The sequence below is a fragment of the Tursiops truncatus genome, chromosome 13 (assembly GCF_011762595.2).
Source record: "Tursiops truncatus isolate mTurTru1 chromosome 13, mTurTru1.mat.Y, whole genome shotgun sequence".
Lineage (NCBI taxonomy): Eukaryota > Metazoa > Chordata > Mammalia > Artiodactyla > Delphinidae > Tursiops > Tursiops truncatus.
Genome location: NC_047046.1, coordinates 20853889 through 20924440, shown reverse-complemented (window position 1 = coordinate 20924440; position 70552 = coordinate 20853889). Strand labels below are relative to the sequence as shown.

The window sequence follows — 70552 nt, the reverse complement described above, 5'->3', positions numbered from 1 at the left end:
AGGCTGCAGCAGCTCCCTAGGCAGATGGGTCCTTCATCCTCATGGACCATCTGGGAAGCACGTGAATATGATGCGTACCCTGAGGAAGCACTAAGCTGTGTGATATTGGGCCTTCAACTAGGAGGTGGCATCCAGGTGAGCTGGGACGGGTGAGGGAGAGGCATCAGCTGGGGAAGAGGAATGGCAGGAGAATTCCAGGCAGAGGGGACAGCATTGCAATGACCTGTAAGCTGGAGAGAGCTTTCTGTCACCCAAACTCACCCCCTTTTATAAAGAGGGAGAGACCGAAGCTCTGAGAAGGGAAGGGACTGGTCCAAAGCTTATCATGGGTAAAGTTTAAATTATGGCCTGTGTCCACACCAGCTACTGATCGTAGTTTGAGTGAGAGGATCCTGGCCAGTTTTAAGAGAATGAGAGGGGCCTCCATGTGTTGTCCCCTGGGTCCTCCTGGTGAGCGTGTGTGTGTGTGTGCGCACACGTGCGTGTGCATGCACCTGTGTGTGTGAAGTGCTTGGTGCACACACTTCCTCTGCAGGCATGTTCCCTGGCCCTTGCTCCTACAAATGACCTCCTATCAAACCTATCACATCCCCCCACCACTCTCAGCTCCTGCTGGACCCCAGCTGATACAGGCACAGAGTAATCTCTCAGTACATAAACGTGGAGAATCTTCTCACATGCTTGCGAAGCACAGAGCCCTGATTCGATGAGAAAAGTCAGAAGCAAGGGCCAGACTGGGCACAGGGTCTCAAGTCCTGGTTTGACTTTGCGCTGAAAAGATCAGTCAGTGGTAACGTACCCAACGAAGAGTGGGGAGTTGATGGCATCTTTTAATCGGAACGTCCTCTTTTCCAGAGTCGTAACCATGACAGGGCGGACACTGCTGAGGTCCAGACAGAGCAGCGTTCGGGGTCTGCCGCACCTCACCCCTGAGTACTAGCTCCCTGCTCTACAAAGGGAACCAAAGAGCAGTTCTGAGAATTCAAGTAAAATAAAAGAGCTGCTGCCCCTCGCTTGGTGTCAAGTTCTTTAAATATGTGATCTTCCTGGATCCTCATGATAGTGTGTGAAAGTAAGGGAAACAGGCACAGAGACAGTAAGTAAATTTTTAAGAAATAGTAAAATTCACATATAAAATTCACCATTTAAACTGTTTTAAAGTGAATGATTCAGTGGCGTGTAGCACATTCACAATGGTGTACAAACACCACCTCTATTTATTTCCAAAATGTCTTCATCACCCCAAAAGGGAACCCCGTACCCATGAGCAATCCCTCCCTATCCCCCTCTCCTCCTAGCACGAGCCCATCATTAATCTGTTTTCTGTTTCTATGGATTTGCCTGTTCCGAACATTTCATATGGATGGAATCATATAATTTGTGACATTTTGTGTCTGGCTTTTTCACTTAGCATTATGTTTTCAAAGTTCATCTATATTGTAGCTTGTATCAGTATTTCATTCTTTTTTATTGCTGGATAATATTCCATTATATGAATGGACCACATTTTGCTTATCCATTCTTCTATTGATGGGCATTACATTGTTTCTACCTTTTGGCTATTATGAATAATGCTGCTGTGAACATTCATGTCCAAGTTTTGTTGAAACACTTGTTTTCAATTCTCTTGGGTGTCTACCTAAGAGTGGAATTGCTGGGTCATAAGGTGATTCTAAGTTTAACTATAGAGGAACTGAATTCACTTTTAATTTGCCCCCAGTCACACAGCTTGTGAAAATCTAGGTAGAGCTGGTGTTTCTGATCCAGGTCCAAGTACTTCACCCAAGTGCTCTCCCGATGCCGAGGGGTATGGAAACGTCTGCAAGCTTTACCTACCACACAGCCCTGAAGAACTGTCGCTGTCATTTATTAAAAACTCAAGGGTAGGCATGGTCTGGAACCAGTGGAGTTGCTTCAGAGGAGGTGAGACCAGTTGGCAGGAGAGGCTTGAGGGAGGTACTCCTGTGTGAACTTGAAGGAATAAGGTGCGTATGGGGTCAAGTGGCCATCATCTGTCCTCCTGGGTGACCAGTGAGACAAAGCTCAGAGGTGGGGATGTACTTTACGTCTGTGACCATCAACAGCATGAAGAAAGAACATGGGAAGCAGTTTAGAAGATCCAACAGACCCAGTTCAAGCCTGGCTCTGTCACTTGGGCCAAGACTTCCCTAAACCTCAGTTTTCCCATCCACAGAATGGTAGCATAAGTCTAAATCTGAAGATTGGAAGTAACTGAGGAACTTCTGAGGATTGGAAGTAACAAGCATGGGCGGGCTGGCACCTGTCCAGGGCTCTGTAAATCACAACTGGCTTTGTTGTTATGATGGCTCTTAGGATTATTTCGCCACTGAGATTTCCCAGCCCAGGTCCAAGGGCCAAGTCTGCCCTGAGCTAATCTTGTTCCTGATAAGAAAGCACAGGGCAGATTCCATTTAAACAATCACCCCCAAATTTGAAACATGTTCCTTAAACAATTTCTGAACCAGCTTGCAGTGTGAGCTCCCCAGCACTGCTAATATCTTTAGGGATTTAAAAAATATATATTTGCAACAAAGAGACCTTTGTCTGCTGGGCTGGACAGGCTGGCGGGGATATTACTCGAAACCTGATCGGCAGATGCTGGCCACAAACCTGCTGCATTGTGCCCCAGCTGACACAGCAGTGATGGCGGCTGGATTAAATTGGGCCTTTTGTCGGGGTAAGAAGGGCAACCAGCCACGTGACACGGCAGGGCCTTAAACTTGCCAGGCTTGACAACCCCCTTCCCTGGCGTGTCCCGGCCTTGGTGATCCATCAGTAGCCTGGGAAAGGAGCACTAGCTTCATCCCTGCTTTCTAGATGAGGAGCTGGCGAAGGACTTGGCCAAGGTCACCCAACATGTGAATGGCACAGCTGGAATTTGTGTTTGGTTCTGAACACAAAGCTCTGAGCGCCTCTGTGGGACCAGGCATTGGGTTTCAGATCCAATCATTTAGCAATTGTATGTTGAGTACCTACTACACATAGCCCGGGTTCCAGGCACTGGCGATCCAGTAACGAACAAGACAAAGACATTGGTTCATCCATCCATCCATTCATTCACTCATTCATTCAACTAATATTTATTGAGCTCCTACTTTGTGCCAGGAGCTGGAGAACCAAAAGAGGAACTGCCCAGCAGGTAATCCACTTTATAATTCACACACTTCATCCCGTGCTGTGTTGCAAAGAGCTCAAGGGAGCAGATGTGTTTCCAGCTTATTCCCTGTTGCTTTTCCAGAGCCCAGTACCATGCCTGGCACGTAGTAGATTGCTTCAAAAAGCAGCAACTTTACGTACATTTGTGTTCATAGCAGCACCCTTCACAATAACCAAAAGGCAGAAATAATCCAAGTGTCCATCAGTGGAGGAATGGCTATACAAAAGTGGTCTATCTGTGCAATGGACTACTATTCAGCCACGAAAAGGAAAGAAGTACTGACCCAGGCTACAACATGGATGACCCTCAAAAACATTATACGAAGGGAAAGAAGCCTGGCACAAAGGTCATATATTGAATGATTCCATTTACAAGAAACGCCCAGAATAGGCAAATTCAGAGAGATAGAATGAAGACTAGTGGTTGCCAGAGGCTGGGGAAGGGTGGGGGGAGAAGGAATGAGGAGTAATATGGATACAGGATTTCCTTTTGAGGTGATAGAAACATTTGGAACTTGATAGAGGTGGTGGCTGCACAACATTGTGAATGTACTAATTGCTACTGAATTGTTTTCTTTAAAATGGTTAATTTCATGTTATGGGAATTTCACCCCCATTTTTAAAAATGTGACTCTCACAGTGACTCTGGAAGGATAGGATTTCTGCAGCTCCATTTTACAGGTGAGAAAGTAGAGGTCCTGGGAGGATTCCAGGCTTGCTGGATGTACAGGGGCTGGCCTGTGGTTTTCTGGCAGTCCTGGCCTGTCTTCCACATGCCCCCTACAGTGGCCTTGGAAAGGGGTTTGCATTGTGTCCCCTCCCCACCCCCCGGGCTTGTGTCAAGCCCTCTACATGGTTCCCCCGATGGTGCAAGGTCAGGGTGAGCGTGGGGTCCTGTCAGGAACCTGTCTTAACAACGAGGACCCCAGAGAGGTCTGGAGGGAGCCCATCAAACCAAGGTGAAGGGTCTGCTGTTACTGAAATATATGTCCATGGGGCAAGGTGAACCATACTCATCAGCTGCCTTCACTATGCCTCAGGCCGCCAGGAGATACCCAAACGTCTGTGCCTGGGGAATTCATGTTTCTCCAGATGTCCAGGGTGCAGTGGAGACACGTCTGCAGTGAGATGTGCAAGAGAGAGCAGCCCCTTCTGACTCTTCCAACCCTGGCTTCTCCACGTGTGTGCAGAACTAATCCCCGAGCTCTGGTCACCTCCAGGTCAAAATTAGATTCTGCAGGACTTCAAGTACTTCTTGGGCGGTTGTCTTTGGTTGGAGGAGGTGTGTTGACATTTCTCCTTCTGGGGGTTGCAGGAAGGGGGTTCTGATTTTCTGGGTCTAAAGAATTTCACAATCAGGGGTCAAGAGATCTGGTTCTTGCCCAGGTGGGGAGTGGTTTCTGAGTTGCTGGTGATCCCTGGAAGTCCTGCATCTTTCTCACTGTGCCATGTCTTGGCCCAAGCATGAGAAGGATCCAGAAAGGTGAGTGGGTCTCAGCCAGCTCTTTTAGCCCATGCCACGTGCTATAGAAATATTATTGTCACCACTCAGACCCAGCCCTCATCCTCTCCAGGTCAAAGTATTGCACACAGATGTTTTTTTAAGTTTTAATATTTGTCTCGTTTTCTGTGACTGTAAAGCTCTAAGAGTTACAGTACTTTTTTCTGTCTTGAGTTATCATTGTAGTTATTTTAGTAATTATTAGCATACAATTGATCAAAATAACAAATGGATTATACATATTATAGTAAATATTATAAAACATTTCCTATAATACTATAAGATTATAAGTATAAAACAACTACTTATGAAATAGTTTGTAACTATATATTTTGCGAACTGTATCCCATAACGAGGTGAATCACGATCAGACTTTTCCTCTGCCTTGAGTGAATGATAATGTGTAGGCTGCTCAAAAGTAACCAGTCTGCAGTTAGATTTTTTAAAAAAAAATTTGTTAATTGGGGGTGAAACCTATTAAATGTTGTATGAGGTGAAATGCAGATCGACTGTGACTGAAATGAAATGCTTTGTGATGCTACTCGACAAAAGATATTTTAACACCTAATTGAATAACACATGCTGAATCTGGACACAATTGCATGAAATTTTTATCCGTGAGTTTTTTCCAGTGTGTATCAGAAAAGAAGCTGGTGTCGCTGGAAAACGTTCTAGTTGATTTAAAAGAACCAGAGTGTCCTGATTTGAATAGTGTACCCCCCAAATTCATGTCCACCCAGAGCCTGTGAATGTGACCTTATTTGGAAACAGGGTCTTTGCAGATGTCATCAAGTTAAAATGTAGTCATACTAGAATAGGCTGGGCCCTGCAGCCAATATGAGTGACGTCCTTATAAGGAGAGGGAAATTTGAATACAGAGACACGCAAGGAGAATGCCACATGAAGATAGAGGCAGAGACTGAAGTGCTGTGTCTACAAGTCCAGGAATGTCAAGGGTTTCTGGGAGCCACCAGAAGCTGGACAAGGGAGGGAAGGGGCCTCCCCTAGAACATTCGGAGAGAGCATGGCCCTGCCAACACCTTGATTTTGGACTGCTTTCCTCTAGAACTGTGAGAGAATAACTTTCTGCTGTTTGAAGCCACTTGGTTTGTGGTACTCTGTTATAGCAGGTCTAGGACACTAACACATGGGGTAACCACCCATCTTGTTCAGCTGCTTAAAGATGATTTTTCTCCAGCTGGTGATATGACATAAGAACATTGAGATTGGTGGGAAAGGATGGCTTAAGTTAAGAAAAAGGAAGGAAGGAAGGAGGGAAGGAAGGAAGGAAGGAAGGTAGGGAGGGAGGAAGGAGGGAGAGAAAAGCAAGGAAGGGAAGGAAGGAGGGAAAGAAAGGCTTATGTGATATCACAGATCTGGTCTCCAGCGGGTCAGCTCTGTGAGTGTTGGGTCCTCGTCAATTTTATTCAGCATTGTATCTCCAGAGCCTAGAACTGAGCTGAGCAAAGAGGGGTCCACAGTAGATGCTGAATGCATATTGATTTGTTGAATGAATGAATGAATAAATGAATAGGTATCACTGCCCCTTAATCTTCAAAGGCTGCCTTTGGTCAACGAGTCCTGCAGGCCTGGACCCTGTCATCGTCTCTGGCCCCTCTGATCATTTCTTGAACTTTGCATGCTGCTTCCTGCCTCAGGACCTTTGCGTATGCCATTTTCTCTGCCAGGAGCACTGTTTCCCTTTCTCTTTCTGTCTCTGTCTCTCTCTAACCTAGTTAACTCTTATTTGTTCACCCTGTGCCCCAGGTTTAGTCAGTGTCTTTTGCTGTGGGCTCTTATTGTCCAGTTTCCCTCCAGAGCCTTCAGGGCTCTGACCTCTCTGTAATGCTCTGTTGTTCTTCTCATTGTCACATTAATACCTGTTTCCCTCTGGACCGTGGGCCCCTTGAAGGCTGGAACCATGCCTGTTTGAATTCATCATATTCCTTGTGCCCGGCACATAGTAGGTATTCAATTAAAGTCCGTTGAAGTGAACTGCCTCTTGTAGGAGTCCTAACCTTGTCTCTCAAGGGAAAGAAGCCGTGGCTATGGAAGGGATCTCTCCTGCTCTTTCATTCAGCCAGGGGGTGTCTTGAATGAAGATTCTGGGTTCCCTGGGGCCAGGCAGGGCTGGTGCCTTCCTGCCTCCCCTCCAGCTGAGTTCCCTCCACTCCTCCACTCTGCCGCCATCCTTCCCCTTACCTCTTCTCTGCTTCTTCCTGCCTCCCCACCAGCCAGTGCATCCAGGACACACACACACACACACATATACACACTCACACATACACACACACACACACACAAACTAGAGCGAGGACCAGCTTTGCCATCCAGCCCTCCAAGCAGGAAACAGGGAGCTATCTGGGGCTCCTCCCAGTTGGCTCGCTGTTCCACTGCCTGGAATGCCCTTCCTGCTTCTACAGCACTCTGCTTGGGTGTCACCTCCTCCAGGGGGCCTGCCCTGACCCCCTTTCCCCTCCAGGGTCTCCTCCGTGCTCCTGCAGGCCCAGAGCTTCCCCCATAAAGGCATCAGTGATCGTTCATGTGTTTATCTCCCCAGCCAGTGCAGGGCTGGTCTGACACACAGTAGGGCTCATGAAGCCTTTGTGGGATGAGGAAGAAATTGATTCTTCTCTAGTCCTGGGGCTGTGACCACATGACCCTCGTAGGGAGATGGAGGCAGCAAAGAGGCCGGGCTCAGAGTCAGACAAAAATTCCTGGCCTCAGTTTTCTTGTCTGTATAATGGGTGCTGGGAGGATTGCTAAGATAAAGTTCCATAAAGATAAAGATCCAAGACCTGCTTGTCTTGCTCACCTTTTAATCTCCAGGGCTGCCTGTAGTAGGTGCTTGAGCATCTGTTGAATGAATGAGTCAATGTTTATAAAACACTTAGCCTTGCATATAGTAAGTGCTCAATAAAATATAGTAGGTAATACTATTATTATTAATGGGAAATGGAGGCCCAGAGAGGTGAAGTGACTCGTCTGAGCTCACACAGCATATCAGTGGCAGAGCTGGGACTTGGCATCACAGTGAATCCGAAGCTGGGACTGCTGTACTCACCTACACCCTGATCATTTCTAAAAAATGCTGAGTACCTACTATGTGCCAGGCACTGAACTTGGTATCTCGAGGGCACAGAGAGGAATAAGACATAGTCCTTGCCCCTGATGAGCTTGTGGTCCAGTTCTTGTGACCAACAGATAAACGTGAGATTAGACCACAAGGGGAAGCTTGCCGAGTGCTGAGAGCCAGCACAAAGGGGACTAGGAACAGAGGGGGCAGAACGTCACTCTGCCCGAGGTCAGGGCAGGCTTCTGAGGATCCGTGACCCCTGAGTGCAATGTTTTTCAAAATTATTTGACCTTGACCCTACGTTGGAAATATATTTTACACAAACACACACATGAAACAAAAGTTTCACCAGATAATTCTTACTTGTGTACTTACTTGGCTAGCTTAATGGTTTTTTCTTTTATTGTGGTAAAATATATATAACATAAAATTTACTACTTTAACCATTTTCAAGCGTGCAGTTCAGTGGCATTAAGCACATTCACAATGTTGTACAGCCATCACCACTGTCCATTTCTAGAAATTTTTCATTATTCCAAACAGAAACTCTGTCCCCATTAAACAATAACTCTCCATTGCCCCCTTCCTCCAGCCCCTGGTAATCTCTGTTCTGCTTTCTGTCTACAAGTTTGCTGATTCTAATTACCTCATGTAAGCAGAATCACACAATATTTGTCCTTTTGTGTCTGGCTTATTTCACTTAGCATAATGTTTTCAAGGTATTTCCATGTTGTAGCATGTACCAGAATTTCACTTCTATTTTTTTTTTTTTTTTTTTTTTTTTTTTTTGCGGTACGCGGGCCTCTCACCGCTGTGGCCTCTCCCATTGCGGAGCACAGGCTCCGGTTGCGCAGGCTCAGCGGCCATGGCTCACGGGCCCAGCCGCTCCGCCGCATGTGGGATCTTCCCGAACCGGGGCACGAACCCGTGTCCCCTGCATCAGCAGGCGGACTCTCAACCACTGCGCCACCAGGGAAGCCCCCAGAATTTCACTTCTTTCTATGGTTAATATTCCATTATATGTATATACCACACTCCCTAAATGATTTTTAATCTACGGACTGTTCACAACCTGCAGCTTGACAAGCACGGAGTGGACCCTTGCAGGGTGAATAGGAGTTTATTGGGCCTGGAAGGGAAAGTAACAGTGAGACCAGAGAAAAAGGCCACAGAGGGGATGGGGCTGAACAGGGAAAACTGGAATGTAAGGGCCCTTCTTGGCCGGCAAATCTGTTGGGTTTGACCTAATAAGTCTTAGATATGCTGCTCTGGACCTAACCTTGTCACTTTCTCTGTCTGGCCCAGAGAAAGTGTCTCATTTCATTCATTCATTCATTCAGCAAATGCCTCTGGAGTACCTATATGGTACCAGCAAACAGCAGGGACCCAGAAACAGGCAGAGTCCCTGCCCACCGGGCGCCGGCTACTGAGTGGGGTGGACAGAGATTCATTAAAGGATCCCAAGCGGTAATGCTACTTACTGGATGTCACACTCCCTGCTCCTCAGGTTGGGAGAGCATCCCAAAGTCGGCTGATTGGCAGAAGTGGCTGGGAAGATTTCCCGAAGGATGTGGCAGCTAAGCAGAGGGATGGCTGTGCCTTCTTACCTGGGCAAAGGGGGTGTGGGCGGGAAGGAGCTCTCCAGCCTTGGGCACAGCACCTGCAAAGTCCTGTGAAGGGGGAAAGAAAGAAGGACAGAGTAAGGGCCAGTGTGACTCCACTGGGGAGACTGGGGTGGGCACAGTGAGGTCTCCAGGGCTGGGCAGACTGTGGCAAGGAATTTGATCTTTATTCCCAAATGATGGGACCCATTGGCTGTTTTAACGATGTAGGTGGAGCCGGAGGAGGGACAGGTGTGACTGGATTTGATCAGATTTAGATCCTGGCTCTTGTCCAGGTGGGGAGGGATAGGATTAGTGTGCCCATGCACGTGCATGTGTGTGTGTGTTTGTGTGTGTATGTGCAGGTCCACACACCCCCGGTGAGTGTCCACGTTGGACAAGCACCTCCAGGCCCTCGTCCCTCCACCTGAGACTCCTCCGAAGGAGGGGCGGCCGTGACCAATGGTGGGAGGAGGTCTGGTGCCCGGTAACAGTCTCTCCCTCACGGACCCACATTTGGAGAATCACTGCTCCTCCTGCCCCTGTACTCTCCCGGCTCCCTGTGATTTAAGAGGCATTTTCCTTTGGGGTGATATAGATTCCATAATGCCGCATTCATCTCCCGGGCCTGGTGAAGCCAGCCTGTCTGAGTTATAGCAGATTGCTTTCTGCGTGTTCGAGGCGGGTGGAGGGCAGAGTTTTGCTCTTTTGCTCCCTGGGCCTGGAACATTTGAGCAAACATTCCTGGCTGCTTTGGAAGTTACCAAACCCAGATGAGCTCATCCGAGCCAGAGATCGGGGTGGGGGGGCAGCTGGCGCCTGGAACCCACCCGGAGCTTACCAGGTGGCCCGGTGGCAAATGTCAGAGGCTGCTGGGCCTCAGCTGGAGAGGCGGCAGCCAGGGGAGGGTGGGCCTCGCACAGCTGCAGCCTAGTCTGGAGAACCCAGGGTGGAGTCACCGGAGCGCCGTCCCTCCTCGGAGCTGGCAGCGTGTTGGCATTGCGAGGCCTCTGGATGCAAGCTGGGAGCCTTGGGACCGCACAGCCAGGGTCTGAGAGGGAGCAAAAGTGTGACACCGGCACCTCATCAATCCATCTCAGGGCCGCCCTGTGGGAGCCGGCCCGCCCGGCAGGGGCCTCGCTCCGTGCAGTAGCACTGCTGTTTATTGAGTGTTAACTGTGTGCTAAGTGCTCTCTCTGCTGGATCCCCTCTCCCTGACAACCCTAGGAGCTATCGTTCTCCCCATTGGACAAATGGGGAAACTGAGGCTCTGAGAGGGAAAGCCACTATAAGCCACTATAAGCGGCCGAGCTTGAGGTTGACCCCATTCACTCCTAGGCAGTACTGTCCTCCTGGTTACACGCAAAACAACGTTCAGAAGAAGATCTGTTCGTACTGTCACGGACCAAACAGTGAGAATTTGTGAACTTTTCCAAGGATCTGACTCAAATAAGCACATTACTTACTCTCTCTGGACTCTATTTCCTCGTCAGAGTGGGAAGGGCATTCAAAGCCCGCTGGTCCCGGGTCCACTTCACAGCCTCAGTGCCAGGGTTGGGGGTTGGGTGGGGGGGAGTCTGAGGCTTCCCTGGGGAGTTCTGTTTGATTCCTGCTGGGGCCCTTTGGGTGCCAGGTGTGGGCTTTGTTTTCGGAGGAACTCTCCCCACGCTCCTTCCCAAAGCGGTGTGCATTCCACTACATTCCCTTCTGCAAAATGGGCACACACAAAGGACCCTGTTGTAAGGTTGCTGTGGGAATTAGAAATAACCTTATGGCGAGGACTCCGCATGGAACTCAGCACAGCGTCAAGACTGGAGACCACTTCCCTCTTACTGTGAGTCATTGGAGGAGGGGGTGCATTTCCTACACGGGGGTTCACACTTCCAGGAAGCCCTATAGAGGACACCTCCGTGTCCTTATAACCCCTCCACTTACCTCCTAGGGGAAATGCGAGACTGTGACACTTAATCTATCCTCACAAGTGCCCTTTGACAACTGCTTTTCCAGATGAGGAAACTGAGGCACAGGGAAGGGAATGACCTGTTTCAGGTCACAGATCTCAGATCTGTGTGATGCTGTGAGCCACACCAGCCTGCCCCTCGGTGACGGAAAGCAAAGAAGGATGGGACAATGCTGAGCAAATAGGGACCTACCTGGCCACCCTGGCAGCTGCGGCTGCTGCTGCTGCTGATACACAGAGCGGGTCCCTTCTGGGAGACAAGTCCTTGGCCCTGGGCACTGCGGGACCAAGTCTGGGTGACCTTCCCCTTGCCTTGGGGGTGATTCTCCCAGCCCCCGTCCCAGCCCCATGAAGATACCGCGTGCAGCAGCCTTCCCCAGCAGAGGAGGGGTGGGGATGGGGGAGCAACAGAGACATGACTTGAAAAGCTTTGGCTGATGACTGGCTGGTCCAAAGTTTTCCCATCATGTATGCTTGTTTGGTTCCGTTTATGAAGCTGGTTTGCCAGCTAGATTCTCGGTGGTAATGAGCCCACATTGCTGATTGCTGCAGGGAGAGAAAACGTAGGGGTGGGGGGGATCAAGCTAAATAGGTTTGTTGAATAATCACGAACCCTCCCGAACTTCCCATTTTCTGACTAATTGTGTGGTGCGTGATGCTTTATGTATGATGCCTGTTTGTTTTGTTTTTTTTTTTTGCTGAATGGGAACTTTTTCAGGGGGAGGCTGGACTGGGCTCTGGAGTCGCCAGGGGCCTCAGTTCCAGCTCGTGGGGCTGGTTTGAGTTATTTTGGGACCAGGGCCTGGGTTCAGTGCACTCCGCTTAGGGAATGGAAAATAGAAGCTCATAGCTGGATGCCATCTGGGGAAGAGAAATCCTCATAGATGGGGAGGTCCGCTGAATCGCCTCAGGATCCTATGGGCCGGGCTTGAGACCGGGCCCTGCCATGGACAAGCCTCGTGGCCTCCAGAAAGTTCCCAAGGATAACGGAGATTCTCTCCTCCTGGAAATGCTTTCAAGATTAAATGAGGTCTGGGAGAGCTTCTGTGCTCAGATAAGGGGCAGCTCTTATCAAGGTTGCTATTCATACTTCCAGGCAGTGGCCCTGTTTCTGATCCTCCAGGTCACAGCTAGGCATGTTGCCCTGCAGTTTGGATGTCCATGCTGGCTCTGAGCTAGATCCTGGAAAGGGAGTGTGTCTGAGGGAAGGCTAGGTTGTCAGGGAGGGTTTGATGCTGGAAGCAGGCCCCTGTGTGTCTGGTTCCCTGGGAAGTCGAAATGCCTTATGGTGGCCAGAGCTCTCGTCCTGTGCAGGTGGCCCTACTCGGCCAGGCGAGCTGGGAAACAGCCACTTCTCGTCCAGCTATTGTTCAAGGGGACGGTCAGTGGCTCCCTTGTATTGAAACTCTGTGTCAGGCCCCGGGGGCCTCTGGGAAGCAGGGAGGTACAGGAAGAAGCAGAGGAGGGGTATCCCTCCCCAGGCTGGGCACTCCTGGGGCAGAGGAGGGGGCGTTTCTTAGGCCCTTCCCATGCCCCTCCCTAGCCCCAAACTCTGGGACTCAGACCTGGGCCCAAGTTGTTTAGACTGTGGACTGGTTTGCAGGCTGATGGTGGGGTCACACTGGGGCTGGTGTGAGTCCCACTCTGCCTTTCACTTGCTGGATGACCTGGGCCAAATCCCTTCACCTCTCTGTGCTTCAGCTTCCTCCTTTGTAAAATGGGAAAACTAACAAACCCCACCTCACAGGGTAGCTATATAATATAATAATAGAATATATAATATACTGTGAGAATATCTATTGTATATGGTACATGTTATAGAGTGTAGGCTGGGTGCTTTCCCGCACTTTTAGCCTTCCGGACACCCTGGGACACAGGTATTACTATAGATCCAGAAAATGGAGCTCCAGTCCAGGGCTTGCCCAGGGTCATGTGGTCAGAACTGTGTGTGTGGCGGAACTGGGCTTTGAACCTAGAATGTCTCTCTTGGAAATGCCCCTTGGCCTCCCCCAGCTGAGGGTGGGAAGTCCTACTCAGCAGGAAGCAGCATCTGTCATCCCTGAGGCAGGAGGGGACCCTTGTCTGTGCAAGCAGCCCTGGGGTGGGAGAGCCAGCAGGTATTGCCTTGATCTGTGCTGGCTGCTTGGGGACAAACTTGGGATTTTCCCTCTCCCAGGCCTTGTTTTCTGGGAAACCAGTGAAGATGGCTTCTGGGGTTACCTTGAAGGCAAAGAAAAGGGAGATCCTGAGGTCCTTTTGAAACTCGCCTCTGATTATGTCACTTGGCTTTGCTTAAAACCCTTTCATGGCTGGCTCCCCAGAACCATGTCCAAAATGTCCCATCTGCCTTTGTGGTCCTCCTGATCTTGGTTCCTGTTGACCTCTTGGGCTTCAGACCCTGCCCCTCCCTTGTCCTACTCTAAACGAAGTGCTGCCTAAAACTTCCCACACTCCTTCTAATCTGATTCCCCTGCTTGGGAAGTCTTTTGACCCTGGTTGGGTTGTTAAACTCCTATTCTACCTTCAAAACCCACCTCTGGGAACACTTCTCAATTATCCATCTCTCCTAAGACAGTTATTTTATCCCTTATAGTGTGTAATGTAGTCTCTTTTGCATAGAATACGAGGTTTCCTTTGATCTGGCTGGGACTGGATCTTCTACTTTTTCCCCAAGTTCCTAGGCTGAACCCTGACATTCAGTAGGCATTCAATATGTATTTATTCAATGGAGAAGAGACCCCAAAAGATATCAGGCATCATGCATAGAGAGAGGGAGGGGATACTGTTGCCTAGCAACTGGCAGCCTGTGGCTACATGAAGGTCTCATGCCTTCTAACCTCTAGCCAGCTACCATATCCTCTATCCTGGCCATAGCTGGACCTTCCCCAAAGGCTTCAGCCCTGGCTGCTCCCTGAACAGATGCTGAGCCTGCACCCGCTTACGCCAGCACAGTCGGGGGTGAGAGAGTTTGAGGTGACCACCTAAGAGAGTCATTCTTTCTCTCAAAGACTGGCTGGTGAGGCAAGGCTGATTTGTTAAATAAACCCAGTTTCTCTGGCATCCTTGTTCTGCTTTTCACCTCCCTGGATCCAAACACAGAAGAAATAATAATGATACTAATGGTAATAAGAGGCTACCATCTAATGAATGCCCGCCATCTGCCATGCTCTGTGCCCCTTTTAAAACCTTGTCTCCTTATGAGCCAATCCTTATGCTCCATATGAACTGGCTATGAGTCCCCTTCCCAGCAGGGGAAACTGAGGCTCAGAAGAGGAAAGTATTTTGTCCAAGGTCACACAGATGAGAAGTGGTGAAGCCAAGATCTGAATCTGGGTGTGCAATGCCAAAGCTCACATGCTTTCCACCGCTGACTCAGGAGAGAGAGGTGTCAGTGGAAGCAGGTTCCCCTCCAGGCCTCCTGGGGACTTTGCCTGCAAGAGAGACTAGGTCTGCTGTGATTCCTGTGAGCTTCCAAGCTCTAAAGGGGATGGGGGTTAGTGGGGAGCGGGCTGAGAACAAAAGTGTGTGTGTGTGTGCGTGCGTGCGCTTGCACACACGTGCACGTGCACTAATTTCTCACACTGGTGTGGTAGAGAGACACCCAGAGAATAGTGCTAATCATCATCACAATAATATTAATGATGATCATAATGGCAGTAGTGATAAAAGTAGCCAACATTTCTTGGCACTTACCACGTTCCCCGTACTGTGCTAATCGCTTTGCCTGAACTAGTACATTCAGGTAGAACAGGTGGTGGTTAAGAGCCAGGGGTCAGGGTCTGGCAGATTGGTTTGGAATCCCAGCTCTGCCACTCTTTGACTTTGGGAAAGCCATTTGCCCAGTCTGAGGTTCTATGTCCTCATCTGTAAAACAGGTTCAGAGTCCCAACCTTGAAGGGTTGCTACAAGGATGAAATGTAATGAAATGTAATGTAATGGGACCCTGGATGTAAAGCAGGGAGGAAATGAAATGTAATGAAATGAAATGAAATGAAATGTAATGGGACCCTGGATGTAAAGCAGGGAGGCTTCAATAGCCAGCAGCCAGTGTGCTGATCTGTCCACTATGGAGGTATGCGTGAGTGTGTCTGTGAGTGCGTGTGCCTGCATTGGTTTTGGGGGCCTGATGGGCAAGGGTGAAGGCTGTGTGCCTACTGAGGAAAGGGTGTTGAGTGTGGGTTGTTTTGTGCTTTTTTGTGGAGTGGGGGGCTCACTAGTTGCAGTCCCCTTTGGGACTGGGGCTCCTGGGGCCATTCGGGGCAGCTCCCCACTTGTCACCAGCTGGGAGCATCCCTCTTCAGCTCTGGGGCCCCAGTCCAGCTGTGTCTCCTCCTTTCCTTGCCCGGGAGACCCCTTCTGACTGGTGCCAGCACACTCAGCGCCCCTCGAGGGAAAGGCCGAAGGAAGGGGAAGAGGAGGGAAAGGCCCCGGGGTTGGAACCCCTGCTGCTCCTGTTGCTCCAGGCTCTGCACCAGCGGGTGGGAACTTTGAATGTGTCTGAGCACTAGGGGGCAATGTGTCTGTTTCAAAGAAGCTGCGGGCCGGTGCAGGCAGAATGCACACACAGGCACACGCAGGGGCGCCCACACCGTGGAGGCGCACACGCCAGCACGTCCACCGGCACAGATGGGCACAGGCAGGGGCACGGCCTCTCACACTCGCAGAGAAAACAGACACACGTGAGCAGAGATGCAGGCACGCAAGGTGTGAGGCAGCCACACACACAGAGGTACAAACACAGAGGCATCCACAGAGAGGAGCATGGGTCTGGGGGGCAGACAGGGACGCTCACGGAGACACCCAGAGACACAGGAACGTGGGCACACACAGGCATGGACACAAACATGCGCAGGTGCCCTGCACCGGCACACACGGGCCAAGACACAAATGCAGGCACAAGCCACACACCCGCACAACATTCTTTAGTGTTAAGGAAAGGTGACCCAGACACACATTCTGAACAGAAACACAGCCGGGCCCAAACACACTCTGCTTTCAGACACTCACACACCTTGTAGACTTAACTCTTGGAAACAGTCCCAGAAAAATACTCCCACACCACCCCTCCCTGGAACGCACAGAATTATTCCACAGGAAACCTGCCCAGGTGTTCAGGGGACCCTCTCCCAGCCCCGTGTGAAGTCATGCCTCAGCCAACAGCACACCCCAACCGGGGTCTCCCCAGACCTGCAGGTCTGCGGGTCATTTTTCCCACCGCCCTGGCCCACCCAGGGCTCCAGACAGGCCCCAACTGTCCCTGTTCTCTCCAGACACACAGAGACATAAAGCCCTTAAACGGTGCCTCCTGAGGCACCCAGAACCCAGAACCCACCACTCTGGACCAGGTATGTGACCAGATGTCATGGGTTTTGCATAGGTCTTTGCCCATGCAGGGTCCTCCTTGTGGCAGCCATTCCTTCTACTTGTCTCCTTCCTGCCCAGGAGGCTCTGGGTCTCCCCAGCTCTGGCCTGGGGCCCCAGGGTGGGGGTGGGGAGGTCACTGGAGGCTTACCCACGCCCTTTATTTCTTTGTGCCGAAATCAGCCAAGCCTCAGTCTTTTCTTCGGCTCTCACTTCCCTGTCACTTTGCTAAGTAATAATTTCCATGTCCAATTCCATTTCTTTTCTAGTTCTGAAACCTCTAAGCTATCAGCAAGAGGATAGTTCACATGAAAACTAATTACACAAAATCAATATTTAATCACAGACCAACAACCTGATCCTGCAGAAAAATCCTTTTAAAACTCCACCTCCCTGTACAAATACTTCTTCCCGGATGCTTATTTATGGACCTAATTTTTGGTGGGGGTAATTTTCATTTTTAATTTCAAAAAGGAAAAAAATATCTGTAGACATCCACAACAGGGAGGTCCCACGAAGGGCCTTGGATCTGAGCTTGCTTCTGCTCTCTGAGTTTTAAAGTTGCAGGTTTTTATTGTTTGCTTTTATTTTTATTCTTATCGAAGGGGGGGTGTTATTTTCTCCCGGAGTCCCTGAAGACCCTGCTTCTTCCTCCCCTCCGTCTAAATTGAGCCCATTTTCCTGGCATTTTCGGTTCTGGAACACCTAGCGTCTGCCTTCCCAGCAGTAACTCTGGGGAGCGATGAATCCGCACGCTCGTCCTGGTAACTTTTTAACTCCCCGCCCCGCGACGGTGAAGTGCAATCTGAGGTTTTAAAATAAAAAGGGCTCAGGGGTTGGTTTTATTATAACGTTTATTTCATTTCAGATTTCATGCGCAATTTAGCAAACGCTAGACAGTCTTGGGCGATAAACACTTTCTTTTGTTGGGGGGAAAAGGCATTTTTATACACCATGCTTAATTTTATTTAGATTTAATAGCGATATCAGGGGCACTTCAAAGAAAGTTCCCTTTTCTCCCCTTCTCCTAAGAATGCTGGTCTGCTAGCAAAATCGCCTCGTGCTATTTTATGGCAAGGAAAATTAAAAGCCTGCTCCCCCTTCCTCCCGTACAGACGCTTTAGGGAGGAAAATACACACATGCAGGCACAGAGAATAAATACTTCCTCTACCCTCCATCACCTCTAACTCCCAACTTCTAATTGCAAGATAGATTGCAGACTCAGTGGGGATCAGGAAGATCTAAACATTTTAACTAAGATTATTGGGATAAATATTTCATAAAGAGCAGGGCAGATATTAAATTACTCCTATTGATTTTAGTATCACAACCCAATTCCGTTCTTTGGGCTCTTCAGTTTAATTGATCTCTTAAGGAGGCCAACCTCGCGCCCCAAGAGGGCCTGGGCCTTGACCGGGGTGCCTGAACTAGGGTGCTCCGGCCGGCCAGTGTGGCCCTCTGCGCGCTGGTCTTCTCGGGGCTCCTAACTGCCTGGCCGCTCTGGCGCTGGGCTGCTCCGATATGCCCCCCATAAAGTGGCCCAGTGGTTATGGTTCCTCCGGGCGGAAGCCGGCCATTGAGAACCGGGAACCCTAGACAGTGGGGATAGGAAACAATTGTGCGCGCCCTAGTGAGGGAGGCGATCCCTAACTTCGGGGTTCCCCGTCTGCTTTCACCTCCAGGGAAATCCGAGGTCCGGCTAACTTGGGTGCGACAAGTAATCAGACAGCGGTGGAGAGCCGAGGGTTCGCTCCAGCTGAAGCGCAGTCGACACTTAGCGACTTTCCGCGGTGAGTCCAGGATCTTTGCCTGGCGACCCCATTGTCTGAGCGCCCCGCACCGCTTACCGCCCACCTCCCCGCCCCTTACTCACACCGCAGGTCTCACTTCAGTTGGGGGTGGGGAGTTGGGAACTGTGGTGAATGGGAAGGGGGGTGAACAAAGCCAAGCTCCCGCCATTCTCTGCCTGCGCCCTCTCCAGACCGATGCGCGAGGAGGCCAGGGTGCGCCCGCAGCGCACTGGCACCGGACCCCGAGGCTGACCGGCGCTGGGGACCCCCGAGCTGGCGAAGTGCGGGTTCGTGGTGGGGGCCTCAGCAGTCAGCACCCAGGACCACCTTAAAAGCGGGCCCCGCCCCGGACCCGGAGCTCGGGCTGCGCTGATTGGTGCAAATGTAATGGCTGAAATTGATTGCTGAAATGCAAAACTTGTTGCTGCTTCTCCGGGCTCTGGGCGAGAGGCAGACACAGAGAGGGGAGCCGAGACCCTCGGAACGCCCCACGCAGAGCCCCCCCGCCAGCCAGGAGAGGGGTGCGCGGACCCCCCAGAGCTGCCCCCGCCTCCCTCCCATTCCGGGCTCCGAGAGCGCAGCCGGAAAGCCTTAGCCTGCTAGCCCAGCGTGGCCCCCAACCAGCGTACGCCCCCCTCCCTGGGTCCGAGGGCGACTTGCGAAGCACCTTGGCGGGGAGGCAGGGAACCCTAGCCTTGGAGCGACCCAATCCCTCGTTTTGCTGCCCGCCCGCGCCTGGAACGGGGCGCGGAGATCCCTGCGAACTCAGAGACCTAACAGCGGAGGACAGAAGCGTCAGGCGGCGGACGTGGCCGCGAAGCGGCGCGCCGGGGTGCAGCGCACCCGCCGCGGAACAGGGGAGCCGCGCCTTCCACCAACCCTCGGTTTCAACCCCGGGCACCCGCCTCCTCCTCAGCCCCGCTGAGCTCTCGGCTCTGGGACCGGCACCGGTGATGCAGAGCGGAGCCTCCAGTCCTCCGACTCCCTGAAGAAGCAGTAGCCGCTTGCTCGGGCCGACGGGGACTGTGCGAGCGGATCCTGCTTGGCTGAGGCTCGGGCTGCGGAGCGCGGGGACTCCGGGGGGAGGGGGGAGGGACCGCTCGGTCTTTGCCCCGGCGCCAGCCACGGCTTTGAAGGGTCTCTCTGCTTGGCCCCTTAGCAACTCCGCCACGGACTCCGGGAGGCTTCAGGCAGCGTCCAGGGGCTCCCCACCCAAACCAATCGGACTTAAGAAGGTGATTGCTCTGCTTTCCCTCCCTCCTTCCCGACTCCTTCCCCCCACTTAACTTTTTGTCTTCAGTCACCCGCAGCTCCGTCCCCTCCCCACAAACCCACCCGCGGCCGTGCTAACGTCCCAGGGCATGGGCCCCCCAACACGGCTCCTGGAGGCCCCGCGGCGCCGCAAGATGTGAGAGGCCCGCGTCGGGCAGAGCGAGAGCTTCGGGAGAGGAGCTGATAACCCCCAGCCTTCACAAGCCGGGCGAGGTGGCGGTGCGCGCTGCGTCCCTGCGCTGCTGAGCGTCCCGGAGCGCCCAACCCAGGGCCGGAACGAGTAGCTGGCCGGAGGCGCGCCGCGGAGATCAGGCTGTCATGCCCTATTGATCTCCCCGCCCCCCGCCAAGTATGTTTGGGCTGGACCAATTCGAGCCCCAGATCAACAGCAGGAACGCTGGCCAGGGCGAGAGGAACTTTAACGAGGCCGGACTAAGCATGAACGCCCACTTTAAGGCCCCGGCTTTCCACGCGGGGGGACCCCCTGGCCCCGTGGACCCTGCCATGAGCGGGCTGGGCGAATCCCCGATCTTGGGCATGAACATGGAGCCTTATGGCTTTCACGCGCGCGGCCACTCGGAGTTGCACGCGGGGGGGCTGCAGGCGCAGCCGGTGCACGGATTCTTTGGAGGCCAACAGCCGCACCACGGCCACCCGGGAGGCCACCACCCCCACCAGCATCACCCCCACTTCGGGGGCAACTTCGGCGGGTCGGATCCTGGGGCCTCGTGCCTGCACGGGGGTCGTCTGCTCGGCTACGGCGGCGCGGCCGGCGGCCTGGGCAGCCAGCCGCCCTTCGCCGAGGGTTATGATCACCTGGCGGAGAGCCAGGGGCCGGAGAGCTTCGGCCCGCAGCGACCTGGGAACCTCCCGGACTTCCACAGTTCGGGCGCCTCAGGCCACGCCGTGCCTGCCCCATGCTTGCCGCTGGACCAGAGCCCTAACCGAGCCGCCTCCTTCCATGGCCTGCCCGCCTCCAGTGGCTCCGATTCCCACAGTCTGGAGCCCCGGAGGGTGGCGAACCAAGGAGCCGTCGACTCGCTGGAATACAATTACCCGGGCGAGCCGCCCTCGGGACATTTCGACATGTTTTCCCCCTCTGATTCTGAGGGGCAGCTGCCTCATTATGCAGCGGGTCGTCAGGTTCCCGGGGGCTCTTTCCCGGGTGCCTCGGCCATGCCTAGAGCTGCAGGCATGGTGGGCTTGTCCAAAATGCACGCCCAGCAGCAGCAACAGCAGCAGCAGCAGCACGGAGTGTTCTTCGAGAGGTTCGGCGGGACCCGCAAGATGCCCGTGGGTCTGGAGCCTGCAGTAGGCTCCAGGCACCCGTTAATGCAGCCTCCCCAGCAGGCCCCGCCGCCGCCTCCGCAGCAGCCCCCGCAGCAGCCGCCGCCGCCGCCTCCGCAGCAGCAACAGCCGCCGCCGCCGCCGCCGCCGCCGCCTGGGCTTCTGGTCCGGCAAAATTCGTGTCCGCCTGCGCTCCCGCGTCCCCAGCAGGGCGAGGCGGGCACGCCCAGCGGCGGCCTGCAGGACGGGGGCCCCATGCTGCCCAGCCAACACGCGCAGTTCGAGTACCCCATCCACCGGCTGGAGAACCGGAGCATGCACCCTTATTCTGAGCCTGTATTCAACATGCAGCACCCTCCTCCGCAGCAGACGCCCAACCAGCGGCTGCAGCATTTCGACGCACCCCCCTACATGAATGTGGCCAAGAGGCCGCGCTTTGACTTCCCGGGCAGCGCGGGAGTGGATCGCTGCGCTTCGTGGAACGGCAGCATGCACAACGGCGCTCTGGACAACCACCTCTCGCCCTCAGCCTATTCCGGCCTACCCGGCGAGTTCACGCCGCCTGTGCCCGACAGCTTCCCCTCGGGGCCACCCCTGCAGCATCCGGCCCCGGACCACCAGTCCCTGCAGCAGCAGCAGCAGCAGCAGCAACAGCAGCAGCAGCAGCAGCAGCAGCAACAGCAGCAGCAACGCCAAAACGCGGCCCTCATGATCAAGCAGATGGCATCGCGGAATCAGCAGCAGCGGCTGCGCCAGCCCAACCTGGCCCAGCTAGGCCACCCCGGGGACGTGGGCCAGGGCGGCCTGGTGCACAGCGGCCCAGTGGGCGGCTTGGCCCAGCCGAACTTTGAGCGCGAAAGCGGCGGCGCGGGCGCCGGGCGCCTGGGCACGTTCGAGCAGCAGGCTCAGCACTTGGCGCAGGAGAGTGCATGGTTCCCAGGTCCGCACCCGCCGCCGGGTGACTTGCTGCCCCGCAGGATGGGAGGTTCAGGCCTGCCCGCTGACTGCGGCCCGCACGACCCCGGACTGGCGCCGCCCCCTCCGCCCGGTGGCTCGGGGGTGCTGTTCCGGGGCTCTCTGCAGGAGCCGCTGAGGATGCCCGGAGAGGGCCACGTGCCCGCGCTGCCCTCCCCTGGCCTGCAGTTCGGGGGCAGCCTGGCCAGCCTGGGGCAGCTGCAGTCGCCCGGGGCTGGGGTGGGGCTGCCCAGCGCTCCCTCCGAGCGCCGGCCCCAGCCGCCCGATTTCACAGCGCCAGCGCTCGGGGGCCAGCCTGGCTTCCCGTTCGGCGCAGCGAACCGGCAGGCCACGCCGCACAGCGGCCCAGGCGTGAACTCGCCCCCGAGCGCGGGCGGGGGCGGCGGCAGCACGGGCGGCGGCGGCGGCGGCGGGGGCGCATACCCGCAGCAGCCTGATTTCCAGCCCAGCCAGCGCACCTCGGCCAGTAAGCTGGGCGCGCTCTCGCTGGGCTCCTTCAACAAGCCCAGCTCCAAGGACAACCTGTTCGGCCAGAGTTGCCTGGCTGCACTCTCCACAGCCTGCCAGAACATGATCGCCAGCCTTGGAGCCCCCAACCTCAACGTTACCTTCAACAAGAAGAACCCGCCCGAGGGCAAGAGGAAACTGAGCCAGAACGAGACCGACGGCGCGGCCATGGCCAGCAACCCGGGCTCGGATTACTTCCCAGGAGGGACTGCTCCTGGGGCCGCAGGGCCCGGAGGCCAGTCGGGGACCAGTAGCAGCGGCTCCAAAGCCTCTGGGCCGCCCAATCCGCCCGCCCAGGGAGATGGCACCAGCCTCTCCCCCAACTACACCCTGGAATCAACGTCGGGGAACGACGGCAAGCCGGTTCCCGGGGGCGGCGGCCGGGGACGGGGTCGCAGAAAAAGGGACAGTGGTCACGTGAGCCCCGGGACCTTCTTCGACAAGTACTCGGCAGCGCCGGACAGCGGGGGCGCGCCTGGAGTGAGCCCAGGGCAACAGCAGGCGCCAGGCGCAGCCGTCGGGGGAAGCTCCACAGGCGAGGCGCGCGGGGCGCCTACGCCTCATGAGAAGGCGCTCACGTCGCCTTCGTGGGGGAAGGGGGCCGAGTTGCTCCTGGGGGACCAGCCGGACCTCATGGCGTCCCTGGACGGTGGGGCAAAGTCGGACGGTAGTTCCCCGCACGCGGGCGAGTTCGCCTCGGACGAGGTGAGCACGAGCTACGCCAACGAGGACGAGGTGTCATCCAGCTCCGACAACCCCCCAGCCCTGGCCAAAGCGAGTAGGAGCCCTCTGGTGACAGGCTCGCCCAAACTCCCTCCCCGCGGGTTGGGCGCCGGGGAACATGGACCGAAGGCGCCCCCAGCCCCGCTTGGCCTGGGCATCTTGTCTACCTCTACCTCCACCCCCGACAGCTACGGCGGCGGGGGCACGGGCCATCCCGGCACGCCGGGCCTGGAGCAGGTCCGGACCCCAACGAGCAGCAGCGGCGCACCGCCGCCTGACGAGATCCACCCCCTGGAGATCCTCCAGGCACAGATCCAGCTGCAGAGGCAGCAGTTCAGCATCTCTGAGGACCAGCCCCTGGGGCTCAAAGGTGGCAAGAAGGGTGAGTGTGCTGTGGGGGCTTCTGGTGCGCAGAATGGTGACAGCGAGCTGGGCAGCTGCTGCTCCGAGGCCGTCAAGAGCGCCATGAGCACCATCGATCTGGACTCGCTGATGGCAGAGCACAGCGCCACCTGGTACCTGCCGGCCGACAAGGCTTTGGTGGACGGCGCAGACGAGGACAAGACGCTGGCACCCTGGGAGAAGGCCAAACCCCAGAACCCCAACAGCAAAGAAGGTATATGCACTCATTCCATGTTCCCTTCTCACCTGGTGGATACCCGTCCCACCCCCATTGCAGGCCTTAGCTTCTGCCTTGAAGGCTCCATGAAAGGGTGGTGTCCCTTGGGGTCAGGAGGGCGCAGGGCCTTCCTAATGCCCAGTTCAGAGCTGGGTGCCCTTCCTTTGGTTACACCTAGGGCTCTGTGGGCAGACCCCTTCCCTCCCCCCAGGTGCTGCCAGGTAGATTCTGGTTCCAGAGGGTGGTAACAACTTAGGCGGAAGCCCTTTGGCGATTATTGTAGAGCCCCACCCCCTCAAGTTTTAGCTGAGTTACTGGGTGCCCAGAGCACTAGGCCCCTTCCCTTTCACACTCAGACCCCCTCCTCACCTTCAACATTGAGGTTCGTTCCACTTTTCAGGAGTTGTTTGCCACCCCCCCCCCTTCCTGGCAGGACACCTGGGAAGCTGTGTTAATGCCTCCCCACCTTTTCCTAGTCAGCCAACCTTCAGCTTGAGTTCCCTTCCGTGTGCCAGCATCTCTGGGAAAAAAAAGTGACCAGTTCTGGTGTCTGCAGCATCATTCAGAGGCAACGCCTAATTTGACCTTTGTTCCTAATGAATAACTGTTTTGTCTCTTCTTAACTATTAGAGTTTCATTGAAAAACTGGAGACCTGTCGGGATGGTAGGAGGCAGGCAGTCTTCAGAGTGCACCTCCCTGACATTTGATGGGGGGGCCTGGGCTGGAGTGGGGTCCACTTTGGCAGAGACCAGACCAATCGGCCAGGGCTTCGTTTGTGTATGGGGATATGGATATATATTCTTAAGACACAAAGGACCCGCGTTTGTCAATATCTCGCCTGGCTTTGGTGACAGATGTCCGGTCCCGGTTCTCCTTTGCATTCTAAGCACTCTTTCCCCACCAGGCCTGGAGGCCTTTAAGGTGGGTGGGGTGGGGGTCAGTAAATGGACCACCATTGCCGATAAAATAATAATAGTGTTTTTTTTTTAACCCAAACACGACTGGGCTGCGGTAGCTATCCATTTTATTTTTTAATGGGGACTTTTTACGTAACATCATTTCCTACCTCACCCCCCCACCCCCACCCCCACAATGCCTACCTTTTTCTTTTAAATACTCACTGGATTTCCTTGGTTTCACCAGGCTGAATGTTACCATGGAGTCAGTAGCTGGCGATTTAACCGTGTCTTAAAAAAATACATCCCCCATCCTCGCCTTCTCTTAAGGTTCTTTTCCTCTGCCTTAGTTTTCCTAGTCCACATCCTGCATCTTGCCATCTCTTGACCCAGGGTTTAAGGTGATGGTAGGTTTTAGGAGAAGGGGATGGGGGCGGGAGGAGGGGGAGGGGAAGTGCGGCAGGAGTTGGGTGGCTCAGAACTCCGGGCTTTCACGCCCGCCTGTCCCGGGTAGCTTTCCCGCTTGCGTTTTCTAATTCATGAATGCGGCCTTGCTGCTTTTCTCTTTGTTCGCCTACTGCCCAGCCCGGGACGCCGCTCTCTCATTTGAAGCTGGGTGTTTAGCATGCACAGCAGACGCTGCGGCCAGCATCAGCATTCTCCAGGCTTCTCCCAGGCAAGGCCATAAATTGGTTAGTTTGGGACCCTCCGCTGCCTCTCCCTTTTTCCCCCCTCCCTCCTTTTTAAAATGGAGTTGGACACAGCATCCTGTTTGCTCTGCCCCGCTTCTCTTTTATTTTCTTGTACACAACATCTCGGGCCTGCCGATCAATAACTGGTTAGCACAAATCCCAGCCCCTGTCACTTCTACCTGGCTTGGTCTGGCTGCCCCCCCCCCCCCCCCCACCCCCCCCCCCCCCCCCCCCGCCCCCACAGTAATTAAGACCACATTGGCCAAAATGGGGCGAGAAGAGTTAAAAAGAAAAAAAAAACGCCACGATTTAGAGAATTAATAAAGAAAAACCAGTAACGCTTTGCTTGCAAGTCGTTTGAAGGGCCTTAGGTGCAGAGGAATTGGGTGGTTTTAACGAGATTTTTTTTAAGGTGTTGCACTGTTCCCTTCCCAGTCTGACTAATGTCCTTTGCAGAAAAAAAATGCAGACTGTGAATGAAGAAATGTCATTAAAGAAATGTTTTGTTTTGTTTGTTTCATTATCACAGTCAGACGAAGGAAAATATTTTTTTGGAAACAGATGCTAGTCACTTTGGGGTTGATTTCCCCTGTATACTAAACTCAGCCCTCCCCTGCATACGGGAGACGGAAACTTCCTCCAGGGACCCGCTTCAGGGCTGGCCGCCTTAGAAGCCTCGGCAGGGACACCCACTTGACCTCCTTTGTTTTCCACTCTGTGATGTGGGAAGGACAGTTTCCTAGATAAAGCCCCGAATTGAGGTCACTCGCAGCTTCTACAGCCTTGGGGCTGCTAGTTAAGGCTTTATAAGGTATCTGCATATGATTCCTGCTCCCTTACTGGTAGTAAATAAGGATGATTAAACTTTTCATTATGATAACACCCTGCAGCTCCATCTGCATATGTTGTATAAATAGGTACACAGAGCCTTCAACGGGCCCCCGAGTGCCCTGGCTGAAAATCAGAGTGAAGTGCACCACTTTGAAATAGAGTTGAGAAAAAAAAGAATTGAAACGAAAGCGTCCTGCTTTTCCGTAAACACATGCCCAGGGTCCCATCAGCCATGAAGCAGCTTTGGATATACCTTTTCCAGGTTCCAGCCCCAGCGAGCACTTTCTTTGACCGCCTGCCCCCCGCCTTTCAGGCAAAGCCCAATTTTGTAATGATATTTTATTTTGTCACGCCATAAAACACGCCAGTACTAATGTGATTAAATATTAACACTGTTACTGAAATTCTTCGCTCCGATGACAAAATACTAGTCGGTCTTTAACAAAATGATCGTGCTCAGGTTGGAGAGAACGAATAAGTCTTTAGAACTGCACAAGCTGTGTAGCCACTGGGACGTGCCCAGATTGTCTTATGGGGTTTAGATGTCCTTTGGAGGGGAGGGAACTCTACTGGCAAGTAACACTTCTCACAAAGTCTAGGCCAGAATCACATGTGATGATGATTTTTTTTTTTAACCAGGAAAGTAATCCTCTCCAAATTATGCTTCCTCTGACTTCCTAACCCGCCAAACAACTCTCATATCATAAAACTCTACGTCTCATCATGAGATTCTGTTTGCACAAAGTTGGGGTGGGGGAAGGGTGAGGTTGTGCAAAGGGAAAAACAACAACAACAACAAAAAAAACCAGCCTGAGTTTGGGCCTATTCAGACATCTATTAAATCAGTGAGGATCACATAAATTTGAAATTAGTTTGCAAAATCATCCACCTATCTTTGTAATAGCTGTGTGGCTATGGAGGAATTTCAAAACAGGGAAGGAGACATAATGATAGTTTGTAGATAAAGGATATTAAGCCTAAAAAAGTATGTCCCCCGCCCCCCCCAGCCCCTTACAATTTTCAAAATTTGAATTAACTGTATTCCCGTAATAAGTTTACCATTGCCAAACTTCTAGTCCGTTGGTTGTTCTCTATCTTGAAATCCGGAGATGTCTAGAAACGCTCTTTCACACACCGTGAAACGGGAGAGGTCTCTGTATACACTTCTGCATGCAATTCTGCCCTTTTTGGAGGTATGATATTTTTACAGTGATGCGGGAGAAATTTTTGGAATTTCATGCTTCTCTCAGTGTTCCAGTCGGAACACAGTAAGCAGTGCTAAGAAATACTAGTCAGGCAGGATTTGAACATTGAATTTCCTTAGACATGGGGCAGGCTTGGGGTAAGAGCCGGAGGGCTCCTAGTGCTCTTGTTCTGAGTCATTTCCCTCACTCCTTACACCGTGGAGAGAATTTTTAAGGCTCCCTCCAAGTGGTTTTGGGAAGTCATGGAGCCTCGCACTCCTGTTTCCCCCAAAAATCACCCAGCACGGGTTGCATGCCTTCATGTGACTTTTGCAGCATCCGGAAGATGTAACCCAAAACTTCGCAGGTGTTAATCAGGGGTAATGTAAACAGATAGCCCCCTTTGTGCAGCTGACGGTCTGGGTCTGCCTGCTCCCTGGCTAGTCTGGGACATACTACTACTCTTCTTTGGTGCTTGTTCAATATTTCATGGTTGTAATAAACCAGTCTTCTTTGCCCGCATCCTGACATAAAATCCCCACCTAGCACGCATCTGCAATTATACATTTCTACTAAATATTAATAAAGGACAAGGATTTCTAAGGGCCTGAAGCTTATTGGTGTTGAACTTATGGTTTCTGCCACTGGATTTTTCTGGCTGTTTTGATTTTAAATAGTCTCTGCCTTCTAATATGTGATATATACTTATATATTCTCCTATATATATATATCTATACAATATTTATAGATTGAAGGCATTTTCTCAGGATTGCTTTCTTTAGCTTTCTTAATTTAAATCTAAATTCAATTAGATTTCTTGTGAGGCCCCTTCAGACCGGAAGTAAGAGACTGTTGCAATGTACTTCTATTTTATTGAGATTTCTAGGAAAGGAGTGAGGGTTGGTTAATCTAATTTCTCTTTCTAGAAATGAAATTCTGTGATTCCTTATATGATTTTGTTTGCCTGACAGAGGTATTTAAATTTCCAAAGAAAATCTTAATAGGTCCTGAAAATATGGCTGCCCTTGCCAGGAAGTTCCTTGCTACTCTCTGCTGATATAAAATATACATCTTTAATAAACAGTCCAGGAGGACCAGGTGAAATTAGAGGAGGGAAATTCTTCCCACTCTGGAAGGGCAAACTTGAGTGTATCCTTGGGATTTCACAGGATCTCCTGAACTCACTCCATGCTGGAAGCTTTAGCAAAATCACCTTTCTGTCCACTTGAGTGACAATAACCTTGGGTCGTGTTCTTTGCCCAGGGAGTGATATGCTTTGCCGAAAGCATTTAGGAGGTAAATATTTCTAGTTAGGAATACTGTATTTGCCTCGGTTTGGTTCATTTTAGAGATTAAAAGTCGATAGCTTTATGCAGTAGGATCAAATGTCCGGGGAGTGTGTAAGGGCAAGTAGGCCTCCCAAGCACACTGCAATATAAAAACCCCAAACCTCTTGTGCCAGAGGGGACCTGGATCTGTTGGGGGTGACCTGTAACTAGTGGGTGGACCTTGTATTCTTCCCTCGATGCCCTTCTGCTTGTTCCACCCAAGTCTTCCGTCTGGAAGGGCAGGAATAACCCAGCTTCATCGTTTTGACTCAAGTCAGATTTTGACTTGCCCAGCGATGTGTTTGTTTTAGGATGATGTCTATTTTTAGGCGTGTCTTGGGTGGACAGATTTGAGTGTGGGTTTTGATTGCTAGTGGCGGACATGTTGATACATACATGAGTGCCTGATTGAGAAGAGAGACATTTGGGGAACAATTTTCAAGTTTCCTTGCCTTCTGGTACACCCTGGGGCCCAGCAAAGTGGTCTGGGGGCTGGCTTGAAAGGGTGTGGCTGAGGTGCCACGTCCGGTCTGGGTCTATCTGCAGCCCACAGGAGGAGAGCAGGGCCCATGCAATTCAGCGTGGGAAGGAGCCCCCCACCCCCAAACCCCTCACCCCACCCCAGCGTACGCACATATACATATGTATGGCCAAGTGTATTTCCATCAAATCATCCAGCTACTCCTTTAGTTTACCGTTAATCTGCTTTCCAAAAGCAGAGTTGGGGGGCGCGCGGTGGCAGGGAGAGAAACTAAACCTTCAGTCTCTTTGGCCTTAGCTGACAGGTTCTGATTCTGTAAAGGACTGAATGAGCGCAAGTCCTAAAAATAGAGGAGGATTTTGAAGATCCTAATTATGAAATCTCGGCCTCCCGGGCCTCCTGGGCTGGGGGTGACTTTGATCTGGAGTATTTCGGTAGCAGACGTACGTCGCCCCTTGCTGAGTTTTGCGCGTGGAGGTGTCTCTCTGTCTGAGTTCAGCTAACACCACTCTCCAACCGCGAGAGGAATCTTTGAATCGGTGCCCACCCACCCCTCCCCCACACCCCCTCCCAGTTGTGGGAAGCGGGCGCTGCTTCTCATTTATGGAAATTCCTCTCCTTTATTGTAATCTTTTGGTACCAACGACTTGGCGGAGAGGACGGTGGGCTTTTGAATTAGTCACAGCTTTGCCTTCAGGGACCCTCTGTGTCCTGGTGCACAACAGCTCAGCCAATGGTCTCCTCAACTCATGAATGGGACCGGAAGGAAGAGATGGTTCTGGGACCCTCGCACATCACGTTTTGCTGGACGGGTCGCCCAGTGCCGAGGCGGCCCTGATCATTTTCTGCCATCTTCCAGTGACAGGGCAACACACATCCGCACGCAGCCTCACGGGGCCATCAGTGACTTTAGGGTGTGGGTAAGAAGCTACCCCACGGATGTGCACTTCAGGGGCCCAGAACCCCCAACTTATTTTGTGACCGGGATGGAAAAGCAGAGTTAAGTTTGATATACTTGAACGAGGAGGGGCGTTTGAGAGCCATCATTCTCACGGGGGGTAATTATTGCGGGACTCCGAGGCCTGCTTTGTTTGCTGGCTTGCATTTTAATCAGTGACCTCTGAGGTTTGGGAAGCAAGTGGAGGGTCTGCTCCCAACATGATGTTTGCCCAGAAAGGACATGGGGTGCGGAGTGGCGGAGAGGCTTCCCAGCATCATGAAATCCAAGGGGCTCTTTGTGGGCCCTGATAGCTTCAAGTTTTGGCCCCGCAAGGCCACTTCGACCTGGCATCCCTGATACCTACTGCTGGGGGGTCCATCGTAGCCCCAGCATCCCAAATTCTCCTTTTCCTTCTTGGCTGAGAAAGCTGGTAGGTTTTCATCACCTCCGCATCCTCGCCAAGCAGGATCGGAGGGAGAACTTTATAGTGGTCGTGTGCTGATCCTTTCACAATTTATGCATCATCGTAAGGACCCAGATGCCCTTTAAACATAGCGGCAATTGAATTTAACAGTTTGGAGGGCTTAGCGCATTCATGATAACAAACTGGCTCTCTGAATGTCCCAGATGGAGCATCTTATGTGGGATAGACTTTTCCCCCAAGAGGGGGAACCTCCAATAAACATCCCAACACAAACTCACATGGTAGGGGGAAAGCAGGTTTTTACGTTCTGATCATTAAAGCTCAGGGGTCCAGCGAACTCAGCTCGCCCCACTTCCTCTGTAGCTGGTAGGATGGATTGTGTGACCCAAAGGCTCTGTCTTCTTCCTGTCTTTGACATCTCTGTGGAAGATCTTGGCTTCTTCATGGAACAATTGGCCCTGGGATTCCGATTCTTAGGAGAGATCTCTGATTTTCTGGGTCTCAGTATGACTTACCTCTGCTAGTGTTCAGTTTAAGTGAATCAGGTGTGTTGGAAAATGATTTAGGAAAACAAGGAGACCCTTCTGTGAAGGCATCTTTGGGGCCCACTGACACGGATGGTCTTTGGAAAGTTGGAGGGAACCGGCTCTTGTTTTTATCCTGCACGTGTCAAAACCCCGCTCCAGGGAGACTCAGAAATAGACGACATTGTCATGCCTTCAGAGGAGATGCGGACTAACCTGGGTGCTGAGACCCTTCTGGGCCTTACCCCACCCTGCTCCCTCTTCCAGCAGACCATCTTGTGAGAACTAAGTGGCCCGGAGATGCAATCTGAGGACTTAAAATAAGTTTTCCCTTCTAACTGCTGATGATAATTTAAAGAGTGTTTGGGCACGAAGGTTTCATTTGCTCTCAGAGCTTGGGTCAACACTTTCACTGGAATGGGGTGGGCTTGGGCCTTTCTGACCCAGCTGGCTTTGCCTGGTACGACTGGAGGACTCTGTCTGTCCCCAGTTTGAGAGATCCATTGGTGGTGCCCCTGGTCATATTTGGGAGCTCCTGCAATGAGAGGAGACACACACACACGCACACGCACACGCACTTGTACACAACACACACACACACACACACACCCTGCCCCCTGTTCGTCCAATCATCCAGGGCAGGGTGAGATGCGGAAAAGATATGACCCTTTAAAGTTACCATGAAGCAGTGTTTTTCAGATGCCCTTGGATCTGGGAACACAAATATTGTCGAGTGATTGGCAACGACCACCAGGAATGAAATACTTCTGAGGGACCATCTTATGATCAGAGAAGGGCTGGGGAAGTCGGCAGAAAACATAGCCTGCTTTGAAATCCCCAGAGCTCAGCCTTCCAGAGAAAGCCAGGCTTGGTTGAGTGTTCACTGGAAGTAAGCGGGTTCTACCCTGACCGCATGGGCTGTTGGAAAAGTCCTTGAAATTCAAGGGCCTGAGTCCTGATGTGGACACTCTGTCCTTTCCTCTGAGCCGGAAGGCAGAGAGAGAAACAGCCCCAGTTAGGAAGACTGGATGGAGATGGGGGTGCAGTTTATTTTCTCCGGGGGCGGGGGCAGGTGATCAAGGGATGGATGGAGAGGGGAGAAGTGTGTCCCTATGAGTCGAAATATTTACCGACACAGGGTTTAGGAGTGGAAAATAAATTGTAAGTGTGGAAGTCATTTATAGTAACACCTCCCGGGCGAGGCTGGGAGTGAGGGAATTGCTTGGGGGCTGGTGTTGGCCATCATAAAGGACAGAAAGTTCTTGGCCCAGCTCTCCCTGCTGGGCCTGGGGCTTCCACGTGACCGCAGATGTATGGGGGAAAGAGATGTGGGGAACCCAGCCTGGGGCGGATGACCACGTCATGGGTCTCTTAGCAGTCAGAGCCCCTTTCTGTGTAGTTAGTGGCCAAGCTAGCCATGCGGTGCCGGGGCGTGGGGCGCGGGGATGAAGACCCAGATGGGCCCTGGGTGGATCGAGCCTCATAATGTGGCTGTGGCTAACTTTTCCTGCAGAGAAGCTGGTCCCACGAGGCCTGCTGCAGAAGCATAGAGTTTCACAGATGCACCCAGATCTTTCCATAAAAGAGGGACGATGGGGGTGGGAAAAAGGAGTGACCTTTTCCCTGATGACCCCGTAAAGTGACCACTGATGCTTCTCTCCCAGCACTGAGCCTCTTTAGGGATAACCTTGCCTATTACAGACCTTGCAGGCAGGTCCCACTGTCTTAAAATGCAAGCAGTGCCCTCCCACACAATACATACATTTTTTTCCATTTTCTGAATAGTAGGCAAAAAGGGAAGGCAAGTAGATGACAAATTCAGCAAGAGGAAGATTTCCCTGACTCGAGATAAGCCGAGTGTGGAAAGGAGCTGGATGAATTAGAGGTTCACTTTCCTCCCCTTCAGGGGACCCACGGTCCAGCCATCAGCAGGCCTAATTGGCTCAAAGCAAATTGACCATTTTCATCTCCTGCGATGTAACTTTTGGTGGTTGTTTAGTATTTGAGGGAAGGGAGGCTGTGGACCAAAATTTGGCTTTTTTAAACAGGAGCAATTTCACGATCCTTATGCCGTGACTATTTCTAAATTGTCTGGGCATAAAGCTCTGGATGCCTTTTGCCGGTTTCTGCTTGTGCACGCAGGCATGCGCACCCCTACTCAAGTATACACATGAGTGCACACACACACACATGAACACACACAGGCCTGAGAAGTCTTAATAAGAAACGAAAAAATAAATTAATTTTTTCCCCAAGAAGCAGCTCATGCAAAGTTTTGGCCCTGTTCAGTTTTAAGTAGAAGCTTATTGATCTCCGTGTGGTCAATTTTTGCCGAATTTGTAATCCTGTTAGGCCTCCAGGAGAGGCGTGATTAATTTACTTGTACGTTTCACCATTTGGGGTCAGTTTAGTTAATAAGCATTTATTTTGTGCTCAGTGTGTGTGAAGCATTTTGCCGGGATTAGAAGTGTGTGTGTGTATGTGTGTGTGTGTGACTGTGTGCACTAATGGGCCCCCTTGGCCGTCACGGAATAAAGGCCCCCAGTTGAGGTTCCCACCACTTCCTCAGGACAGGAAGGGAGGGCGAGGCCCCTCCAAGCATCACTTGTCTGGGAGGAGGGAGGAAAAGCCCAATACAACAAACTCAGCCCCCCAGAGCCTTGGACACGGCCAAAGAACATCCATCGGCTTCCTTCTGGTGTCTTGGTCCCCGGAAAGTTTTCAAGCATTAATTCTTAATTGACTGGGAGCTGAGCACAGACGTGGAGAAGAGTAAAGAATCTTAAACCTCTCTGGGGCACCTTCCATGCTGCTCCTTGACAAACGGTGGTGCTGGGTGTTTGTGCGTGCGTGCGTGCGTGTGTGTGTGTGTGTGTGTGTGTGTGTGTGTGTGTAACTTTTAAGGAAACGCGTGGTTTGACTTCCAAAGAAGGAAGAAAAAGTATGCGTAAGTCTCAAAAGCTGGGAAAAAGAAAACCAGAGCAAAACAGCCTGCAGCTTTGGCCTTTCCGAACACCGAGTCTCAGAAGGGGAGAGTGTGTCATTCTTGATGGCGGGCTGTTTAGCCAGGCATCGCTGGGTACACCCCCTCCCTTTCTTCCTGGGCTCCCTCCAGCCTTCCTGTCTCTCTATCTCTGGATGATGGGTTAAAATTCCACTTTTATTATTATTTTTTAAACGACAGATTTTGGCTTAACAGTTGTAGAGCAAATGGGTGTCCTGAGCCACCCTCCCCTCCCCAGTTGCTTAATTCCTTGAATGTCAGTTTCTACTGAGTCCTTGCCTTTTCAGAGCGAGGGCTGGACAGGAGTATTTTCGGCGCTGGGCCAGCCTGAAATGAACTTGAGGCGCTGGGAAAACAGGCATTTGGAGAGATGAGGATACAATTTCTTTTTTTATGTGGGCCCGTTAAAGTCTAATGGACATCGGTCTGGCCTTAAATTTGGAGAGGGTCTTTATCTAACCCTTAAAACCAGAATCGTTTCCGGTAATTACGACACCCCTGACTAGACCACTAAATCTTCCAGCAGCTTGTCTGGAAGGCGGTGGCAGAGGTGGGAGGAACAGAGGGGCACACCTGTTACCTGTATCAGCTATAATTATGACATTTCTGGGCTCCTGGTTTGAAAGGGAGAATTTATGGACTGAGCTTTGCCGGAAGAGAGCAGCCCAAGACGTTCTGGCTCATGGCAGCGAAATCACAGGGGGCCCCACGCTCCGTGTCCATCACAGCCCTTGCATTTCCTTAATGAATTAATTTAGCTCCCCGACATTTGGTATTAAGTAAGTAGTTATTTTGGAAATCCAAGAGAGAAAGAGCTCGAAGACTTTTTTTAAAAAAACAAAAAGCAAAAAACAACTTTTTGGAAAAAAGAAAAAGTATTGCATTTTGAAGTTGGAGACCACTGGGCATTCAGGCATGTTGGGGGAACCCGTTTGGTGGGACGTGGCAGGACGTGGCAAAACCGACCGGCCCCGTCCCCGCCTGTGTTTTTGCTTCTCTACGGAGAGGATTTTTCCATTGTTAAAGCCGTCGGAGGCCGCAACACCCAAGCTCCCTGCAGTTTGTTTGGAAGTATTGTTTAGATTATTCTCACTTTTCAAATTGAGAGAAACTTAGTTTAATGGGAAAATAGCAGTATTGCTATCTTGGTGTGTTTGCTTTAGTGTTTAAAAATAGTTTGTTTTCGTATCCTGAATTTCATCCTTTCCTTGTTTGCTTGTTTGATGGAAACCGGTGAGTGTGTGTGTGTGTGTGTGTGTGTGTGTGTGTGTGTGTTCGGGGTGGATACACACGCAGGCAGTCAAATGGTTGCAATCATGCAGCCAAAAATCGGTTGCAATTTTAAAGCTGGCTAAAGGGACCCAGAGCGCTTGCTTTTAACTTAAACCATCTTGTCCCTTCCTCTCCCATCAGCACACCACTCCCAACCCCCTCAGCAATATTTATTTCTTCCTTAAAAAAAGGAATGCTGGGCCTGTTTGCTGAGGTCCCTGTTGGAATAGATTTTCAGGGGTTATGTATTAAATGTGTTTGAGGGCGATTTCAGTCCTCAGCCTGGTCGTCCCACTACTAATGGTAGCAGGGCCTAGTATAGAGAGGCAAAGAATATTGTAAATGGCTTATGCAGAAAAACCATTTAGATAAAAATGCAATTTTCCTTTCTGCATAGAGTGCTAAGAATTAATAGCATATTCTTTCTAAATGGGTATTTTTATATTATATTTTCCTCCTAATGAAATTCTTTTCCCAAACAGGAACATGTTTCATTTTAAACTTTAGAGTAAAATTGATCTGTTTTTAAGCCTGCAAAAACTGGTGTCCCAGTTTTCAGTAGGCCCCTTGCCTCCCTACTCTGTGCGCAAGATTTTTGAAGTTAGATCCTGCAGAGGATGGAATGGTGATTCTGTCCCTTCCCTGTCCACGTTCAGGCTGAGAACAGGGAGAGGGGCTGGGTTCACCCACATTTTGGTTTTTTTTGTCCTTCTTCCTGGGGTGCGTTTGGGAGGGTTTGATGGTTTCCACAGATAGAGAAACTGGTCTTGAAACTTGAACTGTCTGTGTTTGGTGCCCCTCAACCCCTCACCTTCCCTGGGTAGGAGGCTCACCTCTCTTGCCCCAGGGAATTCCCCATCATCCTCTTGGTGCGTCCCTTTCTCCCCTGCTTTTTCAATGCTTCAGAGGAAGCCTGGGTGCTCACTGCCTGCTCCCCTTTATGTGACAGCTGTGAAAGAGGATGCTTTTAGCCCCAGAGCACCCACCAAGGGGCGGTTCTGTGGGTCAGCTCTCTGCCAGGGCCTCTGTGGCCATTTTGGGAGGAGTGGAAGTTCAGAACTTCTTAGAAGGCCTACTTTGTCCATTCCAGCAGATCTTTGCGGCAGCATTGCTGTGGAAAGTGTTTGAGAGCTTATTTTGCCGGCTGCCATGGGCCACTGTCTGCTGACCCAATTTTTCCTGCCAGGGTGTGCGTATGTGGAGATACTGGGTAGATTTGTGTTGGCAACTGAGATGTCCAGACGTGACGGAGGGTGAAGCTGCAGTGTCATGGTAGATGGATATCCTGGAAAATATGCTTGTAATTTTCACTCTTGAAATAGCAGGAAGGTGAACGTTTAGGCAAAATTATAGAATGGGAAAAAAACTTTTCTCATTTTTGTGCCCCCTCTCCACAACGTTTTCCAACCGAGAGATCCAAGGCCCAGAGAGGGCAAGCAACTCAGCCAAGGTCACACAGCACAGCTGCACAGCAAGGATTTCACTATAGCTGAACTTCAGCCTTGACCTTGCCTTACTGCCTCTTGACCCCTCACCTGGGAGCTAGGATCTGATTTTGCTGAGCCTGTGCAAACCAGAGTCCAGGTCTTCTTAAACCAGAAGTTTCCAAACCTTTTGTAGGAAGCACCAATGGAGGACACACATTCCTGATGACAGCAGCACTGTTCCCCTTCCTCTTTCAGAGCTACAGGAGGTATAGGCTGTATAGGAGATGATTCTTGACTTTGGGGAAGCCACAGTAGCACCAGATCCTGCCAGATGGGTGGCCTAGATTTCAGGCCTGGCTCTTTGACTCTTCTGAGCTATGTGACTATCACCTCTTCAGTGCTTCCAGCTTGGTTTCCTCATAAAATTGAAAAAAGGAAAAAAAAAATAGTGCATATCTCATGGAAGTATTATGAAGACTAAATGGGATGACTTTAGCTAAATAATAGGATGATTATAATGATGTGGTTAAGAGCACAGGCTCTGGCAGATTACTTGGGTTCAAACCCAAGCAACTCCACTTCCCAGCTGTGTGACCTTGGGTAGGCTACTGAACTTCTCTGTGCCTCCATTTCCTCATCAGGGAAAGAGGATAATAGTTCATACCTCATGGGTGGGGCGGGGGTGGGGGAGGATTCGGTGAGTTAATATATGCCTGAGTAGATGCTCAGAAGACTGCCCAACAATGAGGAAGCGCTGTGCCAGCACCAGCTTTTATTAACCTCCTGCTGTATGCCCGGTGTTTCATTTGTAGTGTCATAAGACCCTTCGAAGTGCAAGATGGTGTTGCTGCTAGCGTTTGTCCTGTCTTAAGGGCTAGGAAATGAATAGCAGAGAGGCCATGTGACCTGTCCTGGGCTATGGAGTCATGCCGGCTGGAGGGGAGCCACGCCAGTCTGTACATCAGGCCCTTAGCACGGGCCCGGCGCCTGGGGCCATGCTCAGTACATGTCACATGGCCTAGGGCAGGGCTGGGCTGGAACCTGCTGCTTCTGCAGCAGCTGTCTGAGGCCTCACCGTCAGACCCTGTCCTTGTGGGGGGCAGTCAGACTGCGTGTGGACCTTGGTGAGCTGGCCCCAGCCTGGTGTGGGCAGCCATGGTGAGGCCCGGGTCCCTGGTGGTGGGATGGCAATGCTCTGGTATTTTTCTTTCACTTGACAGCTCTCCTAGGCTCTGAAGGAACAGTTTTCTGATACACATGAGGAAGGGTCAGCCTTCTCATGGAAGGAATCTGTGAAATGAGCTGACCCACGGCCCCCGAGCACTTTGATAGGAGCCTGTGCCAGCCATAAACAGTCTGGGATCTGGCAATAAAGAAGTTAGACCCCCATGTCTGGCACCTCGGGTGGGGCCTCAGGAACCTGGCAGGCTCGGGCTAAACAGGAAGAGAGCAAGCATGAGAGAAAGAGAGGGAGAGAGAGAGAGAGAGAGAGTGTGCCAGGGAGTGAGTAAGCGAGGTCCCTGCTCCAGGTGAGGGTGGGAGGGCTTAGCTGTCACACAGGCCTGGGTTCCAATCCCAGCTCTGCTACTTGGGTGCTGTGTGACCTTGGGCAGGTGAATCACAGGTTACAGGACCCACAACACAGGTGTAATCCCTGTACCCCTCTCAGAGGTTTGCTGAGCCCTGTGCCCTAGGGGCAGCAAGCAGCGGGGTAGGTTGGTGAGAGCGAGGGCTTTGGAATCAGCTGGAGGGGAGTCGTTCTTTGTTCCCACAGGGGACCCTCGGCCATGTCCCAGCACCTCTCCCAGCCTCAGTGTCTTCAGTGGCAAACTGGGGAGAGTAACACTGCTCCCTGAGGGCCCTGGCCGTGGTCCTTACGCTGGGGTGATGTAACCTCCCAGAGGATGCTTGCCAGTGTCTAGAGACATTTTTGGTTGCCACAGCTGCAGGGAAGGAGGGCACTACTGGCATTAGGGTAGAGTCCAGGGATTCTGCTAAACATCCTACAGCACACAGGGGCCGTCCTCACTCCACCTCCTCCCCGACAAAGAATTCTCCAGCCCCAAATGCCAGAAGTGCCAAGGTTGAGAATCCCTGAACTACAGTGAGGGATTGAGGTGAGGTTCAAAATAATACTGAAAGCATGGTAGTAAAGTCTGAATGCAAAATGGCCAGCATATTTATTCATTCAACAAACGCGTATCAAGCACTTACCATGCGGCAATGCTGTTCTAGGTGCCGAGATGCAGTGGGGAACCAGATAGGCAAAAGCTCCTGCCCTCACGGAGCTTGCATTCTAGGGGAGGGGACAGACCGACAGACAAACAGCAAACAAGAAGAATGTCACAGGGTGAGCAGGGCTGCAAACAGAGAATCAGAAGGGGATGGGCATGAGAGGTTCTAGACGGGGCCACCAGGGAGGCCTCTGTGAGGTGGTGATGGTTAAGCTGAGCCCTGAGTCATGAGGAGTCAGTCAGTGGTGTGCTGCTAGCCGTTCAACAACTGGCTCTCCAGGGAGGGGGAAAGTTCGGCTTAGAGCATTTGCCGATTCCCGTGGTGTAAATACTCCCAACATGGCCCATGTCAAGCTGTAATGTCAGCTGTCAGCCGGCTTGCAGAATTCCTGAATATTTAACAATAGGTTCCCACACCCCGGAGCCAGTCTGGTCCAGCTCTGCAGGAAGGGTGTTCCAGACAAGGGGAGAGCAGGAGCCCTGAGGCAGGACTGAGCTGGCAAGTTCCAGAAACAGGAAGGGGTTGTGTGGGGGGAGAGCCTGTCCAAGCAGGAGGGGCCGGACCACTCAGGGCTTGTCATCACACTCAAGTCAGGAGGGTGGGTTTGATGGGGGGGCAGGGGAGGGCCTTGGGCACAAGAGGGATGGGACCTCACGGCACATCGTAGATGTGTGATTAATGGTGACTAATGGTGGTTGCATCTGAGCCCAGAGTAGCTGAGAAATGTGTTTCCCTTCTCTTCCTTCCTGCCTGGCCCCTTCTGAGGAGGCAGAAACTCTCTTCCAATAGTTTGGCAGCACCCGGGCCGGGCCACAGGTTAGGGTAGGGCGTGTCCGCACCCTCCCCAAGGACAGGGGACTCAGGCCCCAGGGGAGCACTCAGCCTGCCACAGGTGGGGGTCTTGCGGGATGTCTGTCCTCCCCCTGATCTGGGCAGGGCATGGTTCACGTCCGAGCCCAGGGAGACTGTTTCCTTCTTTTCCTAGGCATTGTTCTCCAGGCCCGACAGAGGTCACCGGACAGGAAGGCACAGGACCAGCCGGACTGAGCCTCCGGGTGACCCTGGCCTGGCGTCCACCTTCTGGAGGGTTTTCTTTTGCTTTCCTCCCTGACTCTGAGTTGCAAAGGAATCCTAACAGGCTGCAGTCACTGAGTGCCAATCACACCAAGCCCCATTTTATAGTTGAGAAAACTGAGGCTCAGAGAGGGAAGGTGACCTTCCTGAGGTCACCCAACTGGGAAGTGGGGAGCAGAGGGCGGATTCACACCTGGGCCTGTCTGACTTGGGAGCCCGTGCTCAGAACCACTAAGGATGAGCTGAGAAGCTGATTTCTTACCGACAGAAGCTTGAAAACATCACTTTGCTCCACACACAAAACTAACACAATATTGTAAATCAACTATACTTCAATAAAAAAAATAAATAAAAAATAAAAACAGAGACTGGCCAAAAAAACCAAACACCAAAACCAAACCAAAGACCAGCTCCCAATCTTGCACACTGTCCTCCTGACAGCTGTCAGTCATGTCATTGATTATCCAAGTCTTCACCATCTGTTCCCCATGGGTGAAGGGGCAGCAGTCAGAGCCCCAGGCCTGGGGGCCAGGAGGTGGCTTGGTGTGACTGGGGCCAGGCTGTGCTACCTTGCTGAGCCTCAGTGCGCCTGTCAAGTGGGTCAATTCTGGAATCCCCAGCAGTCAGAGCCCCGCGAGCAGGGAGCATCTGCCTGTGTATTGGTCACGTTCTTTCTCTGCACCCTGCACCGTGCTGGAATCGGTGCTGTGAACAAAACAGACGCCACGCCTGTTGAGAGAGGGAATTACCCAGTAAATATGTAGAGAAAAAGGGCAGTTGCATTAATGACCCACAGGAAATTGGCCAGTGTAAGGAGAGAGGGCCTGGGGTGGGCCCATTAGCCAGGATAGCAGGGGGCTCCGATGTGTGAGTGGAAAATGAAGACGAAGCAGCATTTTTCCCCCAGGACCTGGCGTTGGCTCCATGGCCAGTAGATGCCCAGTGATTGGATGAATGAAGGAAGGGGCTTTGTCAGCGGTTGGGGTGCATTCTTATGTGGTCCCAGGGCTGGGAGTCAGTGCCCCCCGAATTCTCCTGAGACCTAGCAGGGATGGTGGGGGTTTCCTCCAGAGGAGCTGGTCCAGGGTCAAGGTCCCAGCCCCCATCTCTGCAGGGGTGAGGAGGAAAGGGAGGGAGCCATGGGCATCGGAATTCCTCAGCCCCACTTCACTTGCCCCCTCTCTCCATCCCCAACACTGGTCCTGGGGGAAAAATGCTGGAAGCCCCTCCCTTCCATGGGCTCTGCTTGCCCGAGACCCAGGGGCCCAGGATATAGCCCCTGTCCCAGCCAAGGCTTGTTAGAGACATCAGGGCCTGACTGACCCTGGTGGGCTGTGAGAGGAGGCTGGAATGTCCTCCGTTAGTCACCTGACCACTGGCCATTGGAACTGGCTTTTGCATCCCAGGCCTTGAGGAGGGGAACAGCGCAGGAAGTCAGTGCTGCTGCTGTAGCAGCCCGGCCTCTCCCTGCATCTATCCCTTCACCGCCTGCCCTGGGCCTCAGTCTCCTCATCTGTTTTTTGGGTTAAACAGGGTCTTGGTGAGGATCAGGGGAGACAGTGAGGAGCACTCAGCCCAGTGTCTGGCACATCACAGAGGTCACTAAACCCTGGTGTAAGTAAGATGCAAGAGGAATTGAGAACCTGCAAGGGGAAGAGGTGGCACACTGCAGAAAGTAGGGGAGCGGGGGCCCCTTGACAGCACCACTCCTTTCCTGTGAACCCTGGGAAATCTGCCTGCAGAGTTTTGGAAGGTGATCTTGGGTGCCATGGGTGGTAGCGATGGTGGCCACTGCAGCTGGCAGAAATTCCCCAGACAGCAGGCTAGACGTTATAGAATGCAAGTCAGTGAGAAACAGCTCTGAGATAAAAGTCGTGCATTTTCTGAAGCCCCTTAGGGTTTTCAATACCCTGGCCCCGCATACCCACTTCTTAGCATCTCTGTTTGTGTAAGGTTTGGAAAATCAGTCCCTTGCTAATGTTAGGAAACTTCGAAAAATCACAGTAGCAATGCTAATAACATGTAAAGCATATTAATCGCACTGTATGTGGATGGTGACGTGTACGAGACAAACCGTGAGTCGCCCTTCAAAACTGTGCCCGGCTGGGAGGAAGCACCCATGACTCTGACCTGCTACTTTGTCATTGGCCTGGGTCAACGGCTTGGGACAGAAGTGACCCGTACCCTGTAGGACTTTGCTTCTTGCTTGTGTTTCTCCCCAGATCCACGTGACAATGAGCAAGTCTGTTTGCTGGAGACTTTTTCCTAGATTTTGCTCTTGGAAAGAAATCTCTTCTGATTCTCTGCCTCAAGCATTAACTTATAGTTTAATCAAACAAAGCTGGGTGGGGTGGGGGGCCGTGAAAAGGGTACATATAAAGAGCAAAATCCTATCTGCCCAGAGTGGGGTACATCCATGTCCCCCTTGTGTTTTAAAGCCTGGTGCAAAAACTTTGCAGGCCATTCCCCGAGGGACAGAAAAACATCTCCAGCTGTGGTTCCCCAGGTGTTTGCCCCATCTCCCTCTCTGCCGTCTCCCCCCTCCTCCTTTTTTTTCCTTCTCTGCCTTTCATTCCTGGAACAATTGTCCGGGCCAGTTCCTTTGGGCTCCTCCACATTCCCTGCCAGAAACAAAAACCATTCTTAACCCCAGATGACCAAGGCCTGTAGTCATTTTGTCTGGTATGTGGCGTCCGCCTGGGGTTGGGGTTAGATGCATGCTTCCAATTTATATTCGGCTTGCCAGCTTCAAGGGGAGCAGGGACTGGGGGAGAAAAGCCTTCAAGGAGCAGAGAGCCCAGAACTACCAGATTGCAAGAGAGGAGAGAGAAGGACCACAAGCTCAGGGTCTGAGGCCAGCCCCGGGGGCACAAGCCAGCGCATTCTGGGTCAGGCCAGTCCCTGGCCCTTCATACCCCCTGCCCCCCTCTACTTGTTAGCCACATTGTGGACTTCAGATTTTCCTCTGTATTCTATTTGGTTATTATTAATTTTTAATGAGGTCAGACTGAAAATCCATCTGCCTGGGCCTGCCTGCCTAGGTTTGAAGGCAATTAAACTGGAGACTAACCTCTTAATTAGGGTTTCCCTGTGTAAATCTCATTTGATAAATTCCTTATCATCCTTGGCTTTAACTGCAGCGTGGCCTGGAGAGGGGATTGAGCTCCCCCGGGACCTCTAAGTGAATCCCCCCCAGAGAGGCTGCCCCGCTCTGAAAACGGGGCTCTGCCAGCCAGAACCTCCCCCAGGAAGGGCTGGGAGAGAGGCCCCTTTCAGGGTTAATTAATCAGAAAATGTAGTGGTACCCGGTGATTCCAGAGAACTTGTCTGCCACCTTTTCATTCTTCTGTTCCCCCTTCTGCCTCCCTTCTAGGTCTTTCTTTAAAAAAATTTTTTTGGGGGTGAACTGAACTCAGTTAAAGGAAATCTGCAGCATCCCCCCTCCTTCCTTGCCTACCCAAACTGTTTGTCTGTGTGGATGGTTAAATTTTTTTTCCTTCCCTTTTTTAAATACAAGTGTGGCTGGGAGTGGAAATGTCAGGGGTCAGGCTTCATGCAGCAGGGAGCAGGGGGGCAGCCTCAGCTGCTGTCTTTGCCATTCGGGAGAAATCAGAGCTGAGCTTAACCCTTTGGAGCCCAGCCCCTGCCTGTGGGTTCTGGGAGCGTCCTCCTACTCTTTTTCACTAGAGTCAGGGGACTTTGTCACCGAGACTTCTTTTTTAGGGTTTTGGGCTGAAAACTACTCCCATGGTGTTGGGGGAAAGGGGAGTCACAGTGTGACTCCCAAATTCACTGCTCTAACCCCGTCAGCGTCCCAGGTGGCATCCTACTTCACAGATGGGAAAACTGAGGCCCAGGAGGCGTGGTTGACACACTGAGTCTCCCAGCTGATAACAGGTGGGGCTGGGATTGGGGCCCAGCTCTTTTTGTTCTGAACCTTTGATTCCTATTTACTGGAGTTCCCCCCCCTAAACCTCTAGGGTCCAGTAAAAGGAGAAGGCTGACTCAGGGATGGCGTTTGGATTCCTTAATCACTCTGCAGCCATTGAAAGGGCAGGGGGGGCAGTTTGAGAGCCGAGCTTGTGCCAGTGCCTCCTGTGAGCCACCGATGGCATCCTCACCCCACCATGAAGCAGCTACTTCTGTTGACCCATTTTACAGACGAGAAGGGTGAGATGCAGAGAGGAAAAGGACCTGCTTGTGGGTGTGGCCGGCAGGTGGTGTAGCCAGATCTGCCCCCACCCCAACACCCATCTTTCTGCCCATTGGGCCAGGCTGCCCCTAAGCATGGGGACACTGACAGTCCATGGAAACAGGAAAAACAGTACAGAGCTCGTGCCTCGAGACCACTTGGTCTCCATCACCCATGGAGTTGCCCAAGGGCAATGGCGAGACCATATGGTGTTGATCCCCGAGCCTCGGTTCTTCATCTGTGAAGTGAGGATGATGGCAGTGTCGACCTCGTGGGGTTCTGTAGGGGGGGCTATACCCATTCATACACATTAAGTCTTATGATCAGTGATTTGTACCTGGTAAGCTTCAATACATGTTACTTGTTGTTATTATCATTATTTATTCCTAATCACAGAGGAAAAAAAATGTAGACACTGATGAAATCCCAAAGGGAAGAAGCCCCATGTTATGCTCAGCACCTCTTCGGATAGCCAGGAGCCAGTGAGAGTTGGGAGTGGGGGGCTCTGACCCAGCCCAGTTCTAGGGGTTGACCATGGAACCCAGCTCTGTGGCTCTGCGCAAGTCACCTCACCTCTCTGTGCTCCCATGGTGAGGAGGGAGTGCCAACTTCCTTGGTGGGCGGTGGGATGAATCTGGACCTTGAGTCTGCAGGGGGAGCATAGGAGGGTTGCTTCATCACTTTGCCTTTAATTGGGCAGCGGCTTTGTGATCCACCCTGCTGGCTGGGCCTCAGTTTCCCCGTCTGGAATGGGGAAGCTGCTATGCAGCTTCGAGGACGTGATATACCCAGATGTGTTTGGCAGCCGCCAAGAAAGCTGCTCAGATGTCAGGGATTATTAGAATAATAGGAGGTGGGATCGTTCTCTGCAGAGCGGCGGGAAACCTGAGCACAGGGGAGGCACAGCACCCGGCAGCTCCACATCTGTTCAGGGGTCCGTTTGCTTGGTATGTGCCCCTGAGAGGGTACCTTGAGGGTGGTGAATGGTAGTTATGTAGATAAAAGGATCAAGATGATGTTTTGGGGCCTGAGTTTGAATCTCGGTGCCCTCTTTTGTTGTGTGGCCTTGAGTGAGTCATTTTGCTACCCTGTGCCTCAGTTTTCTCATCTGTGAAGTGGGCATAGTAGAGCTCCTATTTCCTAGGGTGGTTGTGAGGCCTAAGTGAAGTGAGGAATTCAAGGTGTCAGCCTGGCCTCCCACATGATGCCCTGCACTTGGTCCCCAGGCACCGGTCAGCGTGACGACTCAGGCTGAGCCAAGCCTGGAAAGGTCTTTGGAGCCGCCTGAAGCGGAACTTGAATTCTCTCCTTGCCGGCCTGTGGCCTCCCTTCCTCCCTCCCTCTGAAGCCAAAGCCCAGCATCTGTTTCCCCAGGAGCTGTTTAATATTCCACCGCGGTAAAATGAACTCATTGGAGCCACCCGAAAACAGCTGAATGAACCCCCGGCGCCCGGCGCCCTTTCAGAGCAGCTCCAGACCCCCCTCGGGCCTTGGGGAGGCTGGCAACGATAGCAGCTGTGGGAGAGGGGGCCCCCTTTTCTTCTTGGTGCCCAGGGGAGCCTGTGCCCCCAAATGGGGGCTCCTGGAGGGCCAGGTTGGGGGCTGGAGCCTGGGGAGGGGCGGCCTGGGTTTCCCAGCCTGTTCGGGGCCTCATTTGTACTTCTTGGCTCAGAGGTTCTGTGTGTGAGGCCTCCGTGGGGAGGCCGAGAAAGCTAGGCTTTCTTCAGATTCTTCTCCTGATCCTCCCCCAACCCAGCCTCAAATGGGGGCCCGTGGAGTCAGGAGGCCCCAGCCTGCCTGCAGCGCTGCTGGGTGATGACGATGATGAACGTGCCAGCAGCATCCTTTGAGCATCTGCTGAGCGCCCCTTGTGTTAAGTGTGTCGTCTGCACTATCTTATTGACTCTCCAAAACCACTGGGGCAGTTTACTGTCCTTATTCCCATTTGACAGATGAGGAAACTGAGGCCCAAGCTGGCTTGTCCAAGATCATACCGCTAGGAAGTAGCCAGGCAGGGCTTCAACCAGGCTCTCTCCTTGATGGCGCTTAGATGTCTGCTCCTATTACTTTGGGATCCAGTGGCCTCTTCTGTAAATGGAGGGCACGGGGGGTGTGTTCTAACATGCCCACCTACAGGAGTGTCCTGAGTTAAAGTGACATCATACGAGGAGCATTTCACACAAGCATACAGTTGGCACTCACTGAAGTGCTAGCCGTTATCTTCACTCGATTACTTTGTGATGCCTGTTGCTTGTTCAGTCCCAATCTCAGCAGCCTCTCCCTTGTCCCCTCCCGTGGTTGCTCCTGGGGGGGCCTCAGTACTCACCCCAGCTCCCTCGGAAAGCAAATGATAACAAAGTGCTTCCAGGTAAAGCTGAATTAATTTCATGTAATTATCCTTGATAAAATTAAATATTACTTACAGTTTGTCTTGGATGCAATTTCTATACCAAGAGGTGGTGAAGCATTGGGGTGAGAACAGGCTGAGCTGGTGCCTGCTGGGCCAGGTGCTGGGCTTGTTGGTGGCTGGGTGTGAGCTGCCCCCGAAGGTGCTCGGCACCAGGACTTAAACCCGCAGTGGTGATTTCTCCCCAAGGTAGAGAGTGCTGGGGAGGCCTGAGCAGGAGGACACAAGCAACCCCTTTCCCCATATTTTATATCTGAGGAGCCTCAGCAAGCAGTACCGGGCTTGGTTTTTCCAGACGCATTTTTCCACGCGTCCTGTCCTGCAAACCTCTCTGGAAGATCCCAATAGTTGACCTCCAGAAACGGGATCCAAGGTTTAGTGTTTTCTCCCCAGGGTTCAAAGCCCAGCAACACCACTTCCCAGCTCTAGGACTTTGGCCAAAACACCTTCTTTCTCTGAACCTCAGTTTTTCTCATCTGTAAAATGGGGGCAATTTTGATCATTCCATGAATTAATGTGGGGAATTGTGGGATCCGTCTGCTGTGCTGGCCAGAGAGGACTTGGGGGAGTGTCTTGTAAGATGAGACCAGTGATTGTCTTGGGTTGGAGTGAGGACTATGGAGCTGTGCACGATCAGTGCTGAGTGCTCTGAATGCCAGGTGTCAATATCAGATTGTGATTGTCACTTAGTGATGATGTGACCTTGGGTGGGTCCCTGTGGGTCTTCCAGTCTCCCTTTACTCATCATCTGGAAAACGGGAATAATGATGTGTACATTATAGGTCGTCATGAGAATAATGGAAGGTGCTGGTGAGAAGTGAGGCTTGGGGTCAGCCGCAGAACAGGTGATCAAGAACCTGGCATCGTCACTATTATTGCTAATATTACCATCACTCTTCTTAGTCTTTAGTCACTGCATTTCCTGGCCTCTTTTTTGAGGACTGTGAACTTGGACTATCCAGAGCTTTCATGGGGGAGATGTGATGGAGAGAACAGGAAGCAGGAGGTGTGAGTTGTTTTTTTTTTTTTGCAGTACGCGGGCCTCTCACTGTTGTGGCCTCTCCCGTTGCGGAGCACAGGCTCCGGATGCGCAGGCTCAGCGGCAATGGCTCATGGGCCCAGCCGCTCCGTGCCATGTGGGATCTTCCCGGACCGGGGCACGAACCCGTGTCCCCTGCATCGGCAGGCGGACTCTCAACCACTGTGCCACCAGGGAAGCCCAGGACGTGTGAGTTTTAATCCTAGCCTGACCTTGACCCATTGTCTGACCTCAGGGAAGTCACTTTATTTCACTGGGTCTCACTCTCTTCCCCTCTGTGATTGGACTAGGTCAGATTTACAGATTCAGTGTCAAGTGCTAATCTGGATGGATTGGTTCTGGCTGCCTAGAGCATTGTGTTGAGAAAGACTCTGAGGCTGTATCTGGGTTCCATGGGAGGGAGTGCCAAGGCTGATGAGCAATGTCTGCCGTGAGCTCAAGAGGAAATAAGTTTCGGTGTGAGTCCCAGGTGGTTGATGATCCTGGAAAACATGACCCTTGTGGCTCCTTCCGGCCCAAAATTTACCTCAATCTATGGAAGCTTCCTATCTGAAAGACGATAGGGCTTTCCTTTTGTAAGAAAACTAGTAGTCATGGCAGCCGCTGACGCAGATTGGGAGAGACTTTGTAGATTATAATTCTGGACCAGCGCTGTCCAATAGAACCTTCTGCAGTGATGGAGACGTCCTATATCTGCACTGTCCAGTACGGTAACCGCTAGCCACAGACAGCTGTCAAACACTTGAAATGTGGTTAGTTGTGAATGAGGAATTGATGTTTAAGTATTATTTAAATTTAAAACAATTCATGTGGCTAGTGGCTACCATATTGGACAGCCTACTTCTTGACTCCTAGAGCCCCTGAATCCGTAGCGGCCCCCAAGATCATCAGCTTGTTATACCCCAAGCGTGCCATGAACTCTGGATAAGTCGTTGGGTGAAAGCCCGTTGCTTAGCAGCAGCCACCTGCCCCCAGGCAGCTGGAAACCACCTCTGCAAGAGCTTTGCTCAGGTGGGTGAGCTCTGCACAGGACGATAAATGCTTTTCCCTTCTGCTCCGCTCGCCTCCCCAGGGGGCCTGGTTCCCCAGGACTCAGACCCTGCAGTGGGCAAGGCCTGGTCTGGATCAGATCCCCCCGTCAGGTCATGACATGGAGGCCAGCATCTCCTCATCCTGTGGTACCCCAGGAAACAGGCAGGTGTTTCCAGACACAGAGTGGATGGGCCAAGAGGGAAGGCCAGGTGATGGCCTTTAGGAGAATGAGAGTCATTGTTTACTCTTTCCTTCCCTTCTCTCTTCCTCCCTCCCTCTCCCTCTCTTTCTGGCGTGGGGCAAAAGTAGAAAGTCTTTGGAAACTGACTTGGCTTCACTCTGCCTTGGTCACTCCCTAGCTGTGTGATGTTGGGCAAGTCACCCTGCCTCTCTGAACCTGTTTCTACATCCTTTAAAAGGAATAACATGTGTACACACAATGAGCCAAACAAAACCCAAGGGCAAACACTGAAAAAAAAAAAAAAGGAATAACAGCTCCGCCCTCCAAAGTTTAACAAGAGGACCCAATGCAGTGATATGCAAGAAATGTGTAGAATGGTGTCCGGGGTGTGGTTCCTTTCCCTGGAGGGTAATTTAACTGATTCCCATGCCTGGTGTCAACTTAAAGCTCATCTCAGAGGTTATCCCAGCAGGTTCAGGCTCAGGGTCTGTAGGCAGGAAGGGTGGCCGAGCGAGGGTGGTGGCCGGGACTCCCTGTGTCATCGTCCTCCAGCAGGAGGAAATTGCTGGCATTTGTCAGCCGACCCTTCGCATTTTCCTCTCCATTAAAGGCACCTGCTTCTTGTGCCGTCCTCGCACACCAGTGGGGTCTAAAATAAAAGGGGAGAATTCTAACCTCCGGACTGTGAAGGAAGTCTGTTGGCTGGGTTGGGGATCTGGAGAGTAAGTGGGGGCAGTTCCTCCATTTCGGGATAGTCTGGAGGGGGTGGCCCTCCTCGGTAGATTTTGGGGAGGGGCAGTGGGCAAACCTCCTAATGAGGTCTTGCTTCATTGGCACCCAGGAAGCCTTGAAAAGTTCCTATTTAGGTCTGTCTGGAGGCCCAGGTGATGTGGTTTGAATCTTCCTTATTTTAATGATTCTTTAGGGTTTGTTCCTGCCCCCAGGAATTGGTACAGTCAGCACATATCGGTCGAGAGCTTTCTATGTGCCAGGTGCCAGGGCCACAGTGGTGAATAGGAGAGACAAGGCTCCTGATTTCATGGAACTCACCTTCTAGAGGCAGTAGCGCAGAACAGGACAATTATGAGAAGTTGGGGTTAGCACCAGATGTTACAGCCTGGTGGGCATTGGAGCCCACTGAGAGGCTTGGAGAGACCTACCTGAGTAAGGGGAAAGTGGAATTGTTAGTTAGGTGAAGGGAGAAGTGACAGTAGTGGTCCAGGAAGAGGAGAGAGCTGGCAAGAGTAGCGTTGCCACCACTTGGTGACAGCGTACTGCAAACTCCACTGTGAAACCTTCTGAATGAGGAGACAACTGAGTGCTGGCTTCGGCAGGCAGGCCAGAATCCTCTGATTTGGTCACACTTCTTCCCCCAACTTAACCTTCTCTGGCCTCAGTTTCCCCAGTGTATAGCACCAGCCAGCCCAGTCTTCCTAGAATCCAGTTCCGCTTTCCTCAGATCACAGGGACAAAGGTCTGTGACCTCTGCCATGGGAGGAGAGGCACTGAGTCTTAATCCTGCTTCTCCATACCTGAGACATAGGCCAAATCTAGAAAATCCTCCCAAGAGGTGGGATACAGGTGTTGCAAAATGTGTCTGGTCCTGGGAAGATGTGACAGAAGGTGAGACTGGGGTCGGCTTAGTCACCTAACCCTCACCCTTGTGCCTGCCTCTTCCCACACTCCCTGTCTGGAAGGAATGCAGTGGCCCCCGCCTTCCCAGGTTGACCTCAGAGACACACGGTGTGCGTTGCACGCCCAGCAGGAACACACAGGGCCGAGCCTGTCCCCTCCGCCATTCCGAGGTAGAGGTTAGCTAGCATTTCCCATCAGTCTATAGTATAATTTAGGGTAGGGAGCACCTAGTTGGGTGGCTTTTTTTTTTTTAATTAATTAATTAATCTCTGGCTGCGTTGGGTCTTCATTGCCGTGCGTGGGCTTTCTCTAGTTGCAGTGAGCGGGGGCTACTCTGTGTTGTGGAGCGTGTGCCTCTCATTGCGGTGGCTTCTCTTGTTGTGGAGCACGAGCTCTAGGCGCACGAGCTTCAGTAGTTGTGACACGGGGGCTCAGTAGTTGTGGCTCTAGAGCACAGGCTCAGTGGTTGTGGCGCACGGGCTTCGTTGCTCTGCGGCATGTGGGATCTTCCCAGACCAGGGCTCGAACCTGTGTCCCCTGAATTGGCAGGCAGATTCTTAACCACTGCGCCACCAGGGAAGTCCCTTGGGTGGCTTCCTTAGGTCATAGAGTTACAGGCCTGGCAGCCGGGACTCCTGACACTTACAGTGGCAGCCCAGAGAGGGCAAGCGATGCGCCTGAAGTCACACAGCTAGCTGCAGGTAGGGCTGGTGCTTGTCTTCCTGGAGTAGGGGAGGAAAGCCCAGTGTGGAGGGAAAGCAGGTTGGGGTTTGTTTTTGGCAGACACACCTCTAACCCAGAAAGCCCAAGTCCGGACCTATTGGAACTCCTGGGTGGGTGTGCCAGGCCGGGAGCCCCAGGAACTTTGGTCCCTGTTGTTTGGATGGGAGTGACCAACCAGCTTCTTCCAAGCCCAGACCAGCTTCTACTGCTCCACCCGGCTCCCTTCCCAGGCCAAGCAGATGCCACGGGGTGGTTAAAAGAATACAGACTCTGGACTCACACAGACCTGGGTTTAGATTCCAGCTCTCCACTTTCTAGCTGTGTGACCTTGGTCCTCATGGGGCTGTTGAGGTGATAGATGAGATCAGCCAGTGAGAAGGTCCTGGCCCAGCCCCGGGGTGGATGCTCTGCCTGCCTGGCCTCTCACCGTCCACTTTGCGCATCGCTCTGTCCTTCCCTGAGTCGAGGCTGAGCTGAGAGGGTGTACTCAGGGGCTGAGTGCTGGGTGGCTGCCCATCTCCTCCCGCCTGATGTGGGCGACTCACATTTCCGCAGAGAGCTCACCTTTCTCCTCTTTCATTGCATTTATGGATGTGCTTTTGAATGATTAAAAAAAACTTCTTTTTTTTACAACAACCCCTCTCTTCTACAAGCAGCATTTTACTGTTTTATTAATTTTTAAGCAGGAAGGCAGGACGGTTTCCACTATAGCCAGAGAAGGAAGACCAGGGCCACATGAATGGGGAGGACATTTCTGATTCCCGAAGGGTCACCATGCAAGTCCTCACAGATCAGAGTTGTTTACATACAAACACCTTTCTCAGGAGCATGTATTGAGCACCTACTGGGTGCCTGGCTGCTCCTTCCTACTTGTGTGAACTTGGACAAGTGATATCACCTCTCTAAGCCTCAGGTTCAGGGGTTGGCAAACTTTCTCTGTAAAGGGCCTGATAGTAAGTATTTAAGGTTTGTAGGTTATACAACCTCTGTCACAATGACTCAGCTCTGCCACTGTAGCATAAAAGCAGCCATAGACAAAATGTAAACATTTGAGCATAGTTGTGTTCCAATAAAACTTTATTTATAAAGACAGATGGTGGGCTGGACATACCCTGTGGGCTGTAGTGTGCTGACCCTGGCTGGCTCTTCATGAAACGGGGCTAAGAGAATAGAAGCTGCCCTCCAGAGTTATGGTGAGGAAGGAGTGAGTTTAAAAGAACAAACACGTGATAGGTGCTAATTAGTTCTTGTCTGTTGGTTAATTCTATCAAATGCCAATCTCCCAGCAGCACTGCCCAGTTGGTGTATGGTCTTATTTCACAGGTAGGGAAACTGAGAAGCAGAGGGATCAAGTGACTTGCCCTCAACCCTTCTACTCATTAATAGATGACCTGGGATGCAATCTTGCCCCCTTTGTGCCCCAATTTCCCCACTTGTATCCTCAGAGAGGATTCACTGATGTAAAAACACAGGGCATGATGATCTCATCCATTGTGCGGAGGGAACGTGGAGGCACAGAGAGGTGGAGTCTTTTGGGCCACCAGCTGAGACGTGGCAGGGCTGGGATTAGGACCCAACCTGGATTTCTTGGAGACGTGGGTTACAGGCGTCTGACTCAGAAGCTGCCAGGGAGGAATGGCAGGTCCTGCTGGACCAGAGCTCTGTCAGAGTACCATTCTCATGGGGCTGCGATCAAATCCTCCCACTTGCTTAGAGTTGGGGAGCAAGGGACCTTGTCCCCAATAAGGGGGTGTGTTTGTACGTCGGGTGTCCTATGCCAGGGCCGGAATGGATGAGGTGCAAGCCTCTTGTTAATTCTGACAGATTCCTGATGCCCCTCCCCTGCTTGAAAACCTTTTTGTCTCCTCTTTGCAGGAACAAAGCCCAACGCTCCCAGTCCTCCATGACTGACTCCATTTGAGCTTTGCTGCCTCCTCTTCCTCTGGGTCCCCCAGGCCCTAAATCGGGGTCCCTGGGCAGGCCTCTGGCTCTTCTGAAACAGTCACAGCAGAGCTTGGAGCGCCCCCTCTCGCTTCTCTTGGTGCAGAGCTTTATCCTCATCCTTAAGTCCCCCTAGTGTGTCCTCTCCTCTACAAAGTTTTCCCGGATCCCCACGCGTCCCCTGGGTCCACTTCGCTCCGACAGGGATTGTCTCTGTTCGGCAGTTCCGTGTTTATCAGAACATCTGTCCACCAGGCTGGGGCTCCCTGAGCCCAGCGCCCAGCACACAGCTGGGGGCACATGTTTGCTTGTGGCGCTTCAGCTATTATCACCGTCTCGAGGATTCCCTCTTACAGGCTGCCCCAGGCCCGAGTTCGGGGAAATGATTATGGTAACTGGATATCGAGCATCCCCTGGGCACCAGGCATTTCATCCGCCTCTCCGCAAAGCAGCAATGACCAAAATCACTTTTTAGGTGAAGGAATGGAGACCCGGGGAGTCAAAAGCAGCTGATCGTGGGTCAAATAGCCCGGCAGCGACAGGGTTTGCATTTGAGCCTAAGCTTCTGTCTCCTAAGTGCATGACTGTCCCATGACTGACCCCCACGCAGAGCCCTTCCTCGAGACGCAGTGGCGCTATGGGAAGTTACCTGGGCCTACGGGCCACTTGCCTCCCTGCCGACCTGCCATGGAAAGAGCACAAAGCTTCCACAGCCCAGTGGATGGGTGACCAGGGCAGATGCCCCCAAGAACCTCCACCCAAAGCATCAGTGCTTTGAAAACGGACTTTTTAAAATTCAGACTTGTCACTGAATCTGTTTTTTTTTTTCCCCAATGGGCTAAAAGGAATGCGGTTCTAATCCTATAGAAATACATGTGTATATTTGTCTTGTTTTATAAAGATAATGGTTGAATGGCTTACCGCACAGCCGGCAGAGTGGGGAGCTCGGTGAGGTGTTGGCCCTTCTGTAAAGTTGCCCCCAGTGTACGGGTGGGATACTGGGGCTCAGAGAGGGACAGTGTCCTGCCCAGGGCCACACAGCACTGGGCCCAATGTCATGGGGGTGAACTGTGGGTGAGAAGGCAAGAAAACAGAGTGGGAAGGGCTCTGCTGGAGACAGGGCTGGAGAGAATCTCCAATATAATAATCATATTAGAAATACTAAGAGCAGCTACTGTTTCTTGGGCAGCCTTGGTGCCTGGCAGTGTGTTAAGCGCTTTGCTTGCATTATCCCTGGACTTTTCCCAACAGCCCTATGAGAATAATACCGTCTCCAGCCCTATTTCATGGGTGAGAAAACTGAGGCTGGGAGGAGTTAACATCCCCAAAGCCAATCCTGAAGCCTGGTGCTCTGGACGCACGGTGCAGAGCTCCCCCTGCACAAGCACCCTTGATGCACCCCTGTGGACGCTGTCAGAAGGAAGGTGCAGGCTGAGGGGTCGGCTCACGGCCCCCCAGCCTGTCACGTCTCGGCAGCAGGCAGGCGGGGAGTGGCCCGGGGGATGCACAGGGCTGCATCTGTCACAGGTCATTGGCCACGTGGCCGCAGGCACCAGGAGAAGGAGCCTGCTGGAGGCGCTCAGGCCAGGGAGAGGGGCCTGGGCTCTGGTCCTCAAACACCACCCCAGTGCCTCCTCCTTTGGGGCTGAGGAGGAGCCCTGGAATTCAGCCCCCTGCCCCAGTCCCGGTCCGGCCCCCAGCTCTCAGCAGCCTGGTCCCGGTGATGCCCTTGCTGCTTCGCCTCAGCGGAGCCCTCAGCCCGTTCCCATCTAAGTGACAGCTGCCCTCAGCCAAGTCAACTCCAATTAATTTCCGAAGGCTTTCGGGGGCCCGGCTGAGCCTCTCCCCAGGCTGAGCTACCCCAGCGGCTGCAACGAGGCCCCTTCCTCACCCTCGTGGGGCCTCCCGATGGTTGGTGGGGGCCCTACCAGCCCCTCAGGAGCCCCCACGTGTGCCGTGTGCTGCCCCCATCTGATGGGGCCAATGTGGAAACGCTCGGGCAGCGTCCATGGAGAAAGCACTGAACGGGGCCTCGGGGTTTGTCCTCGGCTGCTGTGTCACCTGGGGTCCTTCTCACCCCATCTGTGTGCTTTAGGGCCCTTTCCCCAAAAGCAGGAGTGTTGATCCAGAGAGAGAGGGTGGGAGGGAGGGCGGGGGAGGGGGAGGAAGAGAGGAAAAGATAAAGAGGGAGGGAGAGAACAAGAGAAAGAGAGGCTGAGCAAGAAGGCGAGGGGGGTGGGAACGAGAGAGCTGGAGAGAGGAGGAGGGACTGGGTGTACCTGCCATTTGGCTGCGACATTTTACTTTTTCCTGTGACTTTGGCATCAGACAGACCTGGGAGTTACCCTGGCTCTGCCACAGGACGGCTGTGTGACTGTGAGCCAGTGACGTCCCCTCTCTGAACCTCGGTTTCCTCCCCTGTAAAATGCCCTCTCTGCCTGGGTGTTGTGTTGGTCCAATGAGATCGGCCAAGGCCCGGCCCCCTAGGGAGCCTGAGGTCAGTGTATCTTACGGTCCCTTGTTTTGGGAGGGCACCTGCCTTAGCCTCCTGCCTTCTTTGAATGTAAAATCCGGTCACCCCAAAGGGATAGAAAGATTCAGGGGGCTTGTACATTTACTCACCACCATTCATTTCTGAGAGGACCCGATAGGCCTGGAGAGGGGGAGTGACTTACCCAAGGTCACACGGCAAGCAGGTGGAGAGCTGGGATGAGAATGTGAGTCTTCATCCACATATTTCACAAATCCTTATCAGGTGCCTACCGCATGCCAGGGCCGGAGAGACCTCGGAGAGCCCCGTGGGCGTGTCTGCTCTCAGGGTCTCCATCCAGGCCAGGCTTGTGTGATCTCTACTGGTGGGAATGTTATCCGCTTCTACAGGTGGGGAAACTGAGGCTCAGCAAGCTGAGCTTGCCCAAGGTCATGGAGCTGGTGAAGCGCAGAGTTGAGACTCAGAGGGAGGAGGGAGGATTTGAGTCCAGGTTTCTGAACATGCCAAAGCTGCCGGGTATGGGGAAGGAGAGGGGTGGGAATTTGGGTGTGCCGTCTTCCTGCACGGTTGGTGGCGTTATAGACCATCTTTGTGCTGTCTGACATCTGGCTTAGAGTCGCTGTTCCTGCCTCTGAGGCTAGAGCCGGTGAGTCCCCCAGACCCCGTCTAGCTCTCTGAAGGAGGGGACACGACCCAGGGACTGAGCGTGGACAGGCAGCCAAGGCGGGATCCTCCTTGGGGTTGTGAGGCTCTTCAAAAGAGTTCCAGTTGGGGTATGGGGACCAGTTCCACTAGGGTTGGGTCCCCCACATCCCAGGGGTGGGTTCTAGGAGATGGGCCTTTGTGTTGCCTTAAAAAAGCCTTGGACTTTGTTAACCACCGACAAGACTCTCTACTCCTGCTCTGATTGCTTGTGGCCTTTACCTGATAGAACCTGACAGAACTCGGTGAGGACCCAGGTGCTGACCTTATCCTATTTCGTAGGGAAAGAAGCTGAGTCTCAAGGAGGAAAAGTGACTTGCCCAAAGTCGCCCTGCTGGGAAGAGTGCCAGGGACCAAGTTACAGGCTTCGGTCATCTGACTCCAAAGTCTCCCCATGATGTCTTCCATCTTTGGTGGCCTGTTGCTAAGGGGTTCGGAACTCAGGATTCCCCCTCTGCCCGGGGAGATGTGTCAGCACTTCCCTGTAGCCAGTGAGGCTGTCGCCGGTGGCATCATTACTATTATGGTGACTGGTCGTGGGGTGCCATTTGCAAGCGGGGGGTGTTGGAGAAACATCACCATGGGGCTGACAGCCAGGTAGATAGATGGTAGGAGTCAGCAGAGGTGAGGAGTGTGTTCTAGGTGGAAGAAACATCAGGAGGTGGGAAGGATCTCGATATACTTTGAGAGACGGTATAGCTGAGAGGTGAGGCTGGAGGCCCAAGATGGAAGCAGACCACGTCATGGGAAGCTGGAGACTTTATCTTGGGGGCACTGGGGAGCCATGGAAGTTTTAAGCAGGAGAGGGGCCTGCTCTGGTTGGTGCTTCAGAGTTTCTCACCCGGCTCACAGTGGAAGATGGGCGTGTGGGTCAGCGTAGAAGCAGAGAGAGCAGCAAGGTTGTTGCTGCAGGCGGGAGTGGGGGCCTGGACCAGGGTAGGGGCAACGGGGCGGGAGAGCAGTGGATGAATTTTGGAGGCAGGCTCTCCCCTCCCTGGTGCTCGACTCTAGGCTTGGGGAAGCGTGATGCCCAGAGCCAGCCTGGGTGTGATGGCCCGGCCTTTCCTGGAGATGGGGGCTAGGAGCTAGGAGCTTCTGGGGGGACATGGATGTGTCTGGGGGCCCTAAGGGACTCCCGGGCTGCAGGACAGAGGTGCCGAGAACAGGTGGCTCAGCCCTGTGGTTTCCAGGCCGGCCGGCCTGCCTCTGCTTCCAGGCCCAGTGGCCCAGCCCCCAGCTGAGTGGCAGCTGTCACAGACACCAGCGTCTTCCCCCCCACACCCCCTGCCAGGTCCAAATAAAGGAAAAACCAAAATACATTTCCCTTTGTCGGAATCTGGCGAGGGTGAGCCTGTGAGAGTCATTCGCTATTGTGTTCTGGGGCCCACACTGCTCCTTACATAAGCTTCAGGTTAAAAATACTCACGGAATTCTAATTCCTCTCTGCCTGGGATCGCACCCTGGGGGGCCTCCCAGCCTCGGAGGGCAGGGGGTGGGGCAGGCCCCTGGCACCCAAGGAAATGAAGAAACTGCCCCACGCACAAGGCGGGTGTGTGGCAGTATCAGCTCTGCCTGCCTCCAAAGCCCTGGGCTGTTGAAGTATAGCAACCACAAGACTCCTGAGAGCGGCTAGCCTCTTCGGAAGGCTCATCGTGTGCTGAAGTTTTCACCCATGTGATCTCACTTCATCGTCCTCCAAGCCCGTGAAGTAGGTTCCCATTTTACAGCCCAGGTTAACACCTTGCTCAGGTTATACCCTGGATTAGCACCCAGGGAGCCCCTGACCTGGGTGCAACTTGGAGCCCACATTTGACCCCCATAATCTGGCCTTCCCTCTGGGGGGCAGAGGGACAGGAGGTGGCCCGGCAGAAGTCCCCTTTCTGAGGGTTTGGGGACAGAGTGGTGGCTGTGCGTACCGCCAAGGCAGCACTTCAGCTGCTGCAGTGGGGGGCGGCAGCGACCCCAACCCCCTCCCCCCCGGAGCTGAGGATGCCTGAGCATGTGGCCCAACCCAAACTGGAACCCATTCCCGGGCATACTGAGTGCGGGGCGAGGCAGTGACAAGGCCTGTTTTGCTGACTTTAAAAAAAACTCAGCCTCCTCCATGGGCGGCACCTCCAGAAATGAAATTAACAATGAGATGTCCCCAGGTAAAGACATGCACATCTTTTCCCTTCTCCCTTTACCTCAGCCGTGGCCAGCCAAAGGGTCAATCAGCCGTCCCAGTTAGCACTCCAGCCAGCCGTCCCAGCCCCGCTGGTCCCTGCAGGCTGGTGGACAACCACACAGGGCAGTCCTCTTGGTGCTGGTGGGAGTGCACTGTGTGCTAAGCACTTTACATGGATCATTTCACTTAATCCTCGTAACTGCCTCCATGACGGCCAGTCCTATTATTTCCCCCATTTCCTAGGACTGAGGTTCTGAGAGCTGAAGTGATGCACGGGAGTCCGTGCTCCCCAGACGGTAGGCATGATCATTGTGGAACCCGTAGGAGGGGTGGAATTCCATCCGTTATCCACGCGGTCACTTTTTGGGCACTGGCTCAAGGTTCTTTCCTTTCCTTTGTGGAATTTACTATCCCCTTTGTGGATAGGGAAGCACTGAAGACAAAATCTGATGTGGTCTCATGTTGGTGGCAGGGTGAGCCCAAAGCAGCCTGTACCTGGATAGCATGATACCAAGTCTGCAGCGTTCAGCAAGGGGGTTCTGGGAAGGGGCTGGATGGGTCAGCCAGGGCTTGTGCACGTGGAGAAAGGGCGGGGAGAGACTCTGTGGGGAGTGACAGCGAGGTATCCCAGCTCCAGGCCCTGCCCCTGTGCGTGGGGACTCAGGTGGTCTGTTCTGGCCAGTAGGGGGATGACCTTAAAAACAGTCCCATGGTCCTTCCTTGCTGGGCAGGCACGCCAGGAAGCCTCTCATCTCAGCTCCTGTGCTGCCCGGGGTGAGGCACCTCATGGTTATACATTTTGAGTCAATGTCACCCCTGCCTCAGGAACTGACCACCCACAGGCAGGGCGTCATCGGCTCTTTCTCTTGTATGGTCTCCCCCAGCTGCCTTGAGCCAGGCCCATGGGAATCGCCATCCCCAAGTTACAGATGAGGAAATGGGGGCCAGCTGCCGAGGTTGGGGGACCCGGGATTCCACCTCGGCCTGACCTGCGAGGAATCCTGGGCTAACAGGAGAGGGCCGGTCCCAAAGCTGGTGACCTGGCCTCGGGTGACCCTTGGGCAGCTCCCTGTCCCTTGGGGTCTCAGTCTTCCCATCTGTCAAATAGGGCTGAGCAGCCCTTCACAGTCAATGCACAGGCCCCAGCTGAGCTGAACAGGCGAAATCTGCCCCTCCCCCACACAGCCACAGTCTGATAGGGGAGGCTGACAGCCAACAGTGGAAAACAGGACAACACCCTTCAGGTTCTGTGGTGTCTGCCAGTGCCGGGCGCTGAGTACCTCCAGGGTCTCCCCAGCCCTGGGAGCTGGGCGAGGGGGCGGTTTTATCTCTGGGTCCTGGTGTGGGGGCCGGCATGCCTGCTGCCCTGAGCAGTGGGGATGGAGGGCCTCTCCTGGGCCAGGCCGGGGCAGGCCCTGACTTGAGGCGGCTCCCGTGGGACTGATTTATCGGCAGCCACTCGGCAGCCCAGGGGAGCCGCAGTCCTAGGGTGTGTTGGGTTCCCCCAGCTGGAATGAATCCTGCGGGAGGATGAGTTTGGTCATGCTTGGGTTGTCAAGAACTGACGAGTCATATTCTCTCCTAAAAACATTCCCCATGGATACCAGACTCGCTTGTTTGTTCCAGGCAGAGGCTGGGGAATCCTGTGCCCATGCTCTGTGATGTGGGGCAAGGCCCTCACCCTCTCTGAGCCCCAGGTGCCCGCTCTAAAGTGGGGAGAAGGGTCACCCAGCTGCCGGGCTTGCTGGGGGATGGAATTAGATAATACACGGAAGTGTCCAACTGTGTGCCTGCGATGCCCTCATTAAATCCACCCCAAGTAAGAAGAGCAGCTGTCTGTGGTTTTGGCGCGCGGCATGCGTTTGAGTCGTCTGTAACTTGGGAATAAAACATCTTTAGGAAATGTGGCCATTTGGAGCAGTCTGGAGCCGCTGCTGAGCAAACCCAGCTCCCATGAGTGTCTTAGTCCTCCAGTGTCTACCTTCCTGGTGCTTCAGCCACAGAGCAAGGGAGCCGGGTGTCAGGAGCTCACGTGTGGGTCTTGTCTTTGTTTAGCTCTTGCAAACTTTGGCAAGGGGCCTCGGTTTCCTACCTGTAAAATGGGCACAAGCGTTGTTGCGTTGGCTCCTTGAAATAATGTGTGTAAAGTGAAATAAGGAACTCCTTTCAGAATCTCTCTCTCTCTCTCTGACAGATGCTACTCCTTCCCCCAATCTAGATCTCGCAATGTTCAGAACAAAATTCCTTTTGCAGGTGTTAAGCAGCAGGGTGTCACTGGGAGCAAGGCAAGCGTGGGCTCAGGAGCAGAGGTGTGAGGGCTGTACATCAGCATGGCTGGAGTCCAGGGCCCACTGTGGGTGAGGGGACCCTGAGTCTGGTATCTCTAGCTAGCTGGGGTCACAGCATCCCAGCTCCACCACCTCTAACCAACTTGGGAACCTCAGGCTCAGAACCTCAGCTTCCCCATCCATGAAATGGGTACAAAGACTCCAGCTTTATGGGCAGGAACATGCCCAGCTGGCCAGTCTCAAGGAAGGGACAAGGCTTGGAGGCTTCTAGATGGTTGCAAGGACCCCTCACCTCCTGACTCCCCTCCCCTACCTCAGACATGAATGACAGTCCCAGCAGCCCTGTCTGGGATTGTCTCTGTATGCCAGGACATCTGTTACAAGACCCCAAGGGATTCAGCATCACCCCCACTTTGCCAGTGAATAGAACTGAGGCTCAGAGAGGGAGATTGTTGGATCCCATCCACCCAGTGGTGGGGCTTGGATTCAAGCCGCAGTCTGTGACTCTAAGATGACTGTGCTACGATACTGTCTCCCAGCTTCACCGTCAGATGCAGGAGGAGGAGGAAGACTGTGCCTTGTTTCCTGCTGGAATCTGCAGGCTTACACCACGCCTGGCACACAGTAGGGACTCAGCTTATTAATTGAATGAAGGAAGGAAGAGGCAAAGGAGAGAATCTTCCCTCCCAGCCCCAGCTCCTCCCAAGAATGCAGGTCCCAAAGCTGGGTGTCTCTGGGGCTCCAGGGTGGGGACCCCAAACCCAGTTAGTCACACCTGGCCTTGGTTGCCTGGGCCCATCCCTCTGAGAGGATTTTCTCTGCAGGCCATGGCTCAGCTCTTGGGGGAAGCCTCAAGGCGGATCCCAGAGGGCGGGATGGGCGGGGTGACTCCTGCTTGGCACCAGGCCCTGGCTGGGCCTGCACAGTGTGCTGAGGAGGGCGGGCCAGTCATGGAGTTCAGTATCTGGGTGTGCTCCCTCGGCCGGAGCTGAGCCCCCACCGCCAATTCCAGCTTTTCTCATTTCTGCTGAGTCAGAAGTTCACCATCAGCCCATCTTCAAACCCAGCTCTGTCCCATCCTGGCTGTGTGACCTTGGGCAGGTCACCTTGCCTCTCTGAGAGTCAGGCCCCGAAAAAGGAATAATGAGAATAATCATGATTCAGTAGGCCTCAGAACAGAACTATTGGTCACTGGGCAGCAGTAAATTAGAAGTCCTCTGAAATGACTGCTCCATTCCTTCCCTGCCTCAGGACTCCCGATTCCTTGTTCTCTTCTAATATAATTCGTGCTAAGGTGTGAATGGCTGTCAAATTTCTTTTCTGTCAAGTGAGTCTAATCCAAACATTACTATGGTCTGTGCTGTTTCTGGTGCTGTGTGACTGAATGAGAAGGAAATTTAGGGGATTTTCATTGAGGGTGTAGGAGAGGAATAGACTCCCTCACCCTTATCACCTAAAGTCCTTTCATGCAGCAGCTGGGGAGGGGCAAAGGGCACTGGTGTGGTTGGGGAGTCCACACTCTTAGTCTCTGTGGCTCTGAGCAGTTTGGCACTGTGTAAGGAAGTTACCAGCACGTAGCAGGCCCTTAGCAAATGTCTGTCTGGAGGATGACAAGAGAATGGGCTGTATTCGAGACCTGGACAATCCTCCCCTCCTCCGTTTCACTGCATCTGATGAACTCCTACACATCCTTCAGTGCCCAGTTTGGATGTGTCTCTTCCAGGAAGCCTTCCCAACTAACTTCAGGTCCAGTTAATCTTTGGGGAACTCTAGTCCATCAGAGATGGGCAAACACTGAGTTTATCCGGCCTAACTCTCCTATTTCCCAAGGGGGAGGGGAAAAACAAACCCAACAGGAGGTCTTCCCTTAGCTAAGGTCTCACAGCCCAAGTCAGAGGTGACAGCAGGAGGATTCGAACCAAACACCTTTAGATCTCCTTAGACCATCTTTAGGCATGAAAAGAGGGCCTGGACATGGCCTCTCTTCTGCTTCTGCCACTTTACCCCCATTAGGGCCTCCTGCAGAGTCAAGCACACAGCTAACGTCCTCTCTTCCTCCTTTCTCTGCAGCCCACGACCTCCCTCCGAACAAGGCCTCGGCAACCCAGCCCGGCAGCCACTTGCAGTGCCTGTCTGTCCACTGCACAGACGACGTGGGCGATGCCAAGGCCCGAGCCTCCGTGCCCACCTGGCGGTCCCTGCACTCCGACATTTCCAACAGATTCGGGACATTCGTGGCCGCCCTAACTTGAATTGACAAGAAATACCCCCTCCCCAACCAGGCCCTTCCCTCCCCCTTTTCTCCCCTCTCCCCCCTCCACCTGACCCCACCCCTACCCGCCCTGTTAATTTGAAAGGGCCACTATTGCTGAGTGGATGATTTTTTTTCTAGGTTGGTACCTGCTTAGTGGCATATGGACCGGAAAGGGTTAATTTAAAGGGAAAAAAAAAAAAACCTCAAAAAATTTTTTTAAAAAAGAAATTTGTCTGCCACGGTATGTTACCAGTGTTAACCCTTCTGCAGTTAGCAAACTTTTGCTGAAGCCTTTTTCCTGCTAGATAATTCCCATTTTTCTGTAATCTTGGCATACGTTTTTTAGATGACCTCTTTCCTTGTTTTATTTTCGTGCTGCTGTATGTCCAAGTATTGTTATTTCATAATAAGACAAGAGTTGCTTTCCTTTTTTATTCTCTTTTAGTCTTGTTCCTCCCCACCTCCCTCCCCACTGCCTGTTTTGTTTTTTTTTTTTTCCTTTTTGCTTTGTTCACTGCTTATTAAAATGGAAATCCTGGAGACTAGTAGTTCTGGAATATTGCCGGGTGAGAGTCAAATTGTCATCACAATATTATATATTGACACCCAACTGTCATCAGTCAGGCTGGAGCCAAACAATTAATGCCCCCCTTAGGTATTCCGCCTGGGATTTTGTTTTGTCTGTTCCCTAAGAAAATAGAGAGATATATTTTCGTTCCCACAAACACACCCTCAGCCTTCAGCTCCGTTCTCTCTTCTGCTGGAAGCTGCCTTTCACTGCCGTGGAGGTGATGACGTATCCAGTCCGCTCTGTGGGAAGGAGCCGGAATGTTCAACAGTGGTGTTTTCTCTCCTTTTCTGGGCCTCTGTACAAACGCCCAGGCTCTGAATTTTCACGCTGTGCCGAGCAGCCCTCGTCCGCGTGGGGATGGTGCCTGTCCAGCTTGCAGAGCCCCTAGAGGCTGCAGGCTCCCGGCTCTGCTACGGCCAGGTCAGCTGGGTCTTGGGTGCTGGAGTTGAGGATCAATTCTTAGCCCTGACCTTTCCTGACATCTGTTCCCAGCCAGGCATTGGGGGAAGAAGGAACAGGACTGGGTTATCTCCCCCACTTCTCCCGTTCCATCTCCAACCTGGGCGGCCCCCCATCCCTGGGAAGGACCAGGCTTTCGCCGGCACTTTTCGAGGGGCTTGTTGAGTGAAGGAGCCCCCAGGCTCTGCCTACCAAGCCCCCCTCCTCCAAGCCTGTGTGTATTCTCTGCAGGGGTTTGCAGACTCCTGAGGGCTAGAGGAGGGAGAAAGGAACCGGAACTAGTGACTTTGATTCTTGGGCCTTTTTTTAAACCCAGGAATCCTCCCTCCCCCTTTTTATTTAATCTCAGCCTGTTGCAAAACCAGGGCCACGTCCTGTGCATCTCATGAAGGAATAACTTCTTTGAGCGGAGGTGTGGGAGCAGCTGGGTGAGCAGGGCAGCAGAAAGCAGGGCTCCTGGATCCATCTGAGGCCTGTCACCTGGTCCTCCCAGGGCGGTGGTCAGTGGAGGCCCAGTGTTGGGGGGGGCACCTTTGGGTGCTGTTGATGACTCCCAAGGGCTTGTGTGACTCATGGGGGTGGTGGGAGGCACCCAGATTCCAGGGTGGGCCAGACAAGAAGTGACTGATATCACTTCACCCAAATCAGTAACTCTTGTAGTCGATTTCAGTTTCTGTGAACAAGCATCTTGCTAAATGTGGCATTTTGAGCCTTGTGCCCCCTCCATCCTCCCCCCGCCCCACGTCCCCAGAGTTTGCAGACCCGGCTTTTTTTAGCAAGTGACCTGAAGGCTTTGGGCTCACCGTACAACACTCACATTGTTTATTTCAAAGAACTTTTCAGCAAAGGGAGAAGAGCGTACAGAAAAATCTGTCTCTTTCCATTCCCCGCTCCTGTCTTTCCTTGGGCTGGCTTTTTCGGCTCGGGTCTGAGTCTGGACGGTCCGAGGTTCTTACACCGGCAGTCTGACCAGGGTTGACCCCGGCCCCCACAGAGGGCAGGCAGAAACAGGTGGTGTGAACTGATCAGTGAGAAGAAAGTGGGAGCTGACTCAGCCCCGGGTTCTGCCACCAAAGGAGAGAAAAGGTGAGGAAAAGCACCCCCCCACCCCGCCGCCACGGGCTGCAGGAGAGCCAGCCATAGTCTGAGCGAAACTCCACGACCCCTCTGATTCCACAACGTACAGCTGTTGGAGAGCTTCATCCTTTTATTTCTTAAACAGGCATGATTTCTCCTTAATTGCTTAAGGCCGGGGAGCCAAGTGTCTTGACTTCTGTCTTTGACTTGCCCTGTGTTGAGTCCATCAGCACATGGCCATCGTCTCATGGTCCTAGCAACCTCGGAAACCCCTGAAGTTTTAAACTTTCTCGCTCCCCACGACCCCAGAATTGAACAGCTTTAAAAATAGCCTTAAGCAAAAGGATGTTATTTCATTAAATTTGGTTTAATGGAAAGAATAAAAGCAGATTAAAAACACACCCAACCCACGAGACTCCACAAACACTGGTAATCGGTACTGCATAGCAAAACTCTTCGGGAAAGAATATGAAAACGTTATTGCACATGTAAAATATGAAAACTTAACTCTGCTGTGTGTTAGGCAATCCTATAATCTTTTTGACTCTTAAAAGAAATTCATTTCTGAAATGCTTGGTTGGAAGACTGTGACAATAGCTCATGAAATTGAGTGTTATTTTTTTCTTTCTTTTTTAAAAAAAATATGTAAAGTGCAGTCTTCTGTATTCATGCATATTGTATATACCTGTATATGTTTTCCTGAGCAGCTAAATAACAATAAATATGACGTTAATGGTGACTGTGGTACATTTGTGGGCGGGGCTTGCTTCATTTTTTCTCCACCCCCTCCCCTTCTTCCATGGGTCTCTTCAAATTCCATGGGGGTCTGGATGATGTAGTGTGTGTGTGTGTGTGTGTGTGTGTGTGTGTGTGTGTGTGTGTGTGTGTGTGTGTGTGTGTGTGTGTGTGTGTGTGCGTGTGTGTGTGTGTGCGCGCGCGCGCGCGCACGCGCGCACGTGTGTGTTGATGCTGTTCTAAATTGGGTCATCTCAGAATTTCTCTAGTTTGCACTATTGATCTTTGGGCTGCATAAGTCTTTGTAGTGGGGGAGGGGCCGCTGCCTTGTGCACTGTAGGATGTTTAGCAGCATCCCTGGTCTCTACCCACTAGATGCCAGTAACATCTCTTCTCCTCCCCCCTCCCTGGGACAACCCCAAATGTCTCCAAACATTGCCCGATGTCCTGTGCAGGACATGACCCCTGGGGCTGAGAACCACTGGTGCAGGAGGGAGGGGAGGGGCAAGGGGGGGAAGCCATCCAGATGGCTGTGCTGTGTGATGGTTATTCTTTTGGGTCCCAGCGTTCAGATCCCAGTAAGCCTTGTTACCTCTTGCAAGTTTCGTAGGCTCTCAGCTCCTGCTTTTCCTCATCTGTGAAATGAGTAACTCATGGAGTCGTTATAGGAGACGGTTTGTGTGGACGCAGCCCGTGGGAGGGCTCTATATGCATAAACTGTTAACGGCATGCCATGATCAGCTCACGGCGCAGCTGACAGTGTTTTGGAGGTGGGCTGTTCTGTGTTGGATGCTGCTTCCTCGGCTTACAGCCGTGGGCTGTGGGCAAGTGGTTTAACCCACCTCCATTTTCTTGTCTACAATGGAGCAAATCACATCTAGCTTGAAGGTTACTATGAGCACTAGCTCACAGGCCCTATAAAAGCTCTGGCTGTCCTATGGGCCACTCTTTGGGCAGCAACTTCACTCTGGCAACTGTAGACTCAGACTTAGGTCATTGCAGAGCCTTAGTCTACAGGGGGGGAACTGTGGTAGGGAGGAGATAAACAAGACGAGTAAATTGACAGGTAACTGTGAGGGGGATATGCCCAATAACCCATGGTGGTACAAGGGATGAATGTCACTCTGAGAGATCCATGAACCCCATGTAAGAGGCATAGGTAAGGCTTCCTCCAGCAGGTCATGCCCAGGTAGGATTTTGAAGGATGAAAAAGAGTTCACCTTATTCATCCGAACATACAATGGACCCTAATTTGGCAGAAATTTTGTTGAATTTCTTCCCTTCAGTTTCTAAAGTTTTCTTTTTCTAAAATATTATTTATTTATTTTGGCTTCACTGGATCTTAGTTGTGGCACATGGGTTCTTAGTTGCACCATGTGAACTCTTAGATGCAGCATGTGGGATCTAGTTCCCTGACCAGGGATTGAACCCGGGCCCCCTGCATTGGGAGTGCAGAGCCTTAGGCACTGGACCACCAGGGAAGTCCCTAAAGTTTTCTTTATACAGTTGACCCATGAACAATGTGAGTTTGATGTGTGCGGGTCCACTTATATGCAGATTTTTTTCAATAGTAAACACTACAGAGCTACACGATCAGAACTGGTAGAATCCATGGATGCAGAGCCACAGATATGGAGGAAACACATATAAAGAAAACCGACTGTAAATTATATGCGGATTTTCGGCTGAGGACAGGTCAGCATCCCAAAACCCCTCATTGTTCAAGGGTCAACAGCTTATTTGTTAGAATATAAAGTTTTAAGGACCACGGACTGGTGTATTGTTGGCGAGGGGGGAATCATGTGACACGGATGGGGCTGCAACACTGGGGTGTGTGTTGGCCCTGGGGAGGGCAGGGTGGGACTCCAGCTTCAGGCTGGTGTGTCTTGCCGGTTGGAGGAATGGTTGTCTCCTCCACCAAGCCGTGACAATTCCAGAGGGCTGAGGGTCTGTCTCACAGGGGACGATGAAGGAGCAGTCAGGTGGAAGGTGGCCCTCAGCCCTTCCAGAGCTGGGAGGTGGTACAGAAAAGGTACCCCATCCCACTTTCTTTTTAAAAAGATTGGAAAAGGATCCCAAGACCAGAGTAAAACATGATTTCCCTAACTGACGAGGGAATTAGCAGGAAGGACCCCACTTGGGGCACCACAACTGCACTGTAAAGGAGATAGAAGGTGTGAGAGATGCCAAGCTTTTGTCACCAGACTGGGCTGACCTGACCCGGAAGTGAATGGGAGCGAATACCCAATTCTGCATGTATAACAAAGTATCATAGGATGGGGATAAGACCCTAATATGACAATTATAATATAGTCTGATGAGGTATCCCAGGAACCTTGGAAAAAATTTTTTGTTGAGATAAAAATTTGTATAACACAAAACTCACCATTTTAATGATTTTAACCTGTATAATTCAGTAGCTTTTAGTATATTCACAATGTCATGCAACCATCATTGCTGTCCAACTCTAGAACATTCTTATCACCCCAAAGAGAAGCCTCATACCCATTTGCAGTCAATCCCAATGACCCTAGGTAGCCCCTGGCAACCACTAATGTACTTTCTGTCTCTGTGGCTTTGCCTATTCTGGACATTTCATATAAGTGGAATCATATAATATGTGGCCTTTTTGTCAGACTGCTTTTACTTAGCACAATATTTTCAAGGTTCACGGCTTTCTGTGGCTAAATAACATTCCATTGTATGACTATACCGCATTTTGTTTATCCATTCACCAGTTGAAGGTAATTAGGGCTGTCTTTACTTTTTGGCTATTGTAGGAAGCGCTGCCATGGACATTCACATACACGTTTTTGTGTGGATGTACTTTTTCAATTCTCTTGGGTATCTCCCTAGGAGCAGAACTACCTGGTCATAGAAACTCTGTGTTTACCTGTCACACTGTTGGCTGCAGCAGCTACAGCATTTTACAGCTTGGAAGGAGGTTTCGGTTTGTTTTCTTAACCAGGGTTCCCCACTCGCCCTTTTTCACAGTTAAAAAAATTGAGGGATAATTTATGTACAAAGAAATGCGCAGATCCTCAGTGTGTAATCTGACGTGTTCTCACGTGTCTACGCCTGTGTAACCCAAAACTCTATCAATATTATACACTATGACACACTTCCCAGAAAGTTCCCTCCTGCTCCTTTCCAGTCACCAACCCACCCCTAAAGTAACAACGGATCGGATTTCTATCACCATTGCTTTGTTTTGCCTGTTCTTTAATCTTGAATGTCCTGTAAATAGAATCAAACAGCCTGCACTCTTAGGGGTCTGATTTCTTTCACTCTGTATAATGCTTTTGAGGTTGCATGAGTCAGTAGTTTATTCCTTTTTATTGCTGAGTAGTAGTTAATTGTATGGATATAACACTGTTTATTCATTCACCTGTTGATATGCATGTCAGTGGTTTCAGTTTGGGGTTACTAGGAATAAAACTACTACGAAGACTTGTGTACAACTTTTTGGCTGAGTCATATAGGAGGTGCATGTTTTCCTTCTTAAGAAACTGTCAAACCATTTTTCAAAGTGGTTGTGCCACTTTTCATTCCCATTGGCAGCATCTGAGAGCTCCAGCTCCTTGTAACATCCTTGCCAACACTCGCTACTATCTATCTTTTTAACTTAGCCAGTCTAATGTGTGTGTGTGTGTGTGTGTGTGTGTGTGTGTGTGTGTGTGTGTAGTGATATCTCATTGTGGTTGTAATTTTTATTTCCCTAATGATGTTTCATGTACTTTCATGTGTTTATTTGCTCTCTGTATATCTTTTTTGGTGAAATGTCTGTTCAAATCCTTTGTCCAATTATTTATTCGGTTGCTTGTCTTTTTGTTATTGAATTCTAAAAGTTCTTTATATATTCTGGATACAAACCCCTTCTCTGTGTGTTGCAAATATTTTCTCCCAGTCTGTGGTTTTTCTCCTAGTGTCTTCTGAAGTGCCAACGTTTTCAAATTTCACAAGTTCCACAAAGTCCATTTTATCAAGTTTCTTTTATGGTGAGAGCCATTTGTGTCTTCCCTGGGGTCCTGCTTTCTTCTAGTAGCTTTATGGTTTTACATTTAGCTTTCACGTTGAGCTTTCTATGATACATTTTTTTAAATTTATTTATTTATTCGGCTGCGCCGGGTCTTAGTTGCGGCATGCAGGATCTTTGCTGCTGGGTGCGGGATATTTTTAGTCGCGGCATACCGGCTTCTCAGCTGCTGCATGCGAACTCCTAGTTGCGGCATGTGGGATCTAGTTCCCCAATCAGAGATTGAACCCAAGCCCCCTGCATTGGCAGCGAGGAGCCCCAGCCACTGGACCACTAGGGAAGTCATTTTGATTGAGGTTTGCATATGGCATGAGGCAAAGGTAAGAGTTCTGTATTTCCAGAATATCCAATTGTCCCAGCATCATTGGTTGAAGAGATTTTCCATTCCTCCATTAGACTGTTTCGGTACCCTTGCTGAAAATCATTTGACTGTATATGTGGGGGGTTATTTCTGGACCC

The 70552-nt window shown here is 52.2% G+C and overlaps 1 protein-coding gene across 1 annotated transcript; it reads left to right on the top strand.

Annotated features, from left to right (window-relative positions):
* Positions 1-18306: 18306 nt before the first annotated feature.
* On the top strand, positions 18307-66061 carry MN1 (MN1 proto-oncogene, transcriptional regulator). The gene is made up of 3 exons (XM_073790267.1): positions 18307-18467; positions 18659-23847; positions 63032-66061. The coding sequence occupies exons 2-3, from the start codon at positions 20091-20093 to the stop codon at positions 63211-63213; spliced, it is 3939 nt and encodes a 1312-aa protein (XP_073646368.1). The 5' UTR covers positions 18307-18467; positions 18659-20090; the 3' UTR covers positions 63214-66061.
* Positions 66062-70552: the final 4491 nt, after the last annotated feature.

What these genes read in the sequence shown, in the direction of transcription:
- MN1 (XM_073790267.1), top strand. Translation starts at nt 20,091, where the DNA reads ATGTTTGGGCTGGACCAATTCGAGCCCCAGATCAACAGCAGGAACGCT. An exon ending in GAACCCCAACAGCAAAGAAG is followed by an intron (nt 23,848 to 63,031) that starts GTATATGCACTC and finishes CTTTCTCTGCAG; the next exon opens with CCCACGACCTCCCTCCGAAC.